At 39.7% G+C, this 72,089-nt stretch overlaps 1 protein-coding gene across 3 annotated transcripts; it reads left to right on the plus strand.

Moving 5' to 3' along the window:
- The first annotated feature begins 26,181 nt into the window (after positions 1-26,181).
- On the plus strand, positions 26,182-40,781 carry LOC137949944 (protein SUPPRESSOR OF GENE SILENCING 3 homolog). 3 transcript variants are annotated; one of them, XM_068796205.1, is made up of 7 exons: positions 26,182-26,345; positions 27,618-28,588; positions 34,559-34,853; positions 39,384-39,616; positions 39,728-39,882; positions 39,978-40,290; positions 40,366-40,781. In XM_068796205.1, the coding sequence occupies exons 2-6, from the start codon at positions 27,629-27,631 to the stop codon at positions 40,273-40,275; spliced, it is 1,941 nt and encodes a 646-aa protein (XP_068652306.1). In that variant the 5' UTR covers positions 26,182-26,345; positions 27,618-27,628; the 3' UTR covers positions 40,276-40,290; positions 40,366-40,781. The 3 variants fall into 3 exon arrangements, with proteins under 3 accessions (XP_068652306.1, XP_068652307.1, XP_068652308.1); XM_068796206.1 differs by having other exon boundaries at positions 26,182-26,342; XM_068796207.1 differs by lacking the exon at positions 40,366-40,781 and having other exon boundaries at positions 39,978-40,328.
- Positions 40,782-72,089: the final 31,308 nt, after the last annotated feature.

The raw sequence follows: 72,089 nt of genomic DNA on the forward strand, positions 1-72,089 counted from the left end.
GAGCCACCCATAGACCAGTTTGAATTCACGAAGAGGTGCTTCACAAAAGTAGGAAGCTCAGACTCCAACGATAGCTTTTAAAGCTTTAGAGGCAGCGGTTGATGATGTTGTGGCAACTTAAGCAGCTATTCTTGCCATACAAAACCAATTGAAGTCTGGATAGTAGAGGATCGAGCACCTCCTTGAGACCATCGTTAGCAACTCCTACTTCTAGCTTAGTCACTTTAGGATCCACCCATCTTTTTGACTCCCAATGTACATTTTGTTGATGATATACTTGTATGTACTTATTTATGTTGAAGAGTAGGTACGAAAGAGTCTCACATGACTCTCACAACAAGAAGTCTTATAGAGACAAAATATTATGGAAGGACTCTCATAGAAGAGTTTCAGTTAAAGGTGTTTTAGTTATGTTAGTCTTCTATTTATATTCAGTTGTTCAATTTTTCTAGGACTTATCTTTTAGTGTTTAACTTTGGGTATAATTGGGAGAAGGGTAGTTCAATTGTAATCCTCGCTAAGGTCCATGTACTCCAATTACTTCAAGTCAGTGAAGATTTTCTCTATTCTAGAAATTCAACATAGTATTAGAGTGGGTTTTGTGCAATTAATCTGTAGAGATAATGTGATATTTTTTTTTTCTGATCTATCATCTCTAGTAGTTTAAGTTTGTATTCTATCTTTTTTCTTTCTTTCTTGTCCTTGTAGCCATTGTTTTCTTGGTGTTTTCACCTCCACATTGAAATTTTAATATTAAAAAATATATATTGACAGAAATATTTTCGAGTCTACTTTCCAACGCAAAAATATTTTTTGTCAATCGGAATTTTCTACAAAAATAAATCAATGTTTGATGCCGCAGAGGTTAGACTGCAAGAGAAGTTCGAGTAGTAGAAAAAAACTTTAACTTTCAAGTTATTTTACACTATTAAGAATGAGACTTTATATGAAAAATTATATATCAAAAGAAATATCTACAATTCTATTTTCTTATCTATCCAACCAATTCCTAATCTGATTTTTCTAGAGGGAGGTATCGATCTTGGAAGGGTCGATGGGCATGCTGGCCAAAAAAGAAAGAGCACTCAGTTCGGCCAAATTATAGAGTACAAAATCTATCAAATTATTTCAATTAAAAGAAGTATATTTTATGGAGAAAAAATATACTTGGATGAAAGGTATTGGATTCTAATTTCAGAAGGAGAAAATTTTATTGGATGACACCTCCAAGTGGCATCAATGTAATTTACCTTCCCCATGTCAAGGAAGTGGCAAAAGCGGTAATTTAAAAGGTTTTCTCATAAGGCTGGCATAAGGGTGTAATAATCTAAGAAGATGTATGTCTACTTATGTCTTTTAATTTTCTTGTAGCCCTTAGGGTATTTTAGTCATTGTAAAATTCCTTCCACCACTATAAATAGAGGCTCAAGGCATGGGGTAGATTATTAAGTCTCCTCTCTTCTCTCAAATTTGTTCTTAGAATTGTCTCCTCTACCAAGCTCTCTCTCTCTCCATTTCTCTAGCCAAGTTCTCTCTTCTTTCTCTCTTCTCCTTTCTTCTCTTCCTTTTCTTCCTCTCCTATTTCATGACCATGGTCAAAGACCATGTCTTGGGATCCTAAATTCAATATTTCATGTCAATCTGATCTATATTTAAAGAGATATTCGCATTGGAGGGAGCTAGGATCAATCTACAAAATGAAGAAAATCAAAAGATCATAGTATGAATATTTTTATGTCAAATTAGGCATCAAATTAAATCTCTTTGAGTTTATTTTCTTAATCAACAAACCGTTTGGGATTCTGAGATATATTTTTGGAGATATTGAGATTAGAAGTACCAAAGGCCAGTTCTGCAAAAATCCTCTTTTTCCCCCCTAGTTTCTCTCCTATTATCTCTCTATGCATTGACGAGAATTGGGTTTCATTTTCTCCTAAAATTCGAGTTTTTTTATTAAAATTTCTCTTGTAATCAAAGAGTTTTGGTCAGACTTAATCATTCCAAGATGTGCTCATTCATGGCATGCAATATCTTGCTTCGATGTTGCTTTCAAGTTTTTCGTTTTTGTTACTTGGTTGTGTAACTTTTGTAGAGCTAACTCTGAAAAATTGTGTTCACCCCAAAAATATTCATACCTTGTCAAATTTATTAAGTTCTACCATTATAGTCTCCTATAATTTTCTTTTTAAAGGTCACTTTGAAAGTATGAGCATTACATAGTCACCTACTTCCTGTTAAAGTTGTTTTTCTTTAGTATTTCTTCACATTATCATCTTGTATTTTTATCACTTGAGAGCAATGCCTAAACCCACTACCTAAAAGTATAGGAGTGTGCCTAACATCCAGCTTGAGTCAAGTCTTTTGTTCTTCACCCAAAAGGTGATTTGTGTTTGAGCTACTCCTAAAAAGTGAGTTGTCTCTTAATTAGGCCCTAAAGTTGGGCAGTTTTTCTACTTTTAAAATTGAGCGGAGTGAGTTTCAGACTATGACAATTTTGGCTGGTGTATGGAGCTTTGTTGTACAGGTAGGAGTGATTTTCTACTCCCACATTCTATTTTCTCCAAGCTGGGTCACTCTGTTTTTTTTATCCCCAACTTGAGGGGGAGAAGTAGAAGAAGAAGTACAAGAAAAATATTTTTTTCTACATGTTGTGATAATTTTTATGTGACCAAAATATTCAATAAATGGGGACCACAAAAGATGATGTTTTTGCATCTATGAAGAATTTTTTTTCAAGAAAAGAAAATTGAAGACCAAGAATCCTTTTCATTGCAAGATGAAGTTATGAACTCTAGCTTGAAGGTAATGTTGAAGAGCAGATATGGAAGAGTCTCACATGACTCTTATATCAAGAAATCTTACAGAGCTGGAATTATTATGGAAGGAGGTCTCATCGAAGAGTCTCAGTTAATGGAGTTTCATTAGGTTAGTTTTCTATTTATGTTTAGTTGTTCAATTGTTTTATGACTTATCTTTTATAGTTTAACTTTGGGTGTAACTAGGATAAGGATAGTTTAATTGTAATTGGATTCTACTTGGTTCCTCTATTATATATAGAGACTCATGTACTCAAATTACATCAAGTCAGTGAAAGTTTTTCTTTTTTCCAAAATTCAACATAAAACATTGTACACACTTTTTGTAAACGAAAAAGGAAATCTTATCTGGAATACGACATTTATGCAACTTTTTGTTATCACTTGTGTGTTTCACTATCTTTTTTAGTATGACTAAATGGGGGAGGAAATTGGGAGGATCAAAAGACCTAGGCATCAGGTTTGGTGGAGAATGGGGAAACACATTCAGCGGAGTCTTTAACTGCGTGCAGCCATGACAGCAGACGACATCACATTCGACGGAGTCTTTAACTGCATGCAGCCATGCAGGTCTGCTAAAGAAGGGGCGCAAATATTTTAACTGCATGCAGCCCATGCAGGTCTGCTAAAGAAGGGGGAGCAAATATTTTACTTGCATGCATCCATGAAGGTCTGCTAAAGAAGGGGACGACATCACAACTCTGGTCAGTACGAATGCATGGTCTTCTTGGCAGAGTAGGCCATCTGTCTGAGGCGGAGGAGACGATCAAGATGATGCCAGTAAAACTAGACCCTTCTGTGTGTCACTTAAGCAACAGTAGTTACTGTTCAATGGAAGCAAAATGAGGAACTCTGAGCGCATGAGTTCTATTGGTGCAAGAGATGGCGATCTGGTTATGATGATGTCAAGCACTTCTCGTGCATCCACCAATGACCTTAGTTTTAACTTGGAGGTTCTGTTGTGAATCCCGGCATCTTCCAGCAGCATGTTAGTCGAGATTCAAATACGATGGCAACTTGTGTAGAGAGATCTTGTAGTTGCGCAAGCTATTCTTGGAAACATTCTTGATCTCACTCGCTTCGGCAAGGTTGTCTCTACGGAAAATAAATCTCTGTTATAATTTTTTTGGAACTCTTTACTTGATTGATATTTTATTCGAAAAGTTCTCGGAAACTCTCTACTGGTTATCTTACTATCCACTACTCATTCAGCTTATCGTCCTCGATGATCACCGGCTTGCCTAGTTTTGTGGTTGCACTGACATTGTGAGGAAGATGGACTGGAAATCCGCGAGATTATTTTGTGTCGGTGATTGAGTAGAAGCTCGACTATGCACAAATTAAGGCATATTATCTTCCTTAGCCATACCATTTTTTTCGAGGAAAGGTCTCTACTGGATTGAATTATTTTTGAAAAGTTCTCGATGATTGTTCTCCTTTATCTGTTGTCTCTATGCTGGTCTGATTGTCACCTTGCCAAAAAAAATTTAGCTAGCCGCTGGATATCCTTGGTACACTCTTGGAAAGTTTCCTTCACTTTGTCGCTCTATTGTTCGATAAATTCTCATTGGTTCATTGCCGGCTACGCTCTCTAATTTTCTATTCTACCGCAATGTTTGGAGGCCAGCGGCCCGGGGAAGACACTAGTTCTAAACTAAAATCCCACCTAAGTTAGGTGGTTGATTGATTCAGCGAGTTAACCTAGCGAGTTGGGCCAACACGGACCGAGCCAACTCAACCAAGTCAATCTGACTTGGCCCACTCTCTTATTGCCTCTTTATACAGGTCTGGATCCCGAGTTCTATACCTATTTCTTCCTCAACTCAGCTATATTGGTCTCATATCTGGCTTGGCTCGACTCAGTCCCTTTTCTCCAATTGGATTATTAACTTGGATTATTACTTGGTTCCAACATATTTTTTGGTGCAACTTCCTTATTTAGTGATGGACTATCAACGAATTATCTTATGGGTCCTTTTTAAAGGATTTTCATTATTTAATACGTGTTATTAGGCCCAGGCCCATTTCAACTACTGCTATTGTGTCTCTTTGTCTGAGATATTATTATTGAAGGACTTCTCAGTTGCTGATTGTTATCAGCATCAGTTACTTGATGAAAAAGAAAGCATATGGTGGCCCCAGAATATTATCTTCCAGGTGATTACTGTTACCCCCCTTAATTGACATATTTATTTGAGAGTTGGTGCCCTATGGAGGGACACTGTGATGGAGGAGTTTATTACAACACTTGTGAGCAATGCCTATAGACCCACAACCTACAGAGGATAGGAGTGTGCCCAATATCTAGCGTGAGACAAGTCTATTATTCATCCAAGAGGTATTTTTTGAGCTACCTTGAGAAAGTGGGTAGACTTGTGCCCCATAGTAGGGCTACTTTTTCACCTGTGAAATTGAGTAGAAGGTATTTTTGACTATGACCATTTGACTAGAATATTGAGCAATGTATTACGGATATGAGTGATTATACTCTCTTATATTATGCCAATTGGGTCTCTAAGAGACCACTAACTTAAGCGGGAGTGTTGGAAGATACAGTGGACAATAATTTTAGACGGGAAGATCCTTTACACCATTTGCAACAAGTTGGGTGTTCATGATGTTCTCTCACCCCCATCTTGAGGGGGAGTGTTGGAAGATGGACCCAAGCCCACACGACCAAGGAAGACCCACACATCCAAGTGTCTTAGAAGATGGGCTCAAATCCATAAGACCAAGGAACGCCCACATATCCATGAGATGGGCTCAAGGCCCATAGACCAAGCAGAAGGCCAACAATGATGGCATTATGGTAAATAGTGAGTCATCTCATAAAGATAACAATGATGTAATTAGTTAAAGTTTTAGGGATATAATTATAATATTTAGGATTATTAATCTATATATTTAGCTTCAGGGGAAGGGTTAGGACATAAGTCCATAACCTTTTTTCTTTGTTGTTTTCTCCCAATGAGTCCCTCTCTCTTTTTCTCCATGAGCTAAATCTATGGAGTCCTGAAAATCAACAAGCACAAAGATGTTGAGTTTATTAGCTAGGAAAAAGGCTTCCCAAGTTGGCTAGTCATTTTGGGATGACCTTGAACCCAACTGAACATTGTATCAGAGCAGGTAATATGTGGGCCTCCACCAAAATTATCCACGTGTAGAGCCACAAAAGAGGGCCAACAAGTGAAGAGGAGTGTTACGGAATAGTCCCACATGGATTAGTGAGTAGAAAGATCTTGAGTTTATTAGTTGGGAAAGATGCTTCCTAAGTTGGCTAGTTTATTTTGGGATGGGCCTTGGACCCAACTTCACAATTTTCACTAGGTAATTCACTTTCACTTTCACTAGGTAATTCAATTTCACTTTCGCTTTCACTTTACTAGGTAATTCTCTTTCAAATTGCACTAAGTGTATTTTTTTGGGTAACTCTAGTACACAAAAAAGTTATGTATGTTATAATCCTTCTCTTTGGGACTTAATTGTTTTTAGTGATGTCACCTTTTTCTATGACACATCTTTTTATTCCTCAAAAAATGCACCTTGGGTCTTTCATCCATTTAGGCAGCTCTGAAACCCATTCTGCCACTTGATGCAGATCTACTTCAGCCCCCTGAAGACTTGATCAACACCTCACTTGTGGAATTTATGGACCCCTCTGAGGTAAGCCCATCTTTCCCTATTGTATTTGGCCACAATTTGATACTTGGCCCATAGATCTATGGAAGGCGCTTCAGACTTTCATTAGGCCCTCCACTTCTCATCCTATATCCAATTTTATTTCTCACCATCAATTGTCTTCTTCATGTTGTAAATGTCTTGCATATATTTCTCCCATATCTGTTCCACAGTCACATCTGGAGGCCCTGAGACATCCAGAATGGAAGGTGTCCATGGAAGAAGAAATGCATGCCTTATATGAGAATTTGACTTGGGCCCTAGTTCCTCCTCATCCTCACAAGAAACCCGTAGGTTGTAAATGAGTTTTCACTATCAAGCATAATCTACATGGTTTTGTTGCTCGCCTCAAAGCCTAACTTTGCCAAGGGATACACTCAGTTTTATGGAGTGGATTATGAGGAAACATTTTCCCTAGTGGCTAAATTAAACTCTATACGCATCTTCTTATCTATAATTGCTAATTCCTTATGGGTGGTATATCAATTGGATGTAAAAAATATCTTTTTGACTAAGGACATAAAAGAAGAGATATGCATCAACCACCTGATTTTGTGGTTGAGTGGGAGTCAGTACGCAAATTGAGGAAGTCTTTATATGGGTTTAAACAGTTTCTTTGGGCTTGGTTTGACAAATTTAGCCAAACAATGTTGTTGTTTGGATTTAGCTAGTGCTTAGTAGATCATTTTGTCTTTATGAAGAAGGCCTTAAAGGGTGTAGAAGTTAGGACCCAATGAGAAGGACTATAGGTTAACGTGGAAGAAGAAGGAGAGAAGAGAGAAGAGAGAGGAAGGAGAAGGATGTGAGAGAGGAGAGTTTGGATTAAGGAAAGGAGAGAATGCGTCAAGGGAGAAGAGAAGGTGGCTGGACGATTTTTGAAAGAGAGGAGAAAGCCTCAATGCCTTACCTCTTAGCCAATGCTCTTATTTATAGTGTTACAATGCCCTTAGGGCTACAACTCAATAGATTAAAGGATTGTTATTATCCCTTGTCATGGATCGAGTAACTCGGCATGGGATTGGTGAATCCAGGGTTGTTGGTGAGAGCTGCTGATCTCAGTTAGGAGGAAAGGACCCTCCTTTTTTCTGCTGCTCTCGGTAGACTTATAGATCCTCCCTTAAGCCGCTATGATGTTGCTCTCAATAAGGGGCTAGGAAGCCTCTTTCTGCTCATGAAAAGGAAGGGGTGGGCCCTTTACTGCTCACGGTTTTTGTTCGGGTTAGGGGTTGATAAGCCTCTAACTTGGGCAGTCCACTGATTAGGGGTTAGGAGTCCCTAACCTTGCTGCTTTCTCATTTAGAGGTTGGAGAACCTCTGGCCTTGCTTCTCTCGGTCTAGGGGCGGGGAAAGCCTCTAGCTTTGCTCGCAAAAGAGAAGGAAAATTCCTCTCTTAGTCCAGTGCCCTGAATAGAGGCTAAAGGCCTCTTGTTGAACTCAGAAAAGGGAAAGAATCCTTCATTGTTCTTGGTGAAGAGTATTGTAAAATAGAAAATCAAAAAGAGAAGAAAGAAATTCAGATTCAAGAGGGAACCTGGACCTAGAGCTCGTCAAGGAGAACTATGAACCCTATTTAACCTAATTCAAGACTTGCCTTTTCTCATTCTCCTTCCCCTCTACGTAGGGTTATCTTTAGTAGCAGGCTTTGTCAACATGTCTGTTGCATTCTCAGAAGTGTAAACTTTTTCTAGTAGTTCACCTAATGAAACCAATTCAATGATCCTGTGAAACCTCACATCTATGTGTTTGGTCCTCGCATGATACACCTGGTTCTTTGCCAAATAAATGGCACTCTGACTTTCACAATGCAACTGAACTCCACCTTGTTGGACACCCAACTCCTTAACCAACCTTGTAAGCCACATAGCCGCCTTGGTAGCCTCCGTTATTGCCATATATTCTGACTCAGTAGGAGATAGTGCAACTATAGATTGTACCATGGACCTTCAACAAATAGGCCCTCCCACAAAAGTAAATACATAACTTGTCGTAGACCTCATGTCATCCAAGTCCCTTGCATAATCTACATCCACATATCCCATAATTGAAGGGTCACTCTATTGTCTACTAAACATGATGTCATAGTCTGTAGTATCCCTCAAGTATCTAAAAATCCACTTGACTGCATCCCAATGTTGTCGACCCAGATTTGAAAGAAACTTTCTAACCACGCTGACAGCTTGTGACAAATCTGGTCTTGTACAAACCATAGCACACATTAAACACCCACTACACTGGCATATGGGACATTTGACATGTCATGAACTTCATCATCTATCTTCGGGCACTGAGCGGTAGACAATCTGAAATGATTCACCAAAGGTGTACTTACAGGTTTTGCATTACCCATGTTGAACCTATCCAACACCTTCTCAACATAGCTATGTTGAGATAGTCATAATCACCTGTGTTGGAAGATGGGCTCAAGCCCACGAGCTCAAGACAAGAAGTCCACACGTCAAAGGAGTGGCATATGTGTAAAATACGATACTTTCCATAAAGATGGCATAGAAGTGTAAATAAGTGTTCCTTTGATGTCTTTTATTTTATCAAGTTATAGCCCTAAAGGCATTGTAAAACTATAAATAAAGACATTGTCTAAGAGGTAGGGCATTGAAGCACTCTCCTCTCTTTCCACAAATTCGTCCAGACCTCATTTTTCTTTTTGACGCAACCCTCTTCTCCCTTAATCCAAACTCTCTCCTTCCACGTTCTTCTTCTTCTCTTCTCCTTCTCTCTTCTTCTTCTTCTTCTTTCTTGTTGATCTAAAACTCCTTTCATGAGATCCTAAATTCTACATGGTATTAGAACAAGGAGTTTAGGATCTCTCTTCATGGAGTTATTATGAAATCTGTTCAAGAAGTTGTAAAAGGAGTTCAGTCATGAAGAGATAAGTTCATGCTCTTCTTATTTACGTTTTTTTTTTGTTTCCTTTTCTTATTTACATATTCCATTTTATTGTTTTTCTTTACTTTTTGAATTTCGAGTCACATCAAGTCAAGATAAATCTTTATATGTTGTAAAGATTTATTTCTATGACTAAAGTGATGTTATAATCTTGACTCCATGTCAATCAATTACAAGAGTGATCAAGATCATTTGTTGTTTGCATCTTATTAAGATTGATGGGTGAAATTCAATTACTTTTATGTAATTTGGATCCATCTCATTTGAGGTATAATTCTAGCATATGTTGCTGTATCTTCTTCTACTTAAGGTTGCTCATGGGTTTGTGTTATGTTATTGGATGCCTATTATATGTTTGATGAAATTCCAGCAGTCATTTACCCTTTGTAGTTCCGTTTTTTTTTAACTTCAACGATTGAATTTTTGTTTACGTTGAGGTCTCCCATAAGCTGAAGATAAATCTCTTCCAAGTGTCTTGGTTTGCTGTTAAATCTTCTCTAAATTTTTGTTTATTGCTCGTTTGTGTTGGAGTTTGGATTAAGGCCTAATCGGTTGCATATACTTTCTTCACTTTGTTCTTATGAATACAAGAGAAGTTGAGTGATAGCTGGATGTTATTATGACTTTCTAAAGGCACAAATTTGTTGATAATTTGTTGTTTGCCCTCGTGAAAGAAATTGGTTCTTGTTCTCTTTTGTTGGTGACTGATTTGGTCTACGGGTTCTTCAAATTACATTGAGTAATTGTTCTTTGAGGAAGGCCTTTTCCCTTGACCTCCATATTTTACTTGCCTCATCATGGAGATAGGATACAATAGTAATAAGAGTGATATACTCCGTATTACTACAATTCCACTTAGAGTCTTTCCAATTACATGAGCTGGTCACAATCGGTTCGGAGGGTTCTTATTACTCGTGACCTTTTGAGCCACGTTGTTAACTTTCCTCCTCCGATTGATGAAGATGATGCTTCCTACCATAAGTGGGTTAAGGATGATAATATGGTGATAAATTGGCTCATTAATAGCATGGAAGAGCAGGTGGCCAACAATGTGGTCCACTTGGAAATCGCCAAGAACATATGGGACACTTGTGCCAAACTTTACTCAAGCACTACTTCATTACAAAAAATATATGATATCTTACAAAACATGCTGCATACGAAACATGGAGATAATATTCACGAATTTTTGGCACAGTTTTGAGGTCTTCTTCAAGAATGGAAACTAGCTCAGCCATATTCCATTGATATTGCCATTCAATGACGACAAAGAGAAGCTTTGGCAGCAACCATTTGCTTATCGAATATTAAACCATACCTTGAGGTGGCCAAAACTCAGTTTCTAAGTTCTTCTGCTCTTCCATCCTTCGATGATATTAGTGCTACATTACTTTGGATACCGGATCCATCTCCTTCTTCTCCTATTAATGCTCCATCGGTGATGTTCTCTGGCAATCGGGGAACATCTTCCTCATCCCGAGCACGAGGCAGAAATATGAGAGGGGCTGAAAATAGAGGTGGTAGAATGGGTCAGAATTCTTTCCGTACTGAGTCTCAACTTTGCACTTATTGTGGCCGTCAAAACCACCTTGTGGTATCATGCTGGAAACTTCATGGCAAACCTGATTAGGCCGCCACTAACCCAGTCTCGGTTAACGTTGAGAAAAATGAAGATAAGGCTGAATCATCATCCGAAAATGTGACTCTTACGGTTGAGGACTATGTTGTATTTCAGAAAATGAAGTCCTTCATGGAATCATCTATTCCCTCATCATCTACTGCTGCCACTACTATTTCCTCAGGTATGCTTGCTTCCTCTTCTTCCTCTTCCTCTTGGATTGTCGACTCCGGGGCCTTCGAACATCTATCAGGTAACAAACACTTGTTGCAGTCCTAATCTCCTTGTTATCCTCATAAATTCGTTACTATTGCTGATGGTACCCAAACCAAGGTCCTTGGCAAAGGTTCCTCCTCTCTTACTTCATCTATTCCCCTTCAAGATGTTTTGTTTGTTCCTCAATTTCCTTTAAATTTGTTCTCGATTTGTCAATTGACCAAACAATTAAATTGCTCTATCACCTTCTCACCGTCTTCTTGAGTCTTTCAGGATCTCACTACGAAGCGGGTGATTGGTGGCGGCCATGAAAAGGGGGGTTTGTACTACTTTACTCTTCCACCATTAGCAGCATTATCGTTCACCACATCTGAGGCCCAACTTTGGCACAACCGACTTGGTCATTCGTCTACCCCTTCACTTCGTTCTTTGGTTCCATCTTTAAAAGGATTTTCTAATTTCAGTTGTGGTTTGTCAATTAAGTAAACATGTCAGGAGTACATATTCTCCTCGTCTTACAACTACAAGTACTGCTCCATTTGACCTAATACATTCTGATGTATGGGGCCCTTTATGTGTCTCAAATATTTCCTAAGTTAAATATTTTGTCATTTTTGTTGATGATTTTACTCGAGTGACTTGGTTATATCTATTTAAAGAGTGTTCTGAAATTCTTCCTTTGTTTAAAAATTTTCATGTTGTGGTCTTGATACAATTTGGGAAGAAAATTCAAACCCTTAGATCTGATATTGCTAAGGAATACATGTCTCATGACTTCAAATCATTTTGTGAGAGTAATGGGCTTATTCATCAAACATCATGTGCCTATACTCCTCAACAAAATGGCGTTGCTGAAAGAAAGAATTGTCATCTTCTTGAAGTTGCTCGGGGCCTCCTCTACTCCATGAAGGTACCCTATTTCTATTGGCCTCATGCTATACTTACAACATGCTTTCTAATTAATAGGTTACCTTCATCAGTTCTTCATCATAAAACTCCTTACTCTGTGTTATTTAATGGTGAAGATCCTTTTTCTCTTCCTTTGAAAGTGTTTGCATGTACATGTTTTGTTCATGTTACATTCCCACATAAAAATAAACTTGATCCTCGGTCTATGAGGTGCATTTTTTTGGGGTACTCTCGCACCCAGAAAGGTTATGTTTGTTACAATCCTACCCTTTGGAGGATGTTTATCTCTAGGGATGTGACTTTCTTTGAGGACACCCCCTTCTACTCCTCCCATGATGCTCCTCCAAGATGGACTTGTCCTTCTACTACTCCTTGTCCGCTTGTGCCTTTCAATCTTGAAGTGGAACCATCCCCTGATGCACCGACCGTACCTTCACCTGTGGAGTTGTCGGATCCACCCGAGGTAAGTCCTTCTCCTCCTATGTATGGGCCTGAATTTGATACTCGGCCAATTGCTTTAAGAAAAGAACATCGCTCCTGTACTACTTCGCATCCTATCTCAAATTTTATGTCTCACCATGTTTTTAGTTTCTTGCGTCCCTTTTCTTCTACTTCCGTTCTACAGTCGTATCAGGAAGCCTTGAGACATCCAGGATGGAAGGCGGCTATAGATGAAGAAATGCAAACCTTATACGAAAACCAAACCTGGTTCTTTACATCACTCCCGAAAGGTAAAAGACTGGTTGGTTGTCGATGGGTTTTTTCTGTGAAACATAATCCGGATGGATTGGTTGCTCGTCTTAAAGCTCGACTTGTTGCTAAGGGCTATACGCAATGCTATGGGATAGATTATGAGGAGACCTTCTCTCCTGTTGCAAAATTGAATTCAGTACGCATCATCTTATCTATTGTTGTTAACTCTTCATGGCCCGTCTATCAGTTAGATGTTAAAAATACTATTTTAAATGGTGATATCAGTGAGAAAATTTATATGGTTCAACCACCTGGTTATGTGGTTGAGGGGGAGTCAGTATGCCAGTTAAAAAAGTCTTTATATGGGATTAAGCAGTCCCCTCGGGTTTGGTTTGATAAATTTAGTCAAACACTCCTACGGTTTGGTTTTCATCGGTGCTCAGTTGATCATTCCGTATATTATAAATATACGATCAAGGGGAAAATATTATTGGCCGTATACGTGGATGATATTATCTTAACCGGTGATGATGCTTTGAGCATACAAGAGGTGAAGCAGATGATATGTCAGGAATTCAAGACTAAAGACCTTGGTATGCTTAAACATTTTTTGGGTATAGAAGTTCTTCAATCCAAACATGGGATAATATTTTCTCAAAGGAAATATGTCTTGGATCTCCTTGAAGAAACAGGAATGAAGGGTTTTAGACCAGTTGACACACCTATGGATAAAAATGTAAAATTATGTGCCACAAATGAAGAAGATATCGATATTGGAAAATATCAAAGACTCGTGGGAAAACTGATTTATCTCACGGTAACTAGGCCAGACATATCATATGTTATAAGTGTGGTGAGTCAATTCATGCACAAACCACAAATTACCCATTGGCATACTTTAGAGAGAATATTACGTTATCTAAAAGGAGCTCCAGGAAGAGGATTGTTGTATAAAAAACATGGGCACTTCAACATAGAAGGCTTCTCAAATGCAGATTGGGCTGGATCTCCTGATGATAGAAAATCTACATCAGGATATTGTACTCTGGTTGGGGGAAACTTGGTTACATGGAAAAGTAAGAAGAAAAATGTGGTTGCAAGATCTAGCGCCGAAGCAGAATACAGAGCTATGGCCCATACCGTTAGTGAACTTTTATGGGTCAGGACCCTTCTTACCGAACTAGGTTTTTATAAAAAGGGGTCCATGAATCTGCATTATGATAATCAAGCAGCCATTCATATCACTTCAAATCCAATTTTTCATGAAAGAACTAGACTTATTGAGGTGGATTGTCATTTTATACGGGAGAAGTTTCAAGCAGGAATAATCTCTCTCAAACATGTATCATCTCAAGAGCAAGTAGCTGATATTCTCACTAAACCCATTACATCTAAAATCCTATCATTTATATGTGGCAAGCTGGGTATTTATGATGTCTTTTCTCCTCCAGCTTAAGGGGGAGTGTTGGAAGATGGGCTCAAGCCCACGAGCTCAAGACAAGAAGCCCACACGTCAAAGGAGTGACATATGTGTAAAATATGGTACTTTCCATAAAGATGACATAGAAGTGTAAATATGTGTTCCTTTTATGTCTTTTATTTTATCAAGTTGTAGCCCTAAGGGCATTGTAAAACTATAAATAAATGCATTGGCTAAGAGGTAGGGCATTGAAGCACTCTCCTCTCTTTCAACAAATTCGTCTAACCCTCATTTTTCTTTTTGACGCAACCTTCTTCTCCCTTAATCCAAACTCTCTCCTTCCACATTCTTCTTCTTCTCTTCTTCTTCTCTCTTCTCCTTCTTCTTCTTCTTCTTCTTCTTTCTTGTTGATCTAAAGTTCCTTTCATGAGATCCTAAATTCTACATCCTGGAAGCTCTGTCCCTACGAATCTCCATCCCAAGAATCTTCTTGGCCTCATCCAAATCCTTCATGTCAAATTCTCTATTCAACAAAGTCTTCAACTTGTTGACCTCACTCATATTCTTTGCAACAATTAACATATCATCCACATAAAGTAACAGAAAAATAACAGAATCATCATCAAGGCTTTTCACATAAACACAACAATCATACTCACATCTTTTGTAGCCAATTCAGATCATGTAAGAGTCAAACCGCTTGTACCACTGCCTCAGAGACTACTTCAGCCCATAAAGTGACTTCTTCAAATTACAGACCAAATGTTCCTATCAGGGAGACTAAACCCTTCTGGCTGCACCAAGTAAATTTGTTCCTCCAAGTCACCATGAAGGAAAGTTGTCTTTACATCCATTTACTCCAACTACATGTCTGAATGTGCTACTAAAGCCAACACTGCCCTAATGGAGGTGTGTCTAACCATAGGAGAGAATACCTCATCATAGTCAACCCTCCTCTATGAGTAACCCTTTGCTACTAAACGAGCCTTGAATTTTCCCCCCTCTTTTTTTGATATTGCTTCTTTCTTTTTATACACCCTTTTGCATCCTATAGGTCTCTTCCCCTAGAGAAGATCCACCAACTCCCATGTCTGGTTTTTATGCAGAGACTCCATCTCCTCCACCATAGCACCCATCCATCTACTTTTCTCTTGGCTTTGTACTGCCTCCTGAAAAGTAGTAGGATCCCCACTACTAGTAATAAGCGCATAAGAAACCAAATCTTCAAAACCATACCTGGTAGGAGGTTTGATAGTGTGTTTGGGTCTGTTAGTGGCTATACTATGATGCTACTGATCACCTAAGATAGAACTTTCTGCATGCTAAGCATCCGCTTCTCTACCATGGTTCTCTAGCTCCACCTGCACCACATGGTCATTGGTGCTGCAATTTTTTGGCTCCCGTTTTTCATCAAAAAACCACATCTCTACTGACCACCATCTTGTTTGCCTTCAGGTCCCTAAGCTTGAAGCCTTTCACCCCTTTCTGATACCCCAGAAAGATACATTGTCTAGACTTTACATCAAACTTCGACCTCTTCTCACTAGAAAGATGTACATAGGCTGGACATCCAAACACTCTCAAGCCAGAGTAGTCTACCTCACTGCCTGTCCACACCTCCTCTAATACTCTCCTATCTAGTGCTACTCTAGGTAATTTGTTAATCAAGAAATATGCCATATTCACTGCTTCTGCCCAGAAGTTCTTTGCAAGCCCTGCATTCAACCAGAGACATTTAGCTCTTTCAACTATTGTTTTGTTCATCCTTTCTACCACACCATTCTATTGTGGTTTCTTGCGTACAGTGAAGTGTCTCTTAATCCCATGCTGCTCACACAACTCATTAAACTTTGAATTTGTGTACTCAATACCATTGTCTGATCTGAGTCATTTAATCTTCCTCTTTGTCTGATTTTCTACTTCAGTTTTCCTCAACTTTAACTTGGCAAACATTTCTAACTTGTGCTACATGAAGTGTACCCAAACCTTTCGTGAGTAGTCATTAATAAAGGTCACAAAGTATATGTGTCCTCCTCGTGATGCTACTCTTATTGGCCCCAAAACATCTAACTGAACATAGTTAAGAATCCCCTTTGTCTTATGTGTGACTGCCTTGAACTGCACCTTATTCTGTTTCCGAAGAACACAAAATTTGCAGAAATCAAGCTTGCATTTTTTGACACCCTTTAATAGATTTCTCTTATGAAGCTCCATCATCCCACACAATCCCATATAACCTAACCACATATGCCACAAGACTGTAGAATCTAACTCAGACTCTACAACTACAACTCCACCTACAACTGTGGTACCTTGTAGTGTATATATATTTTCAGATATTTTCTACCCCTTCATCACTGTTAAGACACCTTTGCTCACTTTCATTACTCCACTTGCAAACTTGTAACTATACCCATTACGTGTTATGGACTCCATAGCATCGCGAGTTATCCAGAGGCATAGGAATTAAATTAAGTCAATTTACTTTGCATGTAATTTCATTTGGTTTAGTTTACTTTGTTTGGTTTGGTTTACTTTGGGTTGGTTCAGTTGTAATGTGGCGTGAACCACTTGACCTATGGGTCACCTTTGTAATTCTGTCCTCAACCCTATTTAGGGGGACGTCAAGGAGAAGGGAAAGAAAGTATTGAAAAAATTAGATTAAACAGGTCAGATTCTCCCTCAGAGGTCTAGGTCAGATTCTCCCTCTGAGGTCCAGGTTGAGCTTCCTTCAAAACCCTTGCGTTCTCTTTGATTTCCATCATTCCACGTTCCAAAAACAAGAACTCCCTTCTAGTGTCAAGAGCATCCATGGAGGGAAAAGAGGAAAGAAGGGTGAGTTGATCCATAGCTCGGGAAGATCCTAACATCGTGGTATCAGACAGGTCCACCCTTGGGGATTCCTCTTCCCCTGATGATTCGAGGCAATTTGTGGAAGATACTAGGCAGAGGACAAACCTTCAGGATTCCTCAATCCCTTGAAGAGGTGCGTCAAACAACCAATGATTTGCGTGAAGCCATAAAATCAATGGATCCTGCCATCCAAGCTCTCCTCCGGCGACAAGAGGACAATCATACACGAGCACAACCACCGGCTGCCTACTATCCACCGGACAACCACCATCAATTTCACCCACCACCTCCCCCAACCACCAATGCGTCAACACCATCCCCATATGGGGCCTACCGTTCAAGGACCAAATATTGTTCCCAGGTATTTAAAACTTGACTTTCGTACGTATGATGGGTCTAAGGACCCTTTGATTTGGTTAGCCAAGTGTGATCAATTCTTTTATCATCAAAAAATACCTGCGGATGAGAAAGTTTATTTGGTCGCCTACCACATGCTCGATGAAACGCTTCTATGGTACCACCAAATCTGAAATTACCAATTAGTTCAGGATTGGGCAACCTTTAGGCAGCCTTGCATGATGAGATTTGGTCCTCTAGCAAGTAGCAATCCATTGGGTGAATTAATCAATTACGAACAAACTGGATCACTAGAGGTGTACTAAAAGACCTTCCAGGAAAGGTTAGCTAGAGCAAACCAGTTTCTCAGTCACACACAGTATGTTCATATTTTTACTACGGGTTTGACAGAAGCTCTGAGACTGGAAGTTGAATTACATGCTCCTACAGATTTGGACCACGCTATGAATTTAGCCAGGTCAATTGAGCACAAGCAGTGTGTTCTAAAGGAGTCACTGGTCAGAAAACCAGCTTGACCAGGAAGGCACAATGCCTTAGCGCCAACCCCTTACTATGGACCTCCACGTTCTAGAGATAGTGCAGCCCCACGCCCAGACACAGCTAATTCAGCTCCACCTGCTCCTTACTTCAAAAAACTCTCCAGACAGGAAATGGATAAGAGAAAGGCCAAGGGCCTCTGTTTTAATTGTGATGAACAATATGTCATTGGTTACCACTGTAAATGATTGTTCAGTATATGTATGTGGGAGGATGGATATGACATACTACCTGAGGTGGAGATTGTGGAAACAGACCCAGAGGATCTAGAGATTTCCCTTCATGCCATGACTGGTCTAAGCAGTTCAAGCACAATGCAGGTTAAAGCCTAGTTACATCATCTACAGTTACTGGCTTTAGTTGACTCGGACAGTACACATAATTTCATCAGTCAGCCGGCGGCAGAACAACTTGGGTTAGTAGTCCAGCAACATACTGTTCTTTCTGTATTTGTAGCCAATGGGGGTAAAATTACTAGTGTGGGCATTTCTCCAGCCACACACTTTGATATTGAGGGACATGCATTTATTGCCGATTTTCTGGTGATTCCACTATCAGGATTCGATTTGGTACTAGGAATTAAATGGCTTCAATTGTTGGGGCCAATACTATAGGATTTCCAAGCTCTAACCATGTCTTTTACAGAGGACCAACGTCATATTATATTGCATGGCACACAAGCACCAGTGCCCTGCGCACTATAGGTTGTCCAGGTCCAGTCCACGGCCAATAGTAAGTTATCTCACTTACTTACAGAATTTGAGGATATCTTTCAGGACCCTACTGCTTGACCGCCAATTATGCACTGTGATCACCCTAACCATTTGAAAACGGGAACTGAGCCTGTAGTGGTGTGTCCGTATCGTTACCCCCACTTACAAAAGGATGAGATTGAAAGGCAGTGCCAGAAGATGCTAGCACAAGGTATTATTCAGCTCAGCAGTCTCCTTTTTCATCACCGGTATTACTGGTCCGCAAGCATGATAAGTCATGGAGGTTTTGTGTGGATTACCGGCAACTCAATGCCCATACTATTAAAGATAAATTTCCTATCCCAGTGGTGGACGAGTTGCTAGATGAGCTACATGGAGCTACTATTTTTACTAAACTCGATTTGAAATCTGGCTACCATCAAATCTGAGTTCATCCATCAGATGTGGAGAAAACAGTGTTCCGTACGCATCACGACCATTTCGAGTTCCTCGTAATGCCATTTGGTCTCTCAAATGCGTATTCCACCTTCCAGGCCCTTATGAATGAGGTATTTTCCTCTCTCTTGCGAAAATACATATTGGTATTTTTTGACGATATTTTGGTCTATAGCAACAGTTGGGAAGAACATCTTCAACACCTTCAACAGGTATTTTCTCTTATCCGTTCACATCATTTGGTTTTAAATCGGTCCAAATGTTCTATGGGCATGTCAGAAGTGGCATACTTGGGCCACGTTATTTCAGCAGTGGGGGTGAAAGTCGACCACAGTAAGATACAGGCGGTCACAGATTGGCCTACTCCTACATCCATTACAACCTTAAGGGGATTTTTGGGCCTAGCTGGGTATTATAGAAAATTTATTCGTAGCTATGGCCAGATTGCAGCTCCACTCAACAACCTCCTCAAGAAAAATGCCTTTACCTGGTCAAAGACAGCGGCTCATTCCTTTCAGCAGTTGAAAGAGGCATTATCATCCGCTCCAGTTTTGCAGCTACTCGACTTTGATGAGTCCTTTGTAGTGGAATGTGATGCTTCAAAGGGCGGTATTGGTGCAGTGTTACACCAACAAGGCCACCCGATTGCTTATTTTAGCTGCCAACTTGGACAACACCACCACAAGTTAGCTGCTTATGAAAGGGAATTGATTGGATTGGCAAAAGCTATACAGCATTGGTGCCCTTATCTCTGGGGACGTTCATTTTTTATTCGCACTGATCATTGTAGCCTCAAGTATCTACTTGAGCAGCGCCTCAGTACCTCACCACAGCAGCATTGGTTAAGTAAACTTATGGGGTTTGACTTTACTGTAGAGTATAAACCGGGGAGTTTGAATGTAGGGGCTGATGCTTTATCTCGCCGGGATATTCCAGAGCCGCAATTACATGCCATCAGTCAGCCCACAACTCTCTTGTTGGATTCTATACATGAAGAGGCACAACAGTACCCGTTAATTATAGCTTTATGTCATGACATCCAGCAGGGGACAGCGGAAAACACTTGGAGGGTTAAGGACAATCTGGTCCTCTACAAAAACAGAATTTTTCTACACCACACGTCCCCTCTGATTCACAGCATTTTAGCCTCCTTCCATGACAGTACACATGAGGGCCGATAAAAAACATATTTCCAGATCAGTCGGGAATTTTATTAGAGGGGCATGAAGAGCAGTATAGCCTATTATGTGGCGGCTTGTCAGACTTGTCAACGGACCAAAGCTGGAACATTGAGTCAAGTTGGATTGCTACAACCACTTCAGCTACCGTCACAGGTCTGGTCTGATATTTCTATGGACTTCCCTCTTCGTCGGGCAAATCCGTTATCTTTGTAGTGGTGGATCGTTTCTCAAAGTATAGGCACTTCATCCCTCTGGCGCATCCTTACACTACAGCTCAGGTCGCTCAGCTATTTATGGATAACATTGTTCGCTTACATGGGATGCCTAATTCCATTACCAGTGATAGGGATGCAATCTTTACAAGTACCTTCTGGAAAGAACTCTTCAAGCTGTAGGGCACAACATTAGCCTTCTCTTCAGCCTACCATCCACAAACTGATGGTTAGATAGAGGTTGTCAACAAAACAATTGAAATGTATCTTCGCTGTTTCGTGGGGGACTCACCTAAGAGGTGGGTAAAGTGGCTCGCATGGGCTAAATTCTGTTACAACACAGCCTACCACAACGCCCTCGGCACAACCCCATTCAAGGTGGTATATGGTAGAGAACCGCCCAGCCTTTTATCATATGAACCAGGGGCCTCTAAAGTCGCCACTTTGGACCAAGCATTAGCCGAAAGAGACACCTTCCTCAATGAGGTGTGAACTCATCTCCAAGAGGCACAACAGTCTATGAAGATGTATTATGACAAGAAGCAGCAAGAAGTCTTCTTTTCTCCCGGAGATTATGTTTGGTTGCGTCTCCAACACTACAGGCAGTTGTCGCTGACAGCCTCCAAACGCCACAAGCTCTCTCCGAAATATTATGGTCTCTTTCAGGTTATGGACTGCATTGGTACAGTGGCCTACCGATTGCAGCTTCCGCCAGATGCCAGGATTCACAACGTGTTTCATGTCTCACAACTGAAGGCCTTCCAAGGTGATTCACCTTTGCTGCACACACCGCTGCTCCCACTACATGAGGGTCGTGTCCTTTCTACTCCGGCACAGGTATTACAGGCTCGCCGCATTCAAGGTTATTGGGAGATCCTCATGCAATGGGCAGATGCTAACCACAGTGACACGACATGGGAGCCATTAGCTGCGTTTCACACCCTCTACCCATACTTCGAGCTTGAGGACAAGCTCTTTCTCTAGGAGGGGGGTGATGTTATGGACTCCATAGCATCACGAGTTATCTAGAGGCATAGGAATTAAATTAAGTCAATTTACTTTGCATGTAATTTCATTTGGTTTAGTTTACTTTGTTTGGTTTGGTTTTCTTTGGGTTGGTTCAGTTGTAATGTGGCGTGAACCACTTGACCTATGGGTTTCCTTTGTAATTCCGTCATCAACCCTATTTAGAGGGACGTCAAGGAGAAGGGAAAGCAAGTATTAAGAAAATTAGATTAAACAGGTCAGATTCTCCCTCAGAGGTCTAGGTCGGATTCTCCCTCTGAGGTCCAGGTTGAGCTTCCTTCAAAGCTCTTGCGTTCTCTTTGATTTCCATCATTCCACGTTCCAGAAACAAGCATTCCCTTCCAGCGTCAAGAGCATCCATGGAGGGAAGAGAGGAAAGAAGGGTGACTCGATCCATGGCTCGGGAAGATCCTAACATTACGATCTAAAGTGCTTAATGAAATCAGATTCTTCCTTAGATCCATTATATGTCTAACATCACACAAAGTTCTAATCGCAACATCAAATATTTTAATTTTTATACTCCCTATTCCAACAACTTTGCATGAAGTATTGTTACCCATCATAACAAAACTAGAGTTTACTAACCTATAGGTGTGAAACCAATCTTTATTGGGTATCATGTGATAAGAGCATGTTGAATCCATAATCCAAAAATATCTTAGATGATCTGAACTGGATGAAACAGAAAGCATATCCCCATCACCACTCCCTGAGTCTTCTTCTTCCACTATATTCACACACTTTGATGGGCCCAGTTTGTGCTTTGCATTCCCTTTCTTTTTCTCTGGGCAATCCCGTTATATGTGCCCCTTTTCCCCGTACTTAAAACACGTGATGTCCTTCCTCTTCCTGGATTTAGACCGAGATTTGTTGTTACTCGATCCACTCCGAGACTTGTTTCTTCCACGTTCCTGGTTACCCTTCACCACAAGTCCTTCACCTTGTGAAGTCTCATCACTAGCTTTCTTCCTCTAATGGAAGCTTAATAGAGCACTTGTGATCCTCCTATTTGAGACTTTCTTTGCCCCACATCAAAGTCATAACCAAATTTTCGTACGTAGGAGAATTCGGTAGGGAATTCAGTAACATTAATGCCTTGTCTTCGCCTTCAAACTTCACTTCAACCATCCTCAAATCACTAATGAGCTGATTGAAAACGTTGATACGCTGGCTCAAATTCGAGCCCTCTGACATCTTAAGACCATATAGTTTCTGCTTAAAATAAATTTTGTTCGTCAATGACTTGGACATATACCGACTTTTCAGTTTCAACCAAACTTCCTTCGATGATTCCTCATCCATGACGGGATACATCATGTCATTAGCCAGACAAAGCCTGATAGTCGCCACAACCTTCACTTCCATTTTGTTAATTTTCAGGACTCCAAGGATTTAGCTCATGGAGAAAAAGGGAGAGTGACCCATTGGGAGAAAAGTAGAGGAAGAAGAGGTTAAGGACTTGATTTCCTAACCCTTCCCCTGCAGCTCTATTTATAGATTAATGAAGCTACTGTATTACAATAATACCCCTGAACTTAGGGTTGATGGTTTAAACCCTTGAACTTTAATCTAATTACATCAATGTCATCTCTATGAGATGACCCTTTATTTACCCTCCTGCCATCATTGTATGTGGGCCTATGGGCCTTCTCCTTGATTTGTGGGCCTTGAGCCCATCTTCTATATCTCTTAGATGTATGGTTCTTCCTTGGTCTTATGGGCTTGGGCCCATCTTCCAACACACTTGGATATGTAGGTCTTCTTTGGTCGTGTGGGCTTGGGCCCTACCTTCCAACACTCCCCCTCAAGTTGGTGTTGAGAGAACAACATGAGCTCTCAGATTGTTGCAAATGATGTATAAAATTTGTCTTCATCTTCCAACACTCTCCCTCACACTGGTGCTCTTGTTCATGAGGCCCAACTGGCATAACATAAGTGAGAGTAGCATCACTTCAAGTCGCATGACATTGCTTCATAATCCAATCAAATAACTCATGTTGGATGTTCGACACACTTCTATCTTCTGTAGGTAGTGTCTCTCCTATTAATGTAGGTAGTGGGTCTATACGCTGAAGGGTGTGAAAAAAAAAAAAAAACTCCATCACCGTGTCCCTCCTCATGACAACGTCTCTCAAGTGGTAGAAGTAATAAATGACATTAATGGTGAGGGGGGGGGGGGGGGGGGGGGGGGGGGGGGGTGGGCAGCTTATTTATCATGGTGTCCACATCCGGACACGGACTCTCATGGTGTCCTAACCGTGATATTTTTCAGAGTTAAATAAATGATGGTGTCCTAATCCAGGCACCAACTCTCATGGTGTCCCAACCGTGATAATTTTGAGATTTAAATAAATTATGGTATGAGAAAAGGTACTGAGGCCACCTCTTCTTTAATAATAATGTCTCATCCAAAGAGACACAATAACAGGAGCTGAAATGGGTTGGGCCCATATAACAAGAACCAAAATAATCCTTGAAAATTGACCCCATTAAAATAATCTAATGCAAATATCTGTTCCAAATTATATGCTGACCAAGAAATTATCTATCAATTCTTCAAAATCTAGCCAGAAAAAAATTTACCGAGTCACACTAAAATATGTATAAACTTGGACACATATACCGAGGTAGAAAAATAAGTGTACCATGTTTGAGTTGACTGACTGAGTTGATCCGGACCGGATTGACTCGATCCGAGTTGGTCCGAGTTAACTCGAAATACTAGTGCAAAAGCGATCGGGTTGCTGGTTTGACTCGGCGGCCAGTCCGTGTTGGGCTGGAACGGGCACAAGCTGCGCTGAACTGACGCTGATTAATTATGGTTTCATAACTTAGGAAACATATAAATTTTCTACAGTATCTTCTTCCTCCTCTCGGCGCCGAACAGAGCAGCGGTTCAAAATTGTTTTTCGGATTCTGGACTCTCAGAAAGGAAACGAAAAATAGAAAGGATCTAGCAACTTCATTCCAGAAATAAGTGGAGAGTTTTCCGAAATAAGAACAACACCGGATTTTAATCTTCTGCTGCAAATAATTTTTGTTCGGATTTCTGGAATGAGATGAAACAGAACCAACAACTTACCAGATTAAGCAGAGAACCATGGATACGTGGATTTGCTCTGTGTTTCCTACCTCTGCACTAGAATAATTATCGGGCGAGAATCAATTCGAAAACAACAAAAACTTTCTTGGAATACAAAAACTTTCTAGCAGACAAATCCCGGAATTATGATACGATATTGGTGTCGTGTATGTCATTCGCAGAACAGATATGGACTGGAATCAATGGCTGCCAAAGAGTACCACCGCAAGAAAGAGAGAAGTCATGCGCTGGAAATGGAATCGTCTCCCGTAACGGTCGGGAGGAAACAAGGCCTCTCGTCGGATGACCTATTCACATTGTCTAGTTCCTAGGACGAATTTTTTGGCAGAGTAACAGGTAGCCATTGTTTTTGTTCGGAGTCTATTAATGTCGGGGAAGGCAGAGTTTTCGGGAACAGAGGCTGGTGAAGCAGCACGGGCCACGAAACTGATCGGTGACGACAATCTTTCAACTAGCGGAAAATATACGAGTCCCGGACGATGGCTTCTATATGGAGATGTCGCCCAGCGGAATAACATAGAGCTGAGACGCCGAAACTCGCTCAAGGCCGCTTTCTTGCTTCGGTGAAATTCTCCTTCGGACCAGACTGAGAGCTTTTACATGAACAGGAAAATTCTCTCTTCTAAATAAATGGCTAACAAGGATTTTTAGCTAGGTATCAAGATATCAAATTTTAAATCTGAATTTCAGCGACTATGAAAACTTCGATACGACAATAAAAAATAATGGGTTTCAGAAAGACTGAAAACTGTACTACAAGTTCTAAAAATCAATGTTCTAATATCCTGTTGATTTTCAGGACTCTATGGATTTAGCTTATAGAGAAAAAGGGAGAGAGACTCATAGGGAGAAAACCAGAGGAAGAAGAGGTTATGGACCTGATTTTTTAATCCTCCTCCTATAACTCTATTTATAGATTAATGAAACTACTATATTACAATAACAGCTCCGAAGAATCATAGAAGAACAAAGAAAACAAAGGGTTTTAGGTGGTTCTGCAATATGCCTATATCCACCGTAGCGACGGTGCTAAAATTTCATTATGTATTGAATAAGGGTTACATCTTTGTAATTTATATTAACCATAGACATATTCGTCCTAAAAAAATGGCATAAATACTTAAAAGTTAAGGTTGGCAAGAAATTTTGTATGAGATATCTTTTTACACTGTTCTATTAGTACAAGCACAGCCTAATGAGGCAGTTTTTAATATTTAAGAGACCTATGATATTTCCCCTTCATATTTGACTGAGAATCTCTCTTGCTTCTCATTTGTGAGAAGTCTGTGGTTCTTCCTGCCTTACGCATCTCACGCAATTCCTTTTTGTTTACAAAGCTTTCACTACAAAAGTCGAAATTAAATCAATTTTGAAGTCCGCATTCTCGCCGTCCGGCGGTCGCCACTATATTTTACAGGCTTACTGCAGCGGTAAAATAAAAAACTTGCGACGCACGTGATGTCCCATGCGATTGCGACTACCCTTTCCTCTTTCCCTTTATTCTGTCTCCCGGTTCCAACGTACTGGAAGAATCCGCTCCCGGCTGAGGTTGCTGGAGCTGTCTTACTCCTTTCCGGCTACGGAACTTGTTCCTATTCTGTTGATCTGAACGACGAAGATTTTGTGGACTTCGGGCGGCTGATGCGGGTGGAGTTTTTCGCAGCATCGGTGGTAACTCTTGCTTCCAGCGTACTTTAGTTCGCCTTATGCGATGATTTTCTTACTTGTGATTTATTGGTCAATGATCCTCACATTTTGTTTGATAATTGTTCCTTGATTATTTGTTTATCTGTTTGACGATTTCGTACTGATTTCAGGTTTTAGTTGCTCTTTTTCTCGCTCCTATGTGTTATGTAGCCGTGTTATTTTCTCGTTCTTTGCACTTTGTTTGCATTTTGATTTCTTTCCGGAGTTTTATGTAACCTTTCGCCCTAAAACTCTCCGTGATTTTACTTTTTCCTTACAGTGGCTTTCTTCAGTGTCTCTGGACGTCTCAAGGCAGCTTTATTTGTTGTGTCCTTCTGTTTTTTTATGACTGTGATCTTTTCGCTGCTTCTACTTACTTCCAAGCCAACTCTCTCAGTATATATTTTAACCTCGTGATTATCGTACTCTGCCATCTGTATTTCTGTTGCCAGAAGCTCCTTCATTTATCATTAGGTGTTTATATCTCGATCAGAATGCTGTAGCCACTTCATTCTCTCAACATGTACGACTCTACTAGCTTCTGAAAGCTGAAACCTTCTTTACTTCGTACTCTTTTAGTATCTAGTGAAATGTTTCCTTTAATAAAGTTCTAAATCTCTTCCTGCCTCTCGTTGTGTATCTTCGTGTTTATATGAATTCTGGTTTTTATGAAGGACCTTTCTATTCTCATCTAATATAAGGAAGATCTCTCTCTCTCTCTCTAACTCACACACACACACACGACGCGTAGCTTTGCGTGCTGTCTAGTCTGCCTCTTTCTCTCTTTTACGATGTGTTGATAAACTGGAATTTCCTGAATTAATTTCGATTCAAACTTTTCTCGGGCTGCTAGATATGTGAGTGTGGTGCTTTTTATTGTGTCAATGACCCGCATGTCTCTGTTATTTTTTTTTGGATCTATCTATATTTTAAGATGTTAAGAACTTCTCCTTTTTTTTTTTTTTTTTTGTATCTTTATGCTGTAAAGTTGTTTCTTACTCCATTGATTTTGAGCTTCACTAAGGACTGGTTTTGGGCTTACTTTCTATTTGAGGCTCGGGTTGAACATATTGTAAAATGTTCAGTTGGTATCTGTTTTGTATATATAATTGATCAAGTTGCTGTTTCTCACATGGATTTGGAGTGTGAAATGCATTTTAATTTTCAGTGATTGCTTCTATATGTATGATGGTCTTCCTTTTTGCACTCATGGATACCACACTTTTATATTTTATATTCCATGAAACCATGATGCAGGAATACAACAGATGAATTCAAAACAAGGAAGTGGCAAGGCATCTTTGGCTGCTGGTGCCAGTCCCAAGCAGACTTTGTCAGGAGAGTCTGGTTCTGGAAACATGAATGCTCAAGTTAACCAAGTTAATCCTGTCCTGGTAGATCCGATGGTGGGTTCTGAACATGATGGTGGGTGTGAAGTAGCAAAGAAATCTAAAAACCGAAACATAAACGTTGCAGCTAAGTCACGAGGAGCCTCTAGTTCTTCCCCCAAGACAGGGAACCATCAAGAAATGCAACCGAAACCAAGTGCTGCTAATAATACCCGGAAAGTCGAGGCTTCTGGAAACAATCGGCAGAACAAAGCACAAGAACCAAGAAGACCAGCTGGGAGGGGAAATGGAGATGGCAAGTCAGCACCTGTGGATGCAAAAAACAATAATGATGTTAAGTCTGGTTCTTTTCCTCAGGATTCAGCAGGAGGAAGCTATTTGCCTAATACTAATCAACACCCGCTAGATGCTGAAGCTGATGACGGTGAACTTGTGGAGGACAGTGACGATGACATCCTTAGTGATGATTATGATTCTGATGCTAGTCAAAAGAGCCATGAGACACGTAAGAAGAGCAAGTGGTTCATAGCCTTCTTTGAGGCCCTTGATAATTTGGCTGTAGAAGAGTTGTCTGATTCGCAAAGGCAATGGCACTGTCCAGCTTGCCATGATGGTCCTGGTGCTATTGATGGGTACAAAGGTCTTCAGCCTCTGATGACGCATGCCAAGACAAAAGGATCACAAAGAGTGAGACTGCACCGTGAGCTTGCGGAATTACTGGAACAGGAGCTGCGCCTCAGAGTTACCTCAGTAGTACCACCTAATGAAGCATTTGGTAAGTGGAGGGGTTTGCGCTCCTCTTCTACTGATCAGGAGATAGTTTGGCCTCCGATGGTCATTATCAGGAATACTTTACTGGAGAAAGATGAGAATGAAAAGGTACTTCTGTTGGCCCTCTTTCTCAGTTGATTTGCTAGAGAAATATTGTTACACTTTTTAATGTAGATATGTTGTGGAGGAAATCATAAGGCTTTTACATCTATTTTTTATTGTAGCAAGATATTGAATATGCATCAAGACTTTCTAGAGACTTTATCTTTTGACATAATCGACAAAAAGGTGCCTTGTGAGTCTGTCCTTAGTGTTAACTATTTTTTTTTTTTTTTTTTTTTTTTGAAATAGTAGTGTCTATTTATTGACATTCAAAACCAAACATTGAAAATGCCTGACTGAAATTCATCAAGTTCACCTTTGAATGCAACAACCCCTCCACACAGAACCTTGCTATATGAAAGATGATTCATGACCTCTAGTGGTAACATTAGTGTGAATAATCTGACATAAGTTGGAAGTTTAAGTCAAATCTTCTGGCTACTAGTTGAAAAAAGACTTTCATATTGTCATTTTTGGATGAACCTAATCTTAATATAACATGATATTGGAGTAGGATGTTTATCTTGTTGGGCATACTTCGTGTCTCACTTAGTTTTTCTGCTGTTTAGATTGTACGTGTCTCAGGCTTGTTATCCCTTATTTTAGGCTTAAGGTGTGAGAGTGACTCTAGTGGGAATAGATCCTTTACACTAATGAAGTCAAAGAAATTCCTGTGGTTGTTACTTGAGAGAAGGCTTCCTAACTTCGGTCAGTTCTTTTAGGAAAGACTTAAACCCAGTCTGTTTCAATTAGAATTTGTGTTCTTGTTACTTATTTTTGTGAAGTTGTTTTGGTTTATGGTGAACTACTACCTTTTTTTTTTCTTTAATATCGATGAGACATACTCACATACTTCTGCCCCTGTGAGACTTTGTCAACTTTTGACGGAATAATGGCATTGCAAGTTTTGATTGATTGTAGAAGCTCACAGGAATAGAAAGGAAGATTTATATAACATCTGTTTCTTTCTGTTGTCTTGTTCAAAATATTAATTTCTTTAAATGCCGGACTTATATTGTAGTGATATTGGGGTCGATATTTTTTTTTTTGAGTAAAAGTTGTATATTTCAATAAAGAGAAGGGAAAGAGTACAATACCTTGCTAAAAATGACCTTCTGCCACAACAAGATGTTGAAGGGAAAAACCTAATTTTGCCTGAATATTTGCTAGATGATTAGTGGATCTAGGAATGTATTTCCAATTGCATTGCAATTGAGAAAATAAATTACAGATCTCAATGCCGCCTATGAAGTTTAGAGGACTTCTCACACCAGTTGATAAGGACTTTTGAATCTCTTTCAATGCAAAGAGGGCCCGCTAGCCGTTGCTTGAAAAGTTTTAAACCATGATGCAACCCAAAAAGCACAACAATAGTTGAGTCAGATACTCCAATCGGCCCAACATAGGAAAAAAGAAGATTTCCATTTCGTCATGGATGACCTCTCCAAATCCGGCAGGCCCAGAGCAGCCAAAAGTGCTTCCATCAAAATTTAATTTGAAATGTGCCATTGGAGGTGGGGACCAAGTTTCCATAACCGGGGGGCGGGATGGGTAAGACATTTCAGCTACAAGTCGCGAATTTCCACGAAGGTTGGAGTCCTTTAAATTTGAAATTCTTGTTGCATGAGTATCTACCAGGAAACTTGTCCCACAATTGTATTAATTAGAATATTTTTCGGAAGAGATTTTCTGTTAAATTTTCGGTTATTTCTTTCTTTTCATAAGGCCCAGATGATATGACCAACGTAGCATGAGATAAGTAATTTTTCAAGCTTCGGAAGATGTGCGCTAGTAATAGTGAGGATTGTGGATGAGAGATTTTGAGATGGGCAATATTGCAGACCAATTTTGTTAATTAGTTTGGTCCAAACAGTGTGGGCATAGTTGCAGTATAACAAAATGTGGTCGGCAGTTTCTGCATCTGATAACGCTCTTCAAAGATTTGAGCTCCAAGGTCTTCTCAATGAGCTCTACCATTTTCGAGACAAATATAGTGGTCCTCTACACATTGAGGGGGACTTCGAAGGTGGTAATTGGTTAGTGTGAAAATGCGTCCTCCCCCCCGGTGGTGGCATTGGGATTCTCTTTGGGAAATTCTTGAAATGGCTTCTCAATTTTCTTGTATTTGGTCTCACATTCCGAGATCTGCTAACTCGGTAGCAGATGTGCTCACCAAGTCAGGAGCAACCTTTCAATCTCTTGTTGTTAGGGATTTGCTCCCAGTTTCTTTGTAATTCTTTTTGTAAATATATACATCATTTTCAAAAAAAAAAAAAATGTTCTCTGAAGATTTAAGTTCCACTTGCTAAAATTTGTCCTTTGGACAGAAATGGTCACATCCTTGTTTCTTGCCAAAGAAAAGATTTGACTATGGCTGATATTAAAGCTGCTTTGGCCTACCCACCAATCTGCCCAGAATTTTGTCTGACATCCCGTACAATAGTAGCATTTGACTACACTTTTGAATGCAGGCAACATTTTTGCAATCTTTTTCCACAAGGGAGATAACTCATTATATTTTCCACCCCCTGTCCACCTGCCAGAGATTTTGTCTGTTTTAGCAGCAACAATGGCCCGCCATATCAAAGCAGGTTGCATATTAAATTTCGAGATCCATTTTAGTAATAATGCGGAATTAGTTGTTGTAATATCCCGGATCCCAAGGCCACCCATTACAATCGGTTTACATATGTCAACCCATTTCACGAGGCTGTACTTTCTTTCCCCATTTGGCCCACCCCACAAAAATCTCCTTTTAAGTAATTCAATTATAATTCAAACTGAGGTAGGGCAATGGTACAAGGAGAGAAAATAAGAAGGAATACCGTGGAGGCAAGATTTGATAAGGACAAGCTTACCTGCTTTGGACAAAAATCTTCCTCTCCAAGAAGCCGGTCGGCCTTCAAGATGCTCAATGACGGGGTGCCAGGCACTTTTAGAGGGTAGAACATGTGATAGTGGAAGTCCCAAGTATGTACATGGGGGTTGCAATTTTACATCCCAAATAACTTGCCATAGAATTTAAAATTGAGGAGTCAATATTGAACCCAAATATGGATGATTTTGACCAACTAACCTTTTGTCCAGAGGAGAGTTCAAATAAGTTGAGCAGGGCTTTTATATGGGAGATTTGATTCATTGTACCTTCACCAAAGAGTATGGTATCATCCGATGTAAGCTGCTCATCGATGAGAGTGAAGAGAAAGGGAGAGAGAGGGTCCTCTTGCCTAATTCCTCTTATTGCATTGAAAAAATCGGACGGTTTTCCGTTAAAAGGGACAAAATATGTAGTAGAAATGCAACTTCTCATCCAAATTTTCCACCTAGTCCCAAAACCCATTCGGTCAAAGAGGTTATCAATTAGTTTCCAATTTATGCGGTCAAAAGCTTTTTCAAAATCAAGTTTTAGGACGAATCTGGGCAGATTGGATTTTTTGAAGGAATCTAGGAGTTCGTGAGCGGCCAAGAAGAGTCCATGATATTCCTACCATGAATGAAAGCACTTTGACAAGGGTTTATGATTTTGGCGAGATGGGCCCTAAGACGGTTTGCGAGAAGTCGACCAATGTCTTTATAGAAGCTAGTTGTGAGGCTTATTGGTCTAAAATATTGGGGGAGGGCAGAATTGGATTTCTTTGGGATTAAAGCAATGAAAGATGCACCCACGGCATTGTGAGTGATGCCGACTTGGTGGAAATTTTGGACAAAAGCATACACTTCAGATTTGATTGTGTCCTAGAATTTGTGGTAAAACTCACCATTGAAACCATCAGGTCTAGGAGCTTTGTCTTTTGGAAGGCCAAGAGAAGCAGAATCAATTTCAATTTCTTCTGTGGTGAAGGGCCTTTCCAAGTCGGTCACATAAGAAGGAGAGACACGCAAGTAGTCGAGCTAGAACAGCTTGGGCCGATTGTAACGCTCCTCAGTGTATAGATCTGAAAGTACTTGACAAGAATATCAGATATAGAGGGACTATCTGTGATCACTTGGTCTCCATGATAGAGAGAAGTGATACGGTTAGCCCTCCTCCTGGCCGAGGCAATGGCATGGAAGAACTTTGTATTTCCATCCCCCTCGGTCAACCAACGAAATCTAGCATGCTGTTTCCAGTGAACAGATTCACTTCGAAGTAAAGTTCAATATTCCAAATTTAATTGTTTTCTAAGAAGTAAATCGGGAGGAGAAATAGACCTTTGCTCTTCGAGTAGATCAAGCTCAGAAATGCAGCGGCGAATTGAGTCTTTCTGGGAAGCAGCAACAACACGATGATTAATAGACCAAGTGCGGATCTTCGCCTTAAGAGCTTTTATTTTGAGAGGGAGTGCCCAGCCCAGATTAGGGCGGGTTCTTGCCACTAGACAGCAAGATCAGAGTTGAAGGACTCATTCAGGGTCCAAGAATTTTTGAAACGAAAAGGAGAAATCCCCCAGGCAGGAGGGCGAGTGCTGAGTTGAATAGGCCAGTGATTAGAGTCAACTTTGTTTAGGACTTGGCTAGAGGTGTTTGGAAATAATTGGAGCCACTCATTATTGGCAAAGAATAGGAGAGGATTGACCATTTGACCAAGTGAATTTTTTTCTAGAAAGAGGAATTTCTGATAGCTCGAGGCTTCCAATGTCATCGGAGAAGGCTCTCATTGTGGAAATGGTTCTGATGGTGGGTGGGCTTTTTTCTGAGCATAAAAGGATGGTGTTGATGTCAAACACTTAGCCAATACAACCCAAAAAACCGGTCTGTTAAGTGCGGAAAGCCAAGTACCTAACCCATCAGCGGTGGACGGAACCACCTAGCTCTGACACCCACCGTTCCCGTTCCCTACTGCTTCACCCGGGATTCGAACGCGGAACGTGGTGCCTAGCTTTGATACCATGTCAAACGCCTAGCTAATACAACCCAAAAGACTAGTATGTTAAGTGCGGAAAGCCAAGTACCTAACCCATCAGTGGTGGATGGAACCACCCAGGTGGACGGAACCACCTAGCTCTGACAGTTGAAATCCCCGGCTAGTAGCCAGGGCAAATCCTAAAGTTGGACAAGTTGAAGTATTTCCTCCCAAAAGGAGGTACGATCATTTTGTCGAGTTGGGCCGTAGACACTAGCCAACGCCGAGGATGTCCCCAAGGAATGGTCATGAAAATGAATGTCAATGGAGAATTGGCTCGATTGAGAGAGAGTGGCATCTACAACTTTTGGGTCCCAGATGACAAGGATGCCACTAGAGCGCTCAATCGCGTCAACCGTTGCCCACGCGGGGTCCATATAATACCATAATTCACGAGCAATAGAATTGTCAAAAGTTTGCAGCTTAGTTTCTACAAATATTACAATTTTTGGTTTACATTCACAAAGGGCTGCTTTGATGATGGCGCTCTTGGACCGCGAGCCGATTCCTCTGATAATCCAAGAGAATAATCATTTAGAACGGGGTGGGGTGATATCCTTCTCCAGGCGGTCAGAAGCTTCGTGATAGTAGCTGCAGAAAATCCATGCGAGATGCGTCATTTCTATGAATTCTTTAGGAATGAAATTTTGCTCTTGTTCTTGTAGGAATTGGAGGAGATCGGTCTGAGCCTTAGTTTGATTAATCGGGTAAAAAATTGCCATATAATTGGGCATTGGAGGGGAAAGATTTGGAGGATAGACAGTGGGGGTGCTTGTTTTCTGAGGGCTGGTTGCTTTGGCTTTGCCCTCTCTTTTTTTTTCTGGAATATGTGAAGGCGAAGGGGGAAATGGGAGGCTTTTTTTCCGTAACGACTGTGGTGGGTTTGGGGGGAGGAGGGGTGGTGGGATATTGGGGTCGATATTGTTATATTGCTTTGTAAAAAAAATGTTATTTTGCTACCTTATTATCTTTTTACTGCTAAGCTTTGATTAATGATCATGGACTTGATTGGCAGTGATGCCCTTGTATGCACGCCTTTCTGGTTGTATATATTTTCTTTTGGTAGTACCCAGTAACTGTTAAAAAAATTGCAGTGGATTGGCATGGGAAATTCAGAGCTGCTGGACTATTTTGGCTTACATCAGGCAGTTAGGGCTCGGCATTCCTATGGTCCTCAGGGCCACCGTGGGATTACTGTTCTGTTATTTGAGGCTTCAGCAGTTGGTTATCATGAGGCTGAACATCTACACAAGCAATTTCAAGAGCAAGGGACCGATCGGGATGCATGGGAAAATAGACGTGTGCTCTTTTATCCTGGTGGAAAGCGCCAGTTATATGGTTACATGGCACGCAAAGAAGATTTGGATCATTTCAATCAGCACTCACAAGGTATGTTTTGCTTATTCAAAAGGGAACTGTTTGACAATTAATGATGGATGTCTGGTCAGTCACTTGCATATGCCCTGTACACCAGATGAACATGAATGATGAGAGACATAGCATTCAATTCTCTATTACAGGTTGCCTGTATTTGAACATCTGTTTTTGTTTGTTGTTTGGGGCTTTGTTTTTTTTGCCTCAAACTTGGAAGGCCAAAACAATATTTTATAAATACTGTTGAGACATTAATCCTGCTAGTCTTTTGAGTTTTGAACGAAGGTGCTAAAACTGCAAGATCATTTAAGTAGCGAATTAAGTGTGGTTGCCTTAAATTTATCTGCAGTGTATGGACCATTAGTCAGATTGTTAGATCTGTTACATTTAATTTGTAAACTATGCAATATTGGCATTAAAGGTTTGGCTGTGGTGGTGTATATAGACTGCATACAGATTTTTTGCCACCTTGATGAGTATCCCATATGCTTCCTTGCATTTAACCGAGATCGAGCCCAATAATTTTAACCGAGTTGAGCTCAAGTTCAAACTCCAACATGCATTCAAAACTTTCAAAAAATATATGTCAAATAAATTTTATATAAAATTATTGTAACGCAGAAGAAGATGTAGAGCAATAGATAAACACAATTAGGAATAGTTCAATACACATCACCCCGAATAACCAATGCACCATAGACATAAGGCAGGAAGCTCTTACTCACCCAACACTCTTTATTTATTTAATTTTTTATTGGAAGTGAGAGGAGGAAAATGCTCCCTATTTTAAAATAATAAAACTATAATAATTTTTTTTAATGAAAGTTTTAATTAAATTACCCTGTTGAAGAATCAAAGTTATTAAATAAAAAATTAAAAAGTGTAATTTTTCCTCAACAATTTCTGTAATTCTCTCTCATTAACAGTTAGAACCAGCTTTGGCTAGATTTTAATCACGAAGCCATAATCAATAAAAAAATATACACTCATCTAACTATTTAAGTAGATAGAAATATGACGTTGTGTTGAAAAGATCAAAAAATGAAATTTCACCAAATGGGGAGAAATTTCATGTTGGAAGATGGGCCCAAGCCCACACGTCTAAGAAAGGCCCACATATGTAAGTGTGTTGGAATATGGGTCCAAGCCCATAAGACCAAAGAAGGCCTACATATCCAAGTGTGTTGGAAGATGGGCCCAATCCCATAAGATATGGGACCCACCATGATCACGTGAGGTGGCATAAGAAGTCTTACACAATAAAAAGTCTAGCAGAACCACAATTATTATGGAAGCAAGTCTCATAGAGGAGTTTCAATTTAAAGGTGTTTTAGTCATGTTAGTCTTCTATTTATATTAGGTTATTTAATTATGCGAGGACTTATCTTTAAGTGTTAGAGTTTGGGTGTAATTGAGACAAGGGTAGTTTAATTGTAATTGGACTTTACTACCTTCCTCTATTATATATAGAGGTTCATGTACTCTGATTACAAATAAGTCTGTCTATGAAGTATTTCTCTTTTCCATAAATTCTACATGGTATCAGAGCAGGTTCTGTGAGTTGACTTGGTCAACCCATAGAGTTAATGTGATCATATTCTGATTTATTATCGCTACCAGTTTAGGTTCATATTTTTTTTCAATCCCTATACTTGTTATTTGATTTACGTTTTCACCTCTATATTGAGCTTTTCATAATGCATATTATATATTGACGGAAAGATATTCGAGTCTACTTTCCAAGGAAAAATGATTTTTTAAAACCGGAGTTATCTATAAAGAGAAATCGATATTTGAAGCAGCAAAGGTCAGATTGCAAAAGAGGTTCGTGCAGCACCAAAAAGCTTCAACTTCCGAGCTATTTTATTCTATCAAGAACGAGGCTTTATATGGAGAATAATATATCAAAAGAAAGATTTGTAAGTCTATTTTCTTACCTATTCAACCAATTCTCGATTTTGTTTTTTTTTTTTTTTTTTTTTTTTGAGATATGGATCTTGGAAGAGTCAATGGTCATGCTGGAAAAGGGGAAAGAGTACTTAGTTAGGCAGAGACCGAAATCTATCAGATTATATATCTCAATAGAAGTATATTTTATGAAGAAAATTTATACTTCGATGAAAGGTATTTAAGTCTAGTTTCAGAAGGAGAAAATTTTATGTCAATCTAATCTATATTTAAGGATATATTCGCATTGGAAGAATCAAAGGTCATACTGGTGTCCGGTTGCATTGAAAAATCCGAATTTAAGCCGATTGTTTTGCGTCACTTTTTGAGTTGTTGTTATTGATCAACTATATCAGGAAAATATCTCACTTACCCCTTTTTCAGTTACTACATCTATGTTATTTCGTTCAAGCTGGGAAAAATGCCATTACCTCCCAGCTTGAGGGGGAGAAGTAGAAGAAGAAGTACAAGAAAGAGTAAAGAAAATTGAAGACCAAGAATCTTGACTTATAATAATAATTATGGTAATTATTGGTGATACCTGATTTGGCTCGACTCGATTATATTTCTCTGGCTTGATTATTATTTTGAAATATTTGCAACATATTCCTTGGTCAACATATTATTTGGTGCACATGCTTGCATCAGATTATTTTATGGTTCATTTTACAAGGATTTTTGTTATTTTGGTTCATGTTATATGGGTCTAAGCTCATTTCAGCTGCAGCTATTGTGTCTCTTTGGATGAGACATTATTATTGAAGAAGTGGTGGCCCCAGCATTTTGTCTTCCTCTTTATCCATTTCCTATTAGTTATTTGGCAGACTCTCCTACCATCCTTTATTTGACTCTCAAATACATCTTTGGGCTAACCTTTTGAGTGTTGCTTTGGTTGGGAGTTTAAGTCCATCACGTACTTATATGGGTGTTTTAAGTCCATTGATTGTGAATGGCAGGCATTATCCACTTATCACGTCCTTTATTGCCGTTTTGTGAATGACAGAGATTTATCACGTATCACGTCTTTTATCGCTATCTTGTGAGTGACAGACATTTATCACCCATTTCTACCTGTGAGAGTCGGTGCACAGGTTAGGACACTGTGATGGAGGAACTTATTATTACATATATGTTGTCCCCTTTAATTGACATTTATTACTCCTACCACTTGAGAGTCGTTGTCTTGTGGAGGGACACGATGATGGAGGAGTTTTTACTACACTTTTGAGCACTACGTATAGAGCCACTACTTGCGAAAGATATGAGTGCCACTACCTGAGAATGATAGGAGTGTGCCCTACATCCAACATGGATTATGAATGGAGTTTGGAGCGATGTCATATGGCTTGGAGTGATTTTACTCTTATTTATCTTATACCAGTTAGGCCTCATGGAAGAGAGCACTAGCTTGAGGGGGAGTGTTGAAAGAATGGAAGACTGTCATTTTATCTTATACATCATTTGCAGCAAGCAGGGAGTTCATGATGTTCTCTCACCTCCAGTTTGCGGGGGAGTGTTGGAAGATGGGCCCAAGTCCACACGACCAAGGAAGACCCACATATCCAAGTGTGTTGAAAGATGGGTCCAAACCTATAAGACCAAGGAAGGCCCACATATCCGAGAGTGTTGGAAGATGGGCCCAAACCCATAAGATATGGGACCCACCATGATCGCGTGAGATGACATAAGAAGTTTAACAGAGCCACAATTATTATAGAAGCAAGTCTCATAGGAGTTTTAGTTTAAAGGTGTTTTAGTCGTGTTAGTCTTCTATTTATATTGTGTTATTTAATTATGCTAAGACTTATCTTTAAGTGTTAGAGTTTGGGTGTAATTGGGATAAATGTAGTTTAATTGTAATTGGACTCTATTACTTTCCTCTATTATAAATAGAGGTTCATGTACTTTGATTAAAAATAAGTCTATGAAGTTTTTCTCTTTTCCATAAATTCAACACTTCACTGTCTTTGCAGAATATTTATGTGTTTAAACGATGACCATTGATTCGCAGAAGCATAACGTCATGGTCACCGCTGGACGTCAACACTCTAATTAAAAAACTTTTAAAATCACGGAAGGTAGCGGAGCTTTGGCTTAATAAAAGCGAGAAGAAGGACAAAAAACAATCCAAGTCCAAGTTGACCTCCCGCAGCGCTCTTGCTCCCGACTCCCATAATTCCGAGCCCTCGTTAAGTTAACGAGTTGGTTTGCGAGCTTTCGAACCGAACCATGGTTCGGTCGAGCTCGGCTCGTTAACTCAAACGAGCCTTACCCCTGGTTGCCGTGGATCATAGAAAGGGAACAAATACATTTTTTTGACATTTTGTAGCAACCTGGATGTTGGTTGCACTTATTTTTAGGAATCGCTAGTGACTACTACTATTTCTTGTTGATTAGCTGTTTTTAGATTCTGTGATTGAGAAATTGTTGGATCATGTTTTGTATTTGTTAGAGGCATAGAAGAATCTTACAGCTAATGTTGTTCTGGTATTTAGAATGTTGTCTTTAGTATTTGTTGTTGTTGTTGTCTAATAAGCATGTTCAAAATTCATCCACGTTTCGTTAAGTGGATTCATTTCTGTTTTGTATGAGTAACAGGAAAGTCCAGACTAAAATTTCAGATGGTATCTTACCAAGAAAAGGTTGTGGGTGGAATGAAGCAGATGAGTGAAGAAAACAAACAATTGATCTGGCTGAAGAACAAAGATGCTGAACGGAAGGCTTTCAAAGAAACAGTGGGGCTTATGAGCAATCAGCTTCGTATTGCAAAAGAAGAATATCACATACTGAGACTCCGAGCAAAGAAACAATATGAAGAGATCAAGGAGGAGGTAATAACATTTCTACCTCTTATTTTGCTTTAATATTTTCTTATAACAATTTTTCTTTAACTGTATGTAGCTCCTTACTTTGTTTTCCAATATCAAATGGATAACTTTTAGATGGATAACATGGAGAAATTCTTTAATGAGAAAATTGCTGATATGCTTGATGCTCGAGAAGCAAAAGAGCAAGCCTTTGATCAAGCCCTGCAGGAGGACCGTGCTGTAGAGTTAAGCAATGTTGGTTCTGGAAGCTCTGAAGATCGTAAACTTCGGTAACATAATCAATCCTACATGAAAAGTTAATGGGTAAATAACAGAAAAAGTTGTTCTCACTTGTATGGTGGTTCCTGGTCTCCCTACCTTGCAGGCAGGAAAAAATTGAGAAGTTCATCAACTGTCAAGAAAAATGTGTGGATGAGTTTGAGGAGGAGAGAGAGAAGCTTGAGGAAAGCTATAAAGCGAAGAGGACTGAAATGAAGAGGAGGCACTATGAAGAAGAGATGGAGTTAGAGAAAGGATTTGATGATGATCTGAATAACCTGATGGAGATGTACACTGAGGCCGCTCCTCGTCCAAGCTATTTTAGTTACCCCACAGTGCTGTTCTTAATTTTTCTTTTTGTTACCTTCTGCATCTTCTGGCTCTTCTTGAGACAAAAACAGTAAACTGCTACTCAAAAGGTATCAACACGAACATCCAAGCTATTTTAGTTGCCGCACATTGCTGTTCTTAATTTTGTTTTCTTCGTGATGTAGGCGTTACTGAAATGAGACCGGAAGTAACACTACTACTGACATTTGAGACGGACTATTTTACTGTTCCATTTCGCAGAAATGAATATGAGCGATAGAAAGTAAAGTTATTTTACCAGTTTTCATTAGTATATCGAGGGTCCCAACATCTAATGTAAGAAGGTTTATGTGATGAGGGTTTGTATGTTATGATTTTCTCCATTGAAGAAGCCGACACACTGGACAGCCAGTTCTGATGATATAATGTTGATGTTCAACTTCAACGTTGCTGAATTAGCATTTTATACGCTTTAAGGACAAGTAGCTATTTAGAATCTGTATGTTGCAAGAATGCCAAGTACGGCAAGTGAGAGAGAAGTCTCTGTTTGATGCAAATAATGGGCCAGATAGGGTATTATATGATCCTTAACTAGTGTCACTACGATAATACCATTTTAGTTACTTTAAGTGCACGGGTTTCACCTTTTGTTTAATAGTTTCACTCGATTTACTATATGATAACTGTTCAAATTATTTGTTTAGTTCTTATGCAGATAAAATTCATTTTTTTTATTTGTTCATTGCTAATTTTTACTATTTATGATTTTACTATTTCACTCTTTACTTCTTAATTAACACTAAATAATAAATATTATCATAATATTATTTTTCTCATTTTTCCTTCAAAAAATATTATCAAAGATTATTACTGCTAATTAAATAATAAATATACAATATAAATACTGGTTTCTACTTCAATGTATTTCTTAGTCAAAGCAAGAATAATTACACTAGATAGTCATGGGAGGTTGTTGGAGAGAGGAGCTTGTTTATCCCCTTCTAAGGTGTTTCACTAAAACCTTTAAATTGAGGAACTTGGGCTACATAGCCTTAAAATGTCTACCTAGGTGATGAAAACACCCATCTCTATTCTCTCCCCCCCCCCCCCCCCCCCCCCCCCCCCCCACATTTTCTAATGATCTCCTTGGCTCCACCGTGATGAGATACATTAAAGAGAATTGGCCAACAGATCTCCATGAGGGCCTCTTACAAAACATCTGAGATGCTATCCTCTCAGTCTTTGAACAGATAGTTGGGAGTTCCTATGAAGTCAAGATACGAGACCTCACTATGCCTCAGAGAGTTGTTATGGAAATTGTGACTCATGTGCTAAACCCAAGAAAGGGCACCTTCTCTATGCTCATAATGGTTGACATTTTTTGGATGATGGCGATCGTCCAGAAAGTTCAACTCGATTTTGGATACTTCATGGCTAGTCGGATGTCCGGCATGACAATAAGCTCATGGGTGAATAGTTTATCATTCACTCAAGTGATGACAACCATCCTCCTACATTGTGGAGTGGATTTATCGGATTAAGTGTTAGTGGGCATGACAATGAAGATGTCTATAGGAGAAATAAAAGTGGGAAAATTTGGATTTGCCAAATGGAGGGGACAATGGATTTAAGAGAAGACCACAAAGGAATCCATACCACAACTTGCACCCCCTAGGAGAACCTTGAGCCACCCATAGATCAGTTTGAATTCACGAAGAGGTGCGTCACAAATGTAGGAAGATCATACTCCACCGATAGCTTTTAAAGCTTTAGAGGCAGCGGTTGATGATGTTGTGGCAACTTAAGGAGCTATTCTTGCCATACAAAACCAATTGAAGGCTGGATAGTAGAGGATCGAGCATCTCCTGCTTCTAGCTTAGTCACTTAAGGGTCCACCCATCTTTTTGACTCCCAATGTACATTTTGTTGATGATATACTTGTATGTACTTATTTATGTTGAAGAGCAGGTATGAAAGAGTCTCACAATAAGAAGTCTTATAGAGACAAAATCATTATGGAAGGACTCTCATAGAAGAGTTTCAGTTAAAGGTGCTTTAGTTATGTTAGTCTTCTATTTATGTTCAGTTGTTCAATTGTTCTAGGATTTATCTTTTAGAGTTTAACTTTAGGTATAACTGGGACAAGGGTAGTTCAATTGTAATCCTGGCTAAGGCCGATGTACTCAAATTACATAAAGTCAATGGAAATTTTCTCTATTCTAGAAATTCAATATAGTATTAAAGGGAGTTTTGTGAGTTGACTCAATTAATCCGAAGAGATAAATGTGATATTTTTTTTTTATCTATCATCTCTAGTAGTTTAGGTTTGTATTCTATCTTTTTTCTTTCTTTCCTGTCCCTATAGCCATTGTTTTCTTGGTGTTTGCACCTCCACACTCAAATTTTAATATTAAAAACTATATATTGATGGAAATATCTTTGAGTCTAATTTCCAACACAAAAATATTTTTGTCAATCGGAGTTTTCTACAAAAAGAAATCAATATTTGAAGCCGCAAAGGTTAGATTGCAAGAGAGGTTCAAGTAGTAGAAAAATTCAAATTTCAAGTCATTTTACACTATTAAGAACGAGACTTTATATGAAAAATTATATATCAAAAGAAATATCTATAATTGTATTTTCTTATCTATCCAACCAATTCGCAATTTGAGTTTTCTAGAGGGAGATCGATCTCGAAAGAGTCGATGGGCATGCTAACCAAAAAAGAAAGAGTATTCAGTTTGGCCAGATGATAGAGTACAAAATCTATTAGATTATTTCTATTAAAAGAAGTATATTTTATGAAGAAAAAATATACTTGGATGAAAGGTATTGGATTCTAATTTCAGAAGGAGAAAATTTTACTGGAAGACACCTCCAAGTGGCATCAATGTAATTTCCTTCCCCATGTCAAGGAAGAGGCAAAAGTGGTAATTTAAAAGGTTTTCTCATAAGGATGACATAAGGGTGTAATTATTTAAGAAGATGCACATCTACTTATGTCTTTTAATTTTCAAAGCTTGTAGCCCTTAGGGTATTTTAGTCATTATAAAATTCCTTCCACAACTATAAATAGAGGTTCACGGCATGGGGTAGATTATTAAGTCTCTTCTCTTCTCTCTCAAATTAGTCCTTGGAATTGTCTCCTCTCCCAAGCTCTCTCTCTCTCTCTCTCCATTTCTCTAGCCAAGTTCTCTCTTCTCCTTTCTTCTCTTTCTTTTCTACCTCTCCTATTTCATTACCATGGTCAAAGACCTTATCTTGGGATCCTAAATTCAACATTTCATGCCAATCTAATCTATATTTAAAGAGATATTCGCATTGGAGTCAACTAGGATCAATCTACGAAATGAAGAAAATCAAGAGGTCATAATATGAATATTTTTACGTCAAATTATGTATCAAATTAAATCTCTTTGAGTCTAGTTTGTGATTTTCAGATATATTTTTGGAGATATTGAGATTAGAAGTACCAAAGGCTAGTTCTGCCAAAAATCTCTTTCCCCCCCTATTTTCTCTCCTATTATCTCTCTATGCATTGACATGAATTGAGTTTCATTTTTTCCTAAAATTCGAGTTTTTTTATTAAAATTTCTCTTGTAATCAGAGAGTTTTGGTCAGACTTAATCATTCCAAGATATGCTCATTCATGGTATGCAATATCTTGCTTCGATGTTGCTTTCAAGTTTTACGTTTTCGTTACTTGGTTGTGTATCTTTTGTAGAGCTAACTCTGAAAATTTGTGTTCTCCCCAAAAATATTCATACTTGGTCAAATTTATTAAGTTCTACCATTATAGTCTCCTATATTTTTCTTTTTAAAGGTCACTTTGGAAGTATGAGCGTTGCATAGTCGCCTCCTTCCTGTTAAAGTTGTTTTTCTCTAGTATTTCTTCACATTATCATCTTGTATTTTTATCATTAGAGAGCAATGCCTAGACCCACTACCTAAAAGTATAGGAGTGTGCCTAACATCCAGCTTGACTCAAGTATTTTGTTCTTCACCCAAAAGGAGATTTGTGTTTGGGCTACCCCTAAAAAGTGAGTAGTCTCTTAATTAAGCCCTAAAGTTGGGTAGTTTTTCTACTTTTAAATTTGAGTGGACTGAGTTTCAGACTATGACCATTTTGGTTGGTGTATGGAGCTTTTTTGTATGGCTAGGAGTGATTTTCTACTCCCACATTCTATTTTTTCCAAGCTGGGTCTCTCTATGTTTTTTATCCCCAACTTGAGGGGAAGAAGTAGAAGAAGAAGTACAAGAAAGAGGTATTTTGTTTCACATGTTGTGATAATTTTTATGTGAACAACATATTCTGGGGACCATAAAAGATGATGTTTTTGCATCTATGAAGAATTTTCTTTTCAGGTAAAGAAAATTGAAGACCAAAAATCCTTTTCATTGCAAGATGAAGTTATGAATTCTAGCTTGAAGTCAATGTTGAAGAGCACATATGGAAGAGTCTCACATGACTCTTATATCAAGAAGTCTTAATGAGCTAGAATTATTATGGAAGGTCTCATCGAAGAGTCTCAGTTAATGGAGCTTCGTTATGTTAGTTTTCTATTTATGTTCAGTTGTTCAGTTGTTCTAGGGCTTATCTTTTATAGTTTAACTTTGGGTATAACTACAATAAGGATAGTTTAATTGTAATTGGATTCTACTTGGTTCCTCTATTATAAATAGAGACTCATGTACTCAAATTACATCAATTCAGTGAAATTTTTTCTTTTTTCCAAAATTCAACATAAAGCATTGTACACACTTTTTGTAAAAGAAAAGGAAAATCTTATCTGTAATAGGATATTTAAGCAACTTTTTGTTATCACTTGTGTGTTTCACTATCTTTTTTGGTATGACAAAATGGGGGAGTAAAATTGGGAGGATCAAAAGACCTAGGCATCAGGTTCGGCGGAGTATTGGGAAACATGTTCAGTGGAGTCTTTAACTGCATGCAACCATGACACAATACGACATCACGTTCGACAGGAGTCTTTAACTGTGTGCAGCCATGCAGGTCTGCTAGAAAAGGGGCGCAAATATTTTGATCCTATGACTGAATTTTACCAAATTCCTCACAACTCTGGTCACTACGGATGCATGGTCTTTTTGGCCGAGCAGGCCATCTGTCTGACGCGAAGGAGACGATCAAGACGATGCCAGTAAAAATAGACCCTTCTGCGTGTCACTTCATCAGCAGTAGTTACTGTTCAACGGAAGCGAAATGAGGAACTCTGAGCTTGAGTTCTATTGATGACATAAATGGCGATCTGGTTATGTGATGTCAAGCACTTCTCGTGCATCCACCAATGACCTTAGTTTTAACTTGGATGGTTCTATTGTGAATATCAACGTCTTACATTAGCATGTTAGTCGAGATTCAAATATGATGGCAACTTCTGCAGAGAGATCCTGCACTTGCGCAAGCTATTCTTGGAAACATTCTTGATCTCATTCGCTTCGGCAAGGTTGTGAAGCTGGCCGCCTTTGTCTCTACGGAAATAAATCTCTGTTATAATTTTTTTGGAACTCTCTGCTAGATTGATTTTTTATTCGGAAAGTTCTCAGAAACTCTCTACTAGCCATCTTACTCTCCACTACTCATTCGGCTTACGGTCCTCGACGATCATTAACTTGCCTAGTTTTGTGGTTGCACTGACATTGTGTTATGGACTCCATAGCATCCTGAGTTATCAACAGGCGTAGGAATTAAATTATGTTATTTCCCTTTTCATGTATTTCAATTTGGGTTGGTTTGGTTTGGAGGTAATTTGGCGTGAACCAATTGATCCATGGGTCTAGCTTGTATTTTTGTTCCCAAACCTTTTTATTGGGTCGTCAAGATGAATGAAGGTAAGCATTAAGAAATTTAGTCTAGACAGGTCAGATTCTCCGTCCGAGGTCTAGGTCGGATTCTCCCTTTGAGGTCTAGGTCGAATCTCCTTCAAGGTTCAATTCATTCCATTCCGATTTCCACCATTACACGTCCAAGTAACAAGAATCCTCTTCTAGAGTCAACAGGCAATCTGGAGGGAAGAGAGGGAAGAAGGGTGACACGATCCATGGCTCGGGAAGATCCCAACATCATGGTATCAGACAGGTCCACCCTTGGGGATTCCTCTTCCCCAGAGGATTTGTGGCAGATAATTGATGAAAATCACCACAGATCAGAGGTAGATCTTGCTACTCTGCGCCAGAAAATTGATGACCTACAAACCACGATGAACACCATGGATTCGTCCTTACATAAAATTTGTGGGAACTTGTTGTGCTTAGGGGTCGAGGGCCACTGCCGCCAGCAGACTATTCTCCTCAGGCGGTGCAACCCCTCCACCAGCCACCACCACTGCGCCAGCCCCATCCCCAATGCCTCCCCACGCAGAGGGACCAAATTCGGTTCCCAGGTAATTCAAACTGGACTTTCCTATATTTGATGGGTCTAAGGACCCCTTGATCTGGTTACACAAACGTGACCAGTTCTTTTCCCATAAAAAAACACCGGCGGATGACAAGGTTCATTTGGCCGCATACCACATGCTTGATGAAGTGCTCCTATGGTATCACCAATTCCGAAATGAACATTTGGTTTAGGATTGGGTGACCTTTAAACAATCTTGCATGTTGAGGTTTGGTCCTCCAGCTAGTAGCAATCCATTGGGTGAATTGATCAATTATAAACAGACTGGGCCCCTAGAAGTGTACCAAAGGACCTTCCAAGAACGTTGGGCAAGAGCTAGTGATTTTGTCAAACCCTCCCAGTATGTTCAAATCTTTACTTCTGGCTTGACAGAGGGTTTGCATCTGGAAGTTGAATTACATGGTCCTACAGAATTGGACCACGCCATGAATTTGGCCAGGGCAATTGATAATAAATAGCGTGTTTTAAAGGAGTCATTGGTCGGAAAACCAGTTTGGCCAAATAGGACAACCTCCACTGCGCCCTCACCATATTCAAGGCCTCCACATTCAGGACCCAGTACAGCACAGTGTGCAAAAAGTTCTACCTCTATGCCACCAGCCCCTTATATAAAAAAATTGAATAGACAAGATATGGAACAAAGAAAGGGCAAGGGCCTTTGTTTTAATTGTGATGAACAATATGTCCAGGGTCACATATGCAAAAGATTATTCAGTGTGGTTCTTTGGGAGGATTGTGAGGACATATTACCTGAGGAAGACATTGTTTATACAGAACAAGAGGGCCCAAAGATTTCACTTCATGCCATGACTAGCCGGGGCAGTTCTAACACCATGCAAGTTCGGGCACAATTACACCATCTCCAGTTATTAGCATTAGTTGACTCTGGTAGCACACATAACTTCATCAGTCAGCCAGCTGCCGAGCAGCTTGGGTTAGTAGTCCAGTAGACCACATGCCTCTCAGTCTCAGTGGCCAATGGGGAGAAAATCACGAGTGTGGGTATTTCTACAACCACCCCTTTTATATTGAGGGTCACTCCTTTAGTTCCGATTTCTTGGTGAGTCCGCTGGCTGGATTTGATTTGGTACTTGGAGTTAAATGGCTCCAACTGTTGGGGCCTATTTTGTGGGATTTCCAGGCCCTGACCATGACCTTCACAGAAGTCCAGCGTCAGATCACCTTGCAGGGCACACAGGCTACAGTGCCTTGCCACTTCAGTTAGTTCAGGTCCAAAACACCGAGTACTGTAAGTTATCTCACTTACTTACAAATTTTGAAGATTTATTTCATGATCCTACTGCTCTTCCGCCTATTCGCCACTGTGATCACCGCATTAGATTGAAGATGGGAACTGAACCTGTTGTGGTTCGGCCTTACCGTTACCCCCACTTATAGAAGGATGAAATTGAGAGGTAGTGCCAAAATATGCTCGCCCAGGGAATTATTCAGCCAAGCAGGTCTCCTTTCTCATCCCCAGTATTACTAGTCAAAAAGCATGATAAGTCATGGAGGTTTTGTTTGGACTACCGGCAACTCAATGCTCACACTATTAAAGACAAATTTCTCATCCCAGTGGTGGACGAGTTGTTAGATGAGTTACACGGTGCCACTATATTTACCAAGCTGGATTTGAAGTCAGGCTATCATCAGATTCGCGTTCATCCTTCAGATGTGGAGAAGGCCGTGTTCCGCACACACCACAGTCATTTTGAGTTCCTCGTGATGCCCTTTGGTCTCTCCAATGCGCCATCCACATTCCAGGCCCTCATGAATGAGGTATTTAGCTCTATCTTGCGGAAATATGTTCTCGTATTTTTTTTATGATATATTGGTGTATAGCAAACTTTGGGACGAGCACATTCAGCACCTTCACTAGGTCTTTACTCTTCTCCGCTCCTATCATTTGGTTTTAAATAAGTCCAAATGTTCTATGGGCACCTCCGAGGTGGCATATTTAGGCCACATTATTTCAGCAGTTGGGGTGCAAGTTGACCAAAGTAAGATTCAGACTGTCATAGATTGGCCTTCCCCTACATCTATCACAGCGTTAAGGGGATTTTTGGGCCTCACGGGGTATTACGGAAAATTTATCCGCAACTATGGCCAGATTGCAGCACCACTTAACAACCTACTCAAGAAAAATGCCTTCACCTGGTCTGAGACAACAGATCATTCTTTTCAGAAATTGAAGCACGCCTTATCATCAGTGCCAATTTTGAAGCTACAGGACTTTGATGAGTTATTTGTGGTGTAATGTGATGCTTCAGGTGGCGGTATCGGTGCAATGTTATAGCAACATGGCCACCCGATCGTTTACTTCAGCCACCAGCTTGGCCTCCACTATCACAAGCTAGTAGCTTATGAGAGGGAATTGATCAGTTTAGCTAAAGCAATACAGCATTGGTGGCCTTATCTCTGGGGGCACACATTTATGATTCGAACTGATCATTGCAGCCTAAAATATCTTCTAGAGCAGCACCTCACCACCTCCCCTCAGCAACATTGGTTGAGTAAACTGATGGGGTTTGACTTTACAATTGAATATACACCTGGTAGTTTGAATGTGGGGGCTGATGCTTTGTCTAGCTGGGACCTTCCAGAGCCGCACTTATATGCTATCAGTCAGCCCAGAGTTCTCTTGTTGGATTCTATTAGGGAGGAGACACAACAGTATCCAAAATTTTTTGCATTATATCATGAGATTCAACAGGGGACATTGGACGATCCAGAATCGTCCAATCCTGTTCAAAAACCGGATTTTTCTGCACCACACGTCACCACTTATTACCAGCATTTTACCCTCTTTCCATGATAGTACACATGAAGGCAGAAAGAAAACATATTTTCGGATTAGTTGGGAATTTTATTGGAAATGCATGAAGCGTAGTGTAGCCGATTATGTGACGGCTTGCCAAATTTGTCAACGGAATAAAGCTGAATCTTTAAGTCTAGCAGGGTTGCTCCAACCACTTCAGCTACCGTCACAAGTTTGGTCCGATATATCCATGGACTTCATTGATGGCCTTCCCCCCTCGTCTGGCAAATCAGTTATATTTGTAGTGGTTGACCATTTCTCAAAGTATGGCCATTTCCTACCTCTGGCACATCCTTACACTACAGCTCAAGTAGTTCAACTATTCATGGATAATATTGTCCGGTTACATGGGATGTCGGCCTCCATTACAGGGACGCCATCTTTACTAGTACGTTCTGGAAGGAACTATTCAAGCTGCAAGGCACAAAGTTGGTGTTCTCTTCCGCCTACCATCCACAGATTGATGGACAGACCGAGGTTGTTAACCAAACGATTGAGATGTATCTTCGTTGTTTTCTGGGGGGACTCACCTAAACGGTGGGTTAAGTGGCTGGCTTGGGCAGAATTCTGTTACAACACATCCTACCACAGCGCACTCGGCACTACTCCATTCAAGGTAGTATATGGCAAAGATCCGCCTCGACTTTTATCGTATGAACCAGGTGCATAAGGTTGCCACCTTGGACCAGGCTTTAGCAGAATACGACACCATGCTCAGTGAGGTGCGCAATCATCTCCAGTAGGCCCAACATACTATGAAATTATATTATGATAAGCACCACTGGGAAGTATTCTTTTCTCCAGGAGATTATGTATGGCTGCGTTTCCAACATTACAGGCAGCTTTCATTGACAACCTCCAAACACCACGAGTTATCTCCGAAGTATTATGGTCCCTTTCAGGTGTTAGACCGCATTGGCACAATCGCCTACCGCTTGCAGCTTCCACCAGAAGCAAAGATCCAAAATGTGTTTCACGTCTCCCAACTGAAGGCCTTCCAGGGTGACTCCCCCTTGCTGCACACTCCTCTGCCACCACTACATGAGGGACATGTCCTTTCTACTCTAGCACAGGTGTTGCAGGCTCGTCGCATTTAGGGCGATTGGGAGGTACTCGTGCAATGGGATGACGCTGACCCCAGTGACACTACATGGGAGCCCTTAGCGGCTTTCCAGTCTCTATACCACTCTTTTGAGCTTGAGGACAATATTTTTCTCCAGGAGGGGGGTGATGTTATAGACTCGGGATCAACAGGCGTAGGAATTAAATTATGTTATTTCCCTTTTCATGTATCTCAATTTGGGTTGGTTTGGTTTGGAGGTAATTTGGCGTGAACCAATTGACCCATGGGTCTAGCTTGTATTTTCATTCCCAAACCTATTTATTGGGACGTCAAGATGAATGAAAGTAAGCATTAAGAAATTTAGTCTAGAAAGGTTAGATTCTCCCTCCGAGGTCTAGGTCGTATTCTCCCTTTGAGGTCCAGGTCGAATCTCCTTCAAGGTTCAATCCATTCCATTCCGATTTCCACCATTACACGTTCAAGGAACAAGAATCCTCTTCCAGCGTCAACAACCAATCTGGAGGGAAGAGAGGGAAGAAGGGTGACACGATCCATAGATGGGAAGATCCCAACACATTGCGAGGAAGACAAATAGGAAATTCACGAGATTATTTTTCTCTGGTGATTGAGTAGAAGCTCGACTATGCTTGGATTAAGGCATATTATCTTCCTTAGCCATACCATTTTTTTTGAGGAAAGCTCTCTGCTAGATTGAATTATTTTCAAAAATTTCTCGATGATTGATCTCCTTCATCAGTTGTCTCTATGCTGGTCTGACTGTCACCTCACCGATATTTTTTTAGCTAACCGCTGGATACACTCTTGGAAAGTTTCCATTATTCTGTCGCTCTATTTTTTGATAAATTATTGCTGGTTCATCACTGGCTATACTCTCTAATTTTCTGTTGTGCCGCGATGTTCGAAGGCTAGCAGCCCGGGGAAGACACTGGTTCTGAATTAAAATCCCACCTAAGTTAGGTGGCTGATTGATTCAACGAGTTGGGCCAACTCAGACCGAGCCAACTCAACCAAGTCAATCTGACTCAACCCACTCTCTTATTGCCTCTTTATACAGGTCTGGTTCCTGAGTTCTATACCTATTTCTTCCTCGACTCAGCTATATTGATCTCATATCTAACTCGGCTTGATTCGGTCCCTTTTGTCTGACTGGATTATTAACTTGGATTATTACTAGGTTCCAACATATTTTTTGGTGCAACTTCCTTATTTAGTGATGGACTATCAATGAATTATCTTATGGGTCCTTTTTAAAGAATTTTCATTATTATATATGTGTTATTGGGCCCAGGTCCATTTCAGCTACTGCTATTGTGTCTTTTTGCCTGAGACATTATTATTGAAGGACTTCTCAGTTGTTGATTGTTATCAGCATCGATTACTTGATGAAGAAGAAAGCACATGGTGGCCCAAGAATATTATCTTCCAAGTGATTACTTGTTACCCCCCTTACTTGACGTATTTACTCCTACCATTTGAGAGTCGGTGCCCTATGGAGGGACACCGTGATGGAGGAGTTTATTACTATACTTCTAAACAATGCCTATAGACCCACAACCTACAGAGGAGAGGAGTGTGCCCAAGATCCAGTGTGAGTCAAGTCTATTATTCACCCAAGAGGTGTTTTTTTAGCTACCTTGAGAAAGTGGGTAGACTCTGTGCCCCACAGAAGAACTACTTTTTTACTTGTGAAATTGAGTGGAAAGTATTTTTGACTATGACCATTTGACTGGAGTATGGAGCAATGTCTTATGGATAAGAGTAATTTTACTCTCTTATATTATGACAATTGGGTCTCTAAGAGACCACCAGTTTGAGGGGGAGTGTTGGAAGATATGGTGGACAACCATTTTATACGAGAAGATCCTTTACACCATTTGAAGCAAGCTGGGTATTCATGATGTTCTCTCACCCCCATCTTGAGGGGGAGTGCTAGAAGATGGGCCCAAAGTTACACGACCAAGGAAGACCCACACATCCAAGTGTCTTAGAAGATGGGGCTCAAGTCCATAAGAACAAGGAAGGCCCACATATCCAAGAGATGTGGAAGATGGGCTTAAGGTCCATAGACCAAGCAGAAGGCCAACAATGATGCCATTATTGTAAATAATGAGTCATCTCATAAAGATAACAATGATGTAATTAGTCAAAGTTTTAGGGACATAAGTTTAATATTTAGGATTATTAATCTATAAATTGAGCTTCATGGGAAGGGTTAGGACATAAGTCCATAGCGTCTTTTCTCTCTTGTTTTCTCCCCATGAGTCCCTCTCTCTTTTTCTCCATGAGCTAAATCCATGGAGTCCTGAAAAATCAACAAGCACAAAGATGTTAAGTTTATTAGCTGGGAAAGAGGCTTCTTAAGTTGGCTAGTCATTTTGGGATGGCCTTGAACCCAACTTAACATGGTATCAGAGTAGGTACTCTTATGTGGGCCTCCACCCAAATTATCCACATGTAGAGCCACAAAAGAGGGCCTATAAGTGAGGGGGAGTGTTACGGAATAGTCCCATATGGATTAGTGAGTACAAAGATCTTGAGTTTATTAGTTGGGAAAGATGCTTCCTAAGTTGGCTAGTTTATTTTGGGATGGGCCTTAGACCCAACTTTACAACTTTCACTAGGTAATTCACTTTCACTTTCACTTTCACTCTCACTAGGTAATTCACTTTCAAAGTGCACTAAGTGTATTTAACTCTAGTACACAAAAAGGTTATGTCTATTATAATCCTTCTCTTTGGGACTTAATTGTTTCTAGGGATGTCACCTTTTTTATGACACATTTTTTTATTACTCAAAAAATGCACCTCGGGTCTTTCATCCATTTAGGCAGCTCTGAAGCCCATCGTGCCACTTGAAGTAGATCTGCTTCAGCCCCTTGAAAACTCGGTCAACACCTCACTTGTGGAGTTTATGGATCCCTCTGAGGTAAGCCCATCTTTCCCTGTTGTATTTGGCCCATCATTAGGCCCTTCACTTCTCATCCTATATCCAATTTTGTTTCTCACCATCAACTGTCTTCTTCATGCTGTCAACTTATTGCATATATTTCTCCCATATCTATTCCACAGTCACATCAGGAGGACCTGAGACATCCAGGATGGAAGGTGGCCATGGAAGAAGAAATGCATGCCTTATATGAGAATTAGACTTGTGCCCTAGTTCCTCTTCATCCTGACAAGAAACCCGTAGGTTGTAAATGAGTTTTCACTATCAAGCACAATCTAGATGGTTTTGTTGCTGGTCTCAAAGCCTAACTCTTTGTCAAGGGATACACTTAGTTTTATGGACTAGATTATGAGGAAACATTTTCCCTAGTGGCTAAATTAAACTCTATACGCATCTTATTATCTATAGTTTCTAATTCCTCATAGGCGGTATATCAATTGGATGTAAAAAATATCATTTTGAATGAGGACATAAAAGAAGAGATAAATGTGCAATCAACCACCCAACTTTGTGGTTGAGTGGGAGTCAATATGGAAATTAAGGAAGTCTCTATATGGGCTTAAACAGCCTCTTCGGGCTTGGTTTGACAAATTTAGCCAAACAATATTGTTGTTTGGATTCAGCTAGTGCTCAGTAGATCATTTTGTCTTTATGAAGAATATCTTAAAGGGTGTAGAAGTTAGGACCCAATGAGAAGGACTGTAGGTTAACGTGGAAAAAGGAGAGAAGAGAGAGAGGAGAGAGGAAGGAGAAGGGCATGAGAGAGTAGATTTTAGCGTAAGGGAAGGAGAGAATTCGTCAAGGGAGAAGAGAAGGTGGCTGGACAATTTCTAAAAGAGAGGAGAAGGTTTCAATGCCTTACCTCTTATCCAATTCTTTTATTTATAGTGTTACAATGCCCTTAGGGTTACAACTCAATAGATTAAAGGACTATGATTATCCCATGTCACTGATCAAGTAATTCATTGTGGGATTGGTGAATCCAAGGTTGTTAGAGAGAGCTGCTGCTCTTGTTAGGAGGAAAGGACCCTCCTTTTTGCTGCTGCTCTTGGTAGACTTAGAGAGACCTTGTGGATGCTGGATTAGAGGTAAAAGATCCTCCCTTAAGCCGCTATGATGCTGCTCTCTCTAAGGGGATAGGAAGCCTCTTGCTGCTCACGGAAAGGAGGGGGATAGGCCCCTTGCTGCTCACGCATGAGAGGGGTTAGGTCCCTTCCAGCTGCTGTCCGGGTTAGGGGCTGAGAAGCCTCTAACTTGGGCAGTCCCCGAATTAGGGGTTAGGAGTCCCTAACCTTGCTGCTTTCTAGTTTAGAAGTTGGAGAACCTCTGGCCTTGCTTCTCTCGGTCTAGGGGCGGGGAAAGCCTCTAAATTTGCTCCATAAAGAGAAGGAAAATTCCTCTCTCGCTACAGTGCCCTGATTAGAGGCTAAAGTCCTCTTGTTGAACTTGGAAAAGGGGCATAATCCTTCATTGTTCTCAGTGAAGAGTATTGTAAAACAGAAAAACAAAAAGAGAAGAAAGAAATTCAGATTAAAGAGAGAACCTCTACCTAAAGCTCATCAAGGAGAACTCCAAACCCTAGAGTTCGTCAAGGAGAACTATGAACCCTGTTTAACCTAATTCAAGACTTGCCTTTTCTCATTCTCCTTCCCCACTAAGTAGGGTTATCTATAGTAATAGGCTTTGTCAACATGTCTGTTGCATTCTCAGAAGTGTAAACTTTTTCAAGTAGTAGTTCACCTAATGAAACCAATTCAATGAACCGTTGAAACCTCACATCTATGTGCTTGGTCCTTGCATGATACACCTGGTTCTTTACCAAATAAATGGCACTCTGACTGTCACAATGCAACTGAACTCCACCTTGTTGGACACCCAGCTCCTTAACCAACCCTGTAAGCCACAAAGCCTCCTAGGCAGCCTCCGTTACTACCATATATTCTGACTCAGTAGTAGATAGTGCAACTATAGACTGTACCATGGACCTTCAACAAATAGGCCATCCGAAAAGAGTAAATACATAACTTGTGGTTGACCTCCTGTCATTCAAGTCCCCTGCATAATCTGCATCCACATATCCCATAATTGAAGCGTCACTCTATTGTCTGCTAAACATGATGTCATAGTCTGTAGTATCCCTCAAGTATCTAAAAATCCACTTGACTGCATCCCATTGTTGTCGACCCGGATTTGAAAGAAACTTGCTAATCACGCTGACAGCTTGTGCCAAATCTGATCTTGAACAAACCATAGCATACATTAAACACCCCACTACACTGGCATATGGGACCTTTGACATGTCATGAACATCATCACCTGTCTTCGGGCATTGAGCGGTAGACAATCTGAAATGATTCGCCAAAAGTGTACTTACTGGTTTTGCATTACCCATGTTGAATGTTAGGTTCTTCCCGAGCCATGGATCGAGTCACTCTTCTTTCCTCTCTTCCCTCCATGGTTGTTCTTGACGCTGGAAGAGGATGCTTGTTTTTGGAACGTGGAATGGTGGAGCTTTGAAGGAAGCTCGACCTGGACCTCAGAGGGAGAATCCGACCTAGACCTCTGAGGGAGAATCTGACATGTTTACTCTAATTTTCTCAATACTTTATTTCTCCTTCCCTTGACGTCCCCCTAAATAGGGTTGAGGACGGAATTACAAAAGTGACCCATAGGTCAAGTGGTTCACACCACATTACATCTAAACCAAACCAAAGTAAACCAAACCAAACCAAATGAAATTACATTAAAAGTAAATTGACATAATTTAATTCCTATGTCTATGGATAACTTGTGATGCTATGGAGTCCATAACATTGAACCTATCCAACACCTTCTCAACATAGCTATGTTGAGATAGCCATAATCTCCATGAAGCTCATAAGTTAGGTAGGCCTGCTTGAAGTGTATTTAGGGTTAGTGCTTGGTATTTAAGGGTTTAGGGTTAGGGTTTAGTGTATTTAGGGTTTAGTGCTTGGTATTTAAGGGTTTAGGGTTTAGGGTTTTTAAAAAAAAAATTAGGGTTCTCGGTTTTAGGGTGATAGGGTTTAGGTTTTAAGGTTTGGGGCTTTTAGGGGTTTTAAGATATGTAGTTTAGGGTTTAGGTTTTGGAATTAAGGTTGAGGGTTTAGGGTTAGTGTTTAGAGTTTCGGGTGTTTAGTCCAGTTCAAACAAGGCTAACTTGCCTAGACTGACGCCCATTGGCCAACGAAATCCAACCCCCATCATTGATGTGGTACAAACAAAAATTTTAATTGCTTGTTACATATTAGACAATTATATACGTAGAGAGGATTACAAAGATATATTTGAATTGGAAGATGATGATTCGGATGACAAGTTCGGTGGAGGAGGTGATGGACTCCAATTAGCTGTAATGGATGATACAAACAACGATGATAGCGATGGTCTTGTGGAAGAGAATACCCAATCAACAAGGTTTTGGAGGCAGCATGCATTAGAATCCAGAGGCGCACAATTTCGAGATGACATACCGACTTGCATGTGGAATGATAAATGATGAATGTATCTTATTGCTTTTGAACATGTAATGTTCTTATGTACTAAACTTGTAATTTGATGATTTTAATATTAAAGGCACGAGCTCATTATTAGAATAATCTTTCTTAGGTTATTAATGAAGTTAACTATTTATTTATATATTAATTAAATTAAATTTTATTACAATATTAAACTAGATATTTAAGTCTTGTAAATAAAATATAGCTACAATATGCATTTGATAAATTAATTATTTTTAATTTTTCGAAAATATATAATCAATTATACCACGTAAAATATCCATTTTATTTTATTAATAAAATAATTCTTTATTTATTCATTATATTTATTTTTAAATTATTGTATTATATTAGTGATTTAATAGTGGTAATTAAGATATTGTTAAATCAAGCATTTGATCAATTATGTTGGTTTAATTAAACTATTTTTTATTTAATAAAATCAATGGTTTTAAATTTAACGGAAACATATTATTAATTAATAATACGTACAAATATATAGTGTGTTAAAGTTATGATTAGATCAACTTTTTCCTGTTTAATCATTCCTTTTTAGGTTAAAGTATATCATATTTTATTAATAAATTAATAACTTAACTTATTACAGACGTTTCTGTTATTTATAATATTATTTATTTATTTTTTATAAATAATCACGTACGAATTTCATTGGCTAACGTAATTACTGTATTAATGTACAATAAAATGTAATTGTTAAATAATATAATAAGTATTTTAATTATACATAAAATTACTTATTCGTATAGTAATAATGCATGTTTTACCTAATTTTGGATTTAAGGGTTATGTTTTAATTAAGTATACTATTAGGATTTAAGGATTCTCTTGTTTTTTATATTTTTATCATATTGGGGTACTAATACTAGAAACTGTTTTCGAGTGGATTTAAGCACTAAACCCAAAATACACTAAACCCTAACCCTAACCCTAACCCTAATTAAGTATACTGTTAGGATTTAAGGATTCTCTTGTGGAGTAGATTTATCGGATGAAGTGTTAGTCGACATGATAATGAAGATGTCCATAGGAGAAATAAAAGTGGGAAAATTTGGATTTGCCAAATGGAGGGGACAATGGATTCAAGAGGAGAAGATCCCAAAGGAATCTGTACCACAACGTGCACCCTTAGGAGAGCCCTGAGTCTCCTGTAGACCAGTTTGAATTGATGAAGAGATGCCTCACAAAAGTAGGAAGCCTAGACTCCATCGATAGCTTTTAAAGCATTAGAGACATGACTCTCACAAAAAAGAAGTCTTATAGAGCCAAAATTATTATGGAAGGACTCTCATAGAAGATTTTCAGTTAAAGGTATTTTAGTTATGTTAGTCTTCTATTTATGTTTAGTTGTTCAATTGTTCTAGGACTTACCTTTTAGTGTTTAACTTTGGGTTTAACTGGGACAGGGGTAGTTCAATTGTAATCCTAGCTAAGGCCTGTAGAAGTTAGGACCCCATGAGAATGACTCTAGGTTAACTTGGAAGAAGAAGGAGAGAAGAAAGAGGAGAGGTAGAAAGGAGAAGGACGTTAGAGAGGAGAGTTGTGATTAAGGAAATGAGAGAATGCGTCAAGGGAGAAGAGAGTGTGGTTGGACGTTTTTCCGAAGAGAGGAAAAGGCTTGAATGCCTTATCTCTTAGCCAATGCTCTTATTTATAGTGTTACAAAGCCCTTAGGGTTACAACTCAATAGATTAAAAGATATATTAAGTCAATGTGTTTACATCTTCATGCTTTCCTTATGGAACATACCATAAATAACTACTTTGCCACTCCTTTGACATGTGGGCTTCTAGCCTAGCCTTCAGCTTGTGGGCTTGAGCCCATCTTCCAACACTCCCCCTCAAGCTGGAGGAAAAAATACATCATAAATACCCATCTTGCCACATATATAAGATAGAATTTTGGATGTTGCCGGTTTGGTGAGGATATCAGCTAATTGCTCTTGAGATGAAATATACTTAAGAGAAATTATTCCTGCTTGAAATTTTTCCCGTATAAAATGACAATCCACTTCAATATGCTTAGTTCTTTCATGGAAGATTGGATTTAACGTAATGTGAATAGCTGCTTGATTATCACAATGTAGACCCATAGAGCCTCCTTTATAAAATCCTAATTCGATAAGAAGAGTTTTTATCCATAAAAGTTCACTTACAGTGTGGGCCATAGCTCGGTATTCTGCTTCAGCACTAGATCTTGCAACCACATTTTCCTTTTCCATGTGACCAAGTTCCCCCCAACAAGGGTACAATACCCAGACATATATTTTCTATCATCGGGTGATCCAACCCAATTTGCATCTGAGAAGCCTTCTATATTGAAGTGACCATGTTGTTTATATAACAATCATCTTCCTAGAGCACCTTTTAAGTATCATAGTATTCTCTTCAACGCTTGCCAATGAGTAATTTGTGGTTTGTGCATGAATTGGCTTCCCACACTCACATCATATGATATATTTGGCCTGGTTACCATGAGATAGATCAATTTTCCCACAAGTCTTTGATATTTGCCAGTGTCAACATCTTCTCCAGTTGTGGCACACAATTTTTCATTCGCATCCATAGGTGTATCAACTGGTCTACAACCTTTCATTCATGTTTCTTCAAGAAGATCTAAGACGTATTTTCTTTGAGACAATACTATTCCATGATTTGACTGAAGGACTTCTATACCCAGAAAATATTTGAGCTTACCCAAATCTTTAGTCTTGAACTTTTTACATATCATATTCTTCACTTCTTGTATACTATGAGCATCATTTCCAGTCAAGATAATATCATCAACATACACAGCCAATAATATCTTCCCTTTGATAGTATCTTTTACATATACTGAGTGATCAATCGAGCACCTATGAAAACCTAGAAGCACTTGACTGAATTTATCAAACCAGGCCCCAGGGGACTGTTTAAGCCCATATAAAGATTTCTTTAACCGGCATACGGACTACCCCTCAACCACATATCCTAGTGGTTGGACCATATAAATTTCTTCACGTATATCACCTTTAAAAATACATTTTTTACATCGAGTTGATATACTGACCTAGATGAGTTAGCAGCAATAGAGAGGATGATACGTACCGAGTTTAGTTTTGCAATTGGAGAGAAAGTCTTGTCATAATCTATCCCATAGCACTGAGCATAACCTTTTGCAACCAGACGTGCTTTAAGGTGAGCAACTGACCCGTCTAGGTTGTGTGTCACCAAAAAAACCCATATGCAACCAATCGGTCTTTTCCCTTTTGGGAGCGATGCCAATGTCCAAGTTTGATTTTCATATAATGCATGTATTTCTTCATCTATAGCCGCCTTCCATCCTGGATGCTTTAGGGCCTCCTGATAGGATTGTGGTATGGAAACAGACGAAAGAGAAGCAAGAAACTGAACACACTGAGAAAATAAGAGATGAGAAGACATAAAATTGGCAATTGGATGAGAAGTAGTGCAAGAATGGGGTTCCTTTCGTAATGCAATAGGCCGAGTATCAAATTCAGGCCCAAACAAAGGAGGAGGAGAAAGACTTACCTCTGGTGGATCGAACAACTCCACAGGTGAGGGACAGCCAGTGCTTTAGGGGGTTGAGTAATATCTTCATGAAACGGCACAAGCGGGCATGGAGTGGAAGGAGGAAATGTAAATCCTGGAGGAGCCTCATGTGAGGAGTAGAAGGAAGTGTCTTCAAAGAAAGTCACATCCCGAGATACCATCAACCTCCAAAGTGTAGGATTATAATAAATATATCCTTTCTGAGTTCGAGAATACCCCAAAAAAATACACCTCAGAGACCGAGGATCAAGTTTAATTTTATGTGGTGAAGTATCATGAACAAAACATGTGCAACCAAATACTTTAAGAGGAAGAGAAAATGAATCTTCAACATGAAACACAACAAAATACAGAGTTTGATTTCTAACTACTGATGAAGGTAACCTATTGATGATAAAGCTTACTGTAAGAATAGCATGAGGCCAATAAAAGTAGGGTACCGTCATGGAGTGGAGGAGACCCTGAGCAACTTCAAGGAGGTGACGATTTTTTCTTTCAGCAACACCATTTTTTTAGGGGTATAAGGACATGATGTTTGATGAAGAAGCCCATTACCCTCACAAAACTATTTAAATTCATTAGAAAAATATTCCTTTGCATTATCGGATCTAAGGATTTGAATTTTTTTTCAAATTGCGTTAGAACCATTGCATGAAAGTTTTTAAAAATAGAAAGAATTTTTTATCGTTCTTTAAACAAAAACAACCAAGTCACTCTGGTAAAATCGTCCAGAAAAGTAACAAAATATTGAACTTGAGAACGGTTAGACACCTTTAAAGGGCCCCATACATCAGAATGTATTAATGCAAATGGAGCAGTACTAATAATTTTAAGACTAGGAGAATATGTACTCCTAACATGCTTACTTAATTGACATGCCTCACAATTAAAATTAGACAAAGATTTAAGAGATGGAACTAAAGAACAAAGTGACGAGGTAGATGGATGACCAAGCCGGTTGTGCCACAGTTGATCCTCGAATTTAGTGGATGAAATAGCAGCTACTGGTGGAAGAGTAAAATAGTATAAACCCCCTTTTTCATGGCTGCCACCAATCACCTGTTTCATAGTTAGAACCTAAAATATACACGAAGATGGTGAGAAGGTGACAGAACAATTCAATTGTTTAGTTAATAGACTAACAGAGAGCAAATTTAACAGAAATTGAGGAACAAATAACACATTTTGGAGAGGAATAGACACGGTAAGAGAGGAGGAACCCTTGCCAAACACCTTTGTTTGGGAACCATTAGCAATAGTGACCAATTTAGGAGGAAGATATGGAGACAATGAATGAAGCATGTGTTTGTTACCTAACAAGTGTTCGGAAGCCCCTAGTCAATGATCCAAGAGGAAGGGTTGAAGAGGAAGAAAGCATGCCTGAGGCAATGGTAGTGGTAGCAGTAGGACCTGGTGGAGTAGAGAACTGATCCAATAAGGATTTTAGCTTCTGAATTACAGCATAGTCTTCCGTAGAGATGGTCACATTCCCGCAATGAGAATTAGTCCTATCCTCCTTTTTCTCAACATTAACTGAGGTTGGATTTGTTGTCACCCAATCAGGCTTACCATGGAGTTTCCAGCATGAATCCACAAGATGGTTATGACCACCACAATAAGTGCACAATCGAGGCTCAGTGCTGGAATGGGTCGGACCCGTTCGACCACCTCTATTGCGGCCTCCTCTTGTATTTCTTCCACGTCCTCGAAATGGGGATGATATACCCCGATTACCAGAGAACATAGCTGATGGAGCATCAATTGGAGAAGGAGGAGATGGATTAGGAATCCTTAACAACGTAGCACTGATGTCATCAAAAGAGGGAAGGGCAGAGGAACTAAGAAGCTGAGTCTTAGCCACCTCTCACCCATGAGTAACGTTAGCTTATTGACAACAACATATGGTGGAATCCCATATCAACAATATGTGATTCCCATTACATAAAGGTAATTGAATCCAAATAATGAACCGAAAAAACCAACCGTTGATCAATCATTTAATTTTTCTACAAGATGATCACGACTACAATATCCTTTTAGTCATACAAGATATATATTCACAATGTTTATGAAGATTATCTTTCCTTGACATGAATCAAGAATTTAAGAAGAGAGAAAAAAACTCAAACTGTAAAGAGAGAATATGCAAAAAAAAAAAAAAAAGATTTTACCTATCTCTTCATGGCAGAACTCCTTCTATACACACCTTCTTGAATGGATGGCATAACTACTTGAATAAGGATCCTAACCTCCAAGCTCTGATACCATGTAGAAGTTAGGACCCCATGAGAATGACTCTAGGTTAACGTGGAAGAAGAAGGAGAGAAGTGAGAGAAGAGGTAGAAAGGAGAAGGACGTTAGAGAGGAGAGTTTGGATTAAGGAAATGAGAGAATGCTTCAAGGGAGAAGAGAGGTTGGCTGGACGTTTTTCCAAAGAGAGGAAAAGGCTTGAATGCCTTACCTCTTAGCCAATGCTCTTATTTATAGTGTTACAAAGCCCTTAGGGTTACAACTCAATAGATTAAGAGACAAAGTCAATGTATTTACATCTTCATACCATCCTTATGGAACATACCACAAATAACCACTTTGCCACTCCTTTGATGTGTGGGTTTCTAGCCTTGAGCTTGTGGGCTTGAGCCCATCTTCCAACAAGGCCCATGTACTTAAATTACAGCATGTCAGTGAAAATTTTCTCTATTCTAGAAATTCAACATAGCATTAGAGTGGGTTTTTTGAGTTGACTCAATTAATCCATAGAGATAATGTGATATTTATTTAAGATCTATCACTTCTAGTAGTTGAGGTTTGTATTCGATCTTTTTTCTTATCTTTCCTGTCCCTGTAGCCATTGTTTTCTTGGTGCTTTCACCTCCACACTCAAATTTTAATATTAAAAACTATATATTGACGAAAATATCTTCAAGTCTACTTTCCAACGCAAAAATATTTTTGTCAATTGGAGTTTTCTACAAAAGGAAATCAATATTTGAAGCCGCAAAGGTTAGATTGCAAGAGAGGTTCGAGTAGTAGAAAAAAAACTTCAACTTTCAAGCCATTATATACTATTAAGAACGAGACTTTATATGAAAATTATATATCAAAAGAAATATTTATAATTCTATTTTCTTATCTATCCAACCAATTCCCAATCTGAGTTTTCTAGAGGGAGATATCGATCTCAGAAGAGTCGATGGGCATACTGGCCAAAAAAGAAAGAGTACTCAGTTCGGCAAGATTATAGGTACAAAATCTATTAGATTATTTCTATTAAAAGAAGTATATTTTATGAAGAAAAAATATACTTGGATGAAAGGTATTGGATTCTAATTTCAAAAGGAGAAAATTTTATTGGAAGACACCTCCAAGTGGCATCAATGTAATTACCTTCCCCATGTGAATGAAGTGGCAAAAGAAGTAAGTTAAAAGGTTTTCTCATAAGGATGGCATAAGGGTGTAATTATCTAAGAAGATGTATGTCTACTTATGTCTTTTAATTTTCAAAGCTTGTAGCCCTTAGGGTATTTTAGTCATTGTAAAATTCCTATCACAACTATAAATAGAGGCTCAAGGCCTGGGGTAGATCATTAACTCTCCTCTCTTCTCTCTCAGATTTGTCCTTAGAATTGTCTCCTCTCCCAAGCTCTCTTTCTCTCTCCATTTCTCTAGCCAAGTTCTCTCTTCTTTCTCTCTTCTCCTTTCTTCTCTTCCTTATCTTCCTCTCCTATTTCATGACCATGGTCAAAGACCTTGTCTTGGGATCATAAATTCAATATTTCATGCCAACCTGACCTATATTTAAGGAGATATTCGCATTGGAGTCAGCTAAGATTTATCTACAAAATAAAGAAAATCAAGACGTTATAGAACGTATATTTTTATGTCAAATTAGGTGTCAAAATTAAATATCTGTGAGTCTAGTTTCTTAATCAACAAACCATTTGTGATTCTGAGATATATTTTTGGAGATATTGAGATTAGAAGTACCACAGGTCAGTTCAGCCAAAAATTTCTTTCCCCCCTATTTTCTCTCCTATTATCTCTCCATGCATTGATGAGAATTGAGTTTCATTTTCTCCTAAAATCCAAGTTTTTTTTATTAAAATTTCTCTTGTAATTAGAGAGTTTTGGTTAGACTTAATCATTCCAACATGTGCTCATTCCTGGTTTGCAATATCTTGCTTCGATGTTGCTTTCAAGTTTTGCCTTTTTGTTACTTGGTTGTGTATCTTTCATAGAGCTAACTCTAAAAAATTGTGTTCACCCCAAAAATATTCGTACTTGGTCAAATTTATTAAGTTCTACCATTATAGTCTCCTATAGTTTTTTTTTAAAGGTCACTTTGGAAGTATGAGCGTTGCATAATCACTTCCTTCCTGTTAAAGTTGTTTTTCTCTAGTATTTCTTCACGTTATCATCTCGTATTTTTATCACTTGAGAGCAATGCCTAGACCCACTACGTAAAAGTATAGGAGTGTGTCTAACATCCAGCTTGAGTCAAGTCTTTTGTTCTTCACCCAAAAGGTGATTTGTGTTTGAGCTACCCCTAAAAAGCGAGTAGTCTCTTAAGTAGGCCCTAAAGTTGGGCAATTTTTCTACTTTTAAAATTGAGCGGAGTAAGTTTTATGTTATGAAAAAACGATGACAATAAAGTGAAATGTAATCATGCACGACACAATATCTTACGTGGTTCAAAAAATTGCCTACGTCCACTGGAGCATCAGAGGATTTTTATTCAAATGAGAGGAAGCACAATACAATAGAGAGAGTCCTCGAACCCGCTCTGTTCAGCAGTGTCAACGAATCACAGAGCTGTTCTCTTCCGGCAGCAGCGACATAGTCCCGAGTTGCTATCTTCCGGCAACAGCGACGCAGTCTCGGAGTTCCTCTCTTTCGAAGAAAATGCCAACTCTCAGAGCTCACTCTCTTCTGACAACAGCGCCGAATCTTTGAGCTCACTCTCTTCAGGCAACAGCACCGAGAGTCTCTCGAAAAACCCCCTCTTTGTAAGTCCTAAGACTTACTCTATTTTTTTGTTCACTCTTTGTAAGTTCCAAAGATTTACAGTAAGTTCTGAGAACTCAATAAAAGGGAGAGAAACACCCCCCCCCCCCCCCCCCCCCCCCCCCCCCCCCCCCCACCATTTAATGTGGCTTGAGAACAACACACAGCAGAGAGAGAAAAAGTCCTTAGGGGGCCACCTCTCTGACACCAGCCCCATTACTTCTTGATAATCTTGCACTTGAAGACTGATATCAATCTGTCTTCACACATATCAATACAACAACTCTTTCTCAAACATGATATCCTCCACCTCTGCAACTCACTGCCCCTGTCTTCATACTAGAAGACCAATTGAAGTTGCACACAACTTCAGTTTCTCAAGTATAACACCCTTTGTCAACATATCAGTAGGGTTTCTTACTTCCACAAATTTTCTCAAGTAACGACTATTTGTCATCTAACAATGAACGTATAAAATGATACATGATCTGAATGTGCTTAGTCCTGGAATGAAATGTTGGGTTCTTGTCAAGGAATATGGCACTCTGATTATCGCTATAGAGAGTACTCTTCTGATTCTTTTTGTCCAATTCCTCCAAGAAACCATGTAGTTGGATCATCTCCTTTGCAGCTTCTGATATTGCAATATACTCAGCTTCTGTAATAGACAAAGAAATTGTTTTCTGTATATTTGAACCCCATGAAATTACAGTACCACCTAGAGTGTAAACAAACCCTATGGTACTTTTTCTGCTATCAATATCTCCAACTAGATCAGCTTCAACATAGCCTCTCACCTCTAAGCTCCTTCTTGAGAAACACAAGCACGTTTTTGAGGAGCCTTTTAGATACCCCAGAATCCACTTCACAGCTTCCCAATGTTGTTTTCCTAGGTTACTCATGTATCTACTCACAATTCTCACTGCATAGGCAATATCCGGTCTAGTGCAAACCATTGCATACATAAATGGACCAATGACTGAGGCATAATGAACCTTACTCATGTAATCTTGTTCCTCCTCTGACTTTGGTGACTGATCCTTGCTGAGTCTGAAGTGACTGCCCAAGGGTGTGACAACTGGTTTGGCCTTGTCCATATTTAACCTGCTAAGTACTCAGCCTGCGAGAGCCTCAACGTGCCTCTGACTCTGTCTCTAACAATTCTCATACCAAGGATTTGCTTCGCAGGTCCCAAATCCTTCATTGCAAAGTGCTCTGACATATGCTTCTTCAGATTACTGATCTCATCAATACTAGCCCCCGCAATAAGCATGTCATCCACATACAACAACAAAATAATGTAAGAATTGGCAAAATACCTGACATAGCAACAGTGATCTGCCTGACATCTGATGTACTCAGCACTGCACATAAATTTGTCAAATTTCTTGTACCATTGTCAAGGAGCTTGCTTCAGGTCATACAAGCTCTTCTTCAGTCTGCAAACTGAACCTTCCTTTCCATGTACTGTAAACCCCTCAGGTTGGTGCATATAGATGTCTTCTTCAAGGTCTCCACAAAGAATGGTTGTCTTCACATCTAACTACTCAAGAAATAAATCTTCAGTTGCAACCATTGACAGTATTAACCTGATGGTTGTGATCTTCACCACAAGAGAGAAAATCTTGAAGTAATCAATACTTTGCTTATGCTAAAAGCCCTTTAAAAAAAGTCTAGCCTTGTACCTCATACTGCCATTATACTTAGTTTTCACCCGGTACACCCACTTGTTGTGCAATGCCTTCTTCCCTAGTGGAAGTTCTGTCAACTCCCATGTCTGATTCCCTAATAGGGAATCCATCTCATCTTGCTAAAATTTTCATCTTGCAAGGTTTCTTCGTAACTCTGCGGTTCTCCACCATCTTTCAATATAATATAATTCAAAGTAGGTTAAAAACACTATGGAGGCCAAATAGTCCTAACTAACCTGAAAATTTCAGCTGTAGGAGTGGACAACTCTGAATTTGACTACGGAATAATAGGAATGGGTGCACTGGACCCACTCTCCCCGTCACTCGCATCTCTGCATTGCACGATGGCCTCTGGTAGGTCATCCAATCTCATGAACTCAGACTCCTGAGGAGCAGCTTCAACAATTGTACTGGACTTGTCCTTGTACACAATCTTCTCATTGAAAATCACATTCCTGTTTCTTATAATCTTCTAACCCTGATCATCCCAAAAACGATAGCCAAATGCCTCGTCTCCATAGCCAATGAAATAACATTTCTTTGACATAGCCTCAAGTTTACTACGAGCATCAGAATCAACAAGAACATAAGAAAGACAACCAAAAAGTTTAAGGTGAGAAAATTTGACCTCTTTATCGCTCTACACCTCCTCAGGCAATCCACAATCCAACAAAACTGATGACCCTCTGTTTATCAAGTAGACTACAGTATTGACTACATCTGCCCAAAAAGTTGGTGGTAATCCAGCGTGCAACCTCATGCTTCTAGCACGCTCATTTATGGTTCTGTTCATACGTTCAGTAACTCCGTTTTGCTGTGGTGTCCTGGGAAGTGTCTTCTCCATTCTGATACCAAAGTTGCACAGTACTCCTTGAACCCGCCATCAATGTACTCACCACCATTATCAGACCTCAAATATTTTAGTTTCAAGCTTATCTCTGCCTCAACCATGGCTTTCCAAATTTTGAACACATTAAATACATCAGATTTATGCTTCAAAAAATAAACCCATACCTTCTTGCTGTGATCATCAATGAACGTGACATAGTAATGAGAACCTCCAAGGGATGCCACTGAGGAAGGTCCCCACACATCAGTGTGCACTACGTCCAGTTTTTCTGCCTTCAGTGTTCTGTGACTTTTCAAGAAACTGACCTTATTTTGTTTCCTCATAATACAACTTTCACGCATACCGAGATTAATTGATTTCAGTTCTAGTAGCTTGCCTCTGGACAACGGTTCTTTCATGCCCTTTTGACTCATATGGCCAAGCCTGCAATGCCACAAATCTACTATGCGTTTTGCAACGGTAATAGCAATAGTGTTATTCAAACTAGTAGTCGAATAGAGTGTATCAGTTTTCTTACCCCGAGCCAGTATCAATGCCCCTTTGGTGACCTTCTAGGTGCTATCTGAGAACACCACTGAATGGCCACAATCATCAAGTTGTCCAACAGAAATGAGGTTCTTCTTCAACTCAGGAATGTGCATGACCTTTTATAAGGTCTTTTTGTTCTTGCTGGGCAGTGCAATGTCAATGTCTCCCATCCCCACCACGTTTAAAGTCTCTCCATCAGCCAGATAGACCTTGCCAAAGTCACTACCAACATAGTTTTGCATTATCTCCCGATGGTAAGATGTATGGAAGGAAGCCCCTGAATCCAGTATCCAGTCATCAACTAGACTATGAACTGTAAGCAATAGTGCATCTTGTACTTCTTCAGTTACCATATTAGCGCTATCATTCTCGGTCTTCTTAGGGTTTTTATAGTTCTTCTTTATGTGGCCAACTTTGCCACAATTCCAGCAAGCTACCTACTGACCAGGCCTTAACTTGCTCTTGGCCCTGCTCTTTGATTTTGATCTGCCTCTGTTTGAGTTCTTGTCATGTGATCTCCCCCAAGAATCAACATTCAATGCTGAACTCGAACCCGAGGTCTCACCTAAATCCCTCGTGTGCACCTCCTCAGCCAAAATCAAATCATGAATATCATCATATTTCAACTTTGATTTATCAGTAGAATTACTAACAGCCATTCTCATGGCTTCCCAACTATTTGGCAATTAAGCCAATAGTATCAGTGCACGTATCTCATCATCAAATTCAATTTCAACCGATGATAATTGATTTGTGATAATATTGAAATCATTCAGATGTTGTACAATAGATGTACCATCTACCACCATCAAATTGAATAACTTTTTCATCAAATGAATCTTGATATTCACTGAAGGCTTTTCATACTGTTATGGACTCAATAGCATCACGAGTTACCAATAGGCGTAGGAATTAATGAATGTGTTTTTCAATTCCCATGTAATTGTTTCTTGGTTTGGTTTTGTCTTTGGTTTGGGTTGGTTTAGCATTTATTGGTTTGAACCATTGACCCAAGAGGTCTTTAGGGTTTTGGACGTCCTCCACCCTATTTAAGGGGACGGCTAGGGTAATGAGAATTATCAATTGAGTTCACTTTAGCTAACGTAATTTAGATAAACAGGTCAAGAGCTCCTTCAAGCTCTCTTCCGTTTTTCCCCAATTCTCCTTTCCGAAATTCAATTCCCTTCAACCCCTCATTCCATCTCAACGTCAAGCAAGGTAATGGAAGGAAGAGAAGAGAGGAGGGTGACAAGATCCATGGCTCGTGAGGATCCTAACAACGTGGTATCAGACAGGTCCACCCTCGGTGATTCCTCTTCTCCAGAGGACATACGTCAAGTACTTTCAGAACTACAACAACGATCCACTCTTCAAGGTACTGAAATTTCTCGCATCAATACTACCTTACAAACACTGGAATCATCTCTACAAACCATCCTCCGACAACTTGTTGCACTTCAAGCACCAACGCCACCACCAGCAACCAATTTTCAACCACAACCAGTTCCCCACCAACAATTCACGCCACCACCAAATCCAACCCTGCGCCAACCAATGGGTTCAATGGCAACTCACGCACAAGGACCATCAACGGTTCCCAAGTACTTTAAACTCAACTTTCCTACATATGATGGCTCTAAAGATCCTTTACTGTGGTTCACGAAATGTGAACAATTCTTCTATCATCAACAAACGGTGGAAATAAACAAGGTTACTTTGGCCGCCTACCACATGCTCGATGAAACGCTCATGTGGTTCCATCACTACCGAAATGTCCACTCCATTCAGGATTGGCTGCACTTTAAACATGCTTTCCAGTTGAGGTTCGGACCTCTAGCTAGCAGCAACCCAGTAGGGGAATTGATCAACTACAAACAGATCAGCACCTTAGAGGTTTACCAAAAAACGTTCCAAGAAAGGTTGGCCAGAGCTAGTGAATTTGTTCCTCCTCACCTACATGTTCAGATTTTTATTGTTGGATTGACAGAGGCAGTCAGATTGGAAGTGGAATTACTTGGTCCGACAAATTTGGACTCAGGAATGAATTATGCCAGAGTTGTGGAACACAAACAGAGAGTTCTAAAAGAGTCTTTACAAAGAAAACCATTTTGGCAAAACAGAATACATGGTAATGCATCTGGTCCACGTTTTGGGTCCTCTGCCCCTAACCGAGCAGATCAGGCTACCAGTGTGCCTCCACACTCTATGCCAGGTAAATTTTTGACTAAACAGGAAATGGACGCTCGAAAGGCAAAGGGCCTATGTTTTAATTGTGACGAACAATTTCTGCCCGGACATATTTGTAAACGTTTATTCAGTATTGAATTGTTGGAAGAAGATTCAGAAGAGCTTCTTGAAAATGAAATTGTTGAAGAGGTACAACAAGAAGCAGAGCTCTCCCTCCATGCCATGCATGGCCTGCGTAGTTCTAATACCATGCAGGTAAAGGCCAGGTTACATCATCTCATGCTACTTGCTTTAGTTGATTCGGGCAGCACACATAATTTTATCAGTGCACCAGCCGCGCAAAAATTGGGATTGGAAATTCAACAACAAAGGGGACTCTCAGTTTCAGTGGCCAATGGGGCCAAAATTGCTAGTGTGGGGTTATGTGCTAACACCCCTTTCACCATTGAGGGGCATTCCTTTCAGGCAGATTTACTAGTTATTCCATTGGCGGGATTTGATTTGGTGCTCGGGGTCAAATGGCTCCAGTTATTAGGACCGATATTATGGGACTTTCAGGCTCGGACTATGATATTTTCAGCACCACAGGGCCAGATTACATTACAAGGCATTGTGGCACAGGTCCCTAACGCACTTCACACTTTGCATATTCAACACACAGGTGATGATGAGTTTACTCCTTTACTTACAGCATTTGCGGATTTATTTAATGACCCTACAGGTCTACCACCAGTGCGTCATTGCGATCACCGCATTCATTTAAAGTTGGGAACTGATCCAGTAGTGGTGCGGCCTTATCGTTACCCGCATATCCAGAAAGATGAAATAGAATGACAGTGCATGCATATGCTCGCTCAGGGTGTGATCCAGCCCAGTCGATCTCCTTTCTCCTCACCAGTGTTACTTGTATGTAAAAAAGATAAATCTTGGAGATTTTGTGTCGACTATAGGCAACTCAACTTGCACACAGTTAAGGACAAGTTCCCCATTCCAGTCGTGGACGAGTTGCTGGATGAGTTACATGGTGCAACAATTTTTACCAAATTAGATTTGAAATCGGGCTATCATCAAATACGAGTTCACCAGGCGGATGTGGAGAAGACTGCCTTCCGCACACATCATGGTCATTTCGAGTTCCTCGTCATCCCCTTCGGTCTCTCCAATGCACTATCCACCTTTGAGGCCCTCATGAGTGAGGTCTTTTCGTCACTTCTGCGCCACTATGTGTTAGTCTTTTTTTATGACATTCTGGTCTATAGCAAAAATTGGGAAGAACATCTCCACCACCTCCATCAGGTA

Source organism: Aristolochia californica, unplaced genomic scaffold (genome assembly GCF_029961685.1).
Source record: "Aristolochia californica isolate CCGP_79_NKW_82.1479 unplaced genomic scaffold, dmAriCali1.0.hap1 SCAF_14, whole genome shotgun sequence".
Taxonomy (NCBI): Eukaryota; Viridiplantae; Streptophyta; class Magnoliopsida; order Piperales; family Aristolochiaceae; genus Aristolochia; species Aristolochia californica.

Excerpts from the sequence above, each read along its gene's own strand:
- LOC137949944 (XM_068796205.1), top strand. The coding sequence starts at position 27,629 with ATGAATTCAAAACAAGGAAGTGGCAAGGCATCTTTGGCTGCTGGTGCC. Across the intron at positions 39,617-39,727 it reads ATGAAGAGATCAAGGAGGAG|ATGGATAACATGGAGAAATT; the intron begins GTAATAACATTT and ends GATAACTTTTAG. Across the intron at positions 39,883-39,977 it reads TCTGAAGATCGTAAACTTCG|GCAGGAAAAAATTGAGAAGT; the intron begins GTAACATAATCA and ends CCTACCTTGCAG.